The sequence below is a fragment of the Macaca thibetana genome, chromosome 12 (genome assembly GCF_024542745.1).
Source record: "Macaca thibetana thibetana isolate TM-01 chromosome 12, ASM2454274v1, whole genome shotgun sequence".
NCBI classification, from domain to species: Eukaryota; Metazoa; Chordata; class Mammalia; order Primates; family Cercopithecidae; genus Macaca; species Macaca thibetana.
The window spans coordinates 103,593,973-103,666,061 of NC_065589.1; positions in this window are offsets into that span (position 1 = coordinate 103,593,973).

Consider the following 72,089-nt stretch of genomic DNA (forward strand, 5'->3'; position numbering starts at 1 on the left):
TTTTCCTACCAACTGTCTCTCATTATCTTCCCTCTCCTCCTCATTCTATTTATCTTCTGCAACATTATTAATGTTCCCTTTCTCAAAATCCATCTAGTTATATCATGTGTCACCATTTACAATGACTTACTGTTAATTCATTCTTGTTTATATTCTAAAAGCCAACAACTTGGCATGCCATTCAGAACTGGCCCAGTCTGGGTTCATCTCACATCCTATGTTTTGGGTGGTACTGTAACCACATCGCAGTTAGTGTTCAACAAACACTCATACATCTATGACTTTTTCTACACTAATCTCTCTACCTAAAATATTATTCCTCAATGTCTCATTTTCATAGCCCATATCAATGTCATCTCTCTGAGGCCTTCCTCATTAGTGTTTCTATAAGTACCCATTTCTAGTACAAACTTGATTATGATATATCGTGAATTTATATGGCATTTACACAGAATTGTGAGCTACTTGAATTCCAACAGCAGTCATTCTGTTAATGGAAAACATTAGCATATAGTTTTTTGATTAAATAAAAACACCTGCAGATAAACTTAATAAAAGGAAAAGAAATCTTTGTGGTGATTTGACTGTACTTAAATATTAACAGGTTATAAAATTTTCAAAGCATTTATTTAAGCAAAATACAACCAGAGTATAAAATTCTACAAGGCCATGTGTTAGCATTATTTCAGAACATATATCTTATGAAGAGCTATATAGCCATCTGCTGTCCACATTTATTTACTCTATGAGCAAGGTACAATGTCTTGATATGTTCAAATCAGGATTCAGGCTCCATTTTGGAAGATCTACTAGGCGGAGGGTGTCTTCACCTTGAAGAACTTGAACATAAAAACAGAAATGTTTTAAATTTCAATATTTAATGAATACTTAAATTGACAAGCTGTACAAATACAAATTCTCTTGGTTTAATTCAAGGAAAAATTGATCAAGCTCAACACGTTTAGAAATCATGAACTACAAGTACCAAAAACTAAAAGTATAAGAAATGTTAAGAATAAGACCAAATATATCATTTATCACAATAATTGCGAATGGGTTAGTACCCCTTTTAAAAGCCAAAGGGGCCAAAAGAATTTCAATTACATTTAAGTAACAGGATGAACAAGAATGTGTCAATATTTCAAGCAAAGACACATAAATTAAAATAGAAATTTAGGCCAAATATATCAGATTGGCAAAATAAAAAGTAGTAAATATGAAAGCAACAAATAATCAAGGATGAAATACATTTATATAATACACAAGCAGTGCAATGCATAAGGCAAAATTCTTAGAAATACAAGGAAACTTAGAGAAAGCACAATTATAGTGAGGGATTTTAATTTACTTCTCTGGAATTTGAGCAATGAAGAATAAAAAATATGGATTAGTATGAAAACAATGTTAATGGTATAATTAACAGAGGCTACAATTTTTGTTTATAAGACATTTTGTAAAATAATTTTATGTTTGAACATAAGGAGAATGTAAATAAATTCTACATAGTAAAGGTGCTTTTTCTCTGACCAAAAGTGAGAAACAAACAAACAAAATCAACAATGAAAACATAAATTACAACAAACACAAAAAATAAAAGTTTAACCATTTTTGAAATGCCTAAATATTTGTTAAAATTAATATTAGCTTTAAAGTAACTAAACTGCAATGTGATCGAGAAAGTAATGGAAATCATTAAACTAAAAATATAGAAACTATTATAGTTAACAATTATATATTTTAATGCAACTGTGTGTTGTTTGCTTTCTAATATTTTGACATAGACATTTTTGACTGAATCTCAGGCATCTCACTTCTGAAAAATATCCATCCAGGTTGTTCAAGAATCATATATTGAAAAAATCAATCAATGAGAATCAATATAAATCACTGTACTCAATAGAAAAGTGGAGTCTTAAAGTTTTATTTTTTAAGTTAAAAAAAGATATATTTAGATTACTTCGTTTAATAAAAGACACACACATAAAATCAAAGAAAACATATAAAATTAAAAAATAAAAATAGGACGTGCACAGTGACTCACACCTGTAATCCCAGCACACTGGGAGGCCAAGACGGCAGATCACTTGAGCTCAGGAGTTCAAGACCAGACTGGGCAATATGTCAAAACCCCAACTCTACAAAAAATACATAAACATTATCTAGGCATGGTGGTGCATGCCTGTAGTTCCAGCTGCTCAGCAGGCCCAGGTGGGAGGATAATCTGAGCCCAGGGAGGCTGAGGCTACAGTGAGCTGTGATTGCACCACTGCACTCCAGCCTTGGTGACAGAGTTATATCCCATCTCAAAAAAAAAAAAATAATTAAAATAAAAGCAAAGTTAAGAAAACAGAAAATTATAAACATCAAATTTAATAAAAATTATAATGCTTATAAAGGATTTGTAAAACAGACGTAGCTAACAAATTTATCTAAAGAAACACTACAAATATACAATAACATTGAGTCAAAGAAAATAAATGAGGTTAAGTAATCAGAAGTATATTCAATAAAATTTCATGATAAATTTGAAAACTTAGTTAAATTTTTAAATACATTGTTCTTAATTCACTCAAGTAGCTAAACTGACAGCCATAAAACACACAGAAAATATCATCAAAGATTAAGCACTGTATTAGGAGTCAGTGTTTCACAGACAACTTCTTCTTTTTTTTTCTCTATGTTACCTAACTATTCAGGAACAAAAAAGACATAAAAAAAGGTCACAATTTATTTAATAAATACTTATGTTAAAATAATAATTTACTATAACTTTATTAACTATGCTAATTATAAAATAATACATTACTTAATATCTATAGAGTGCTTGATATACATTCTTCTATTTAAATTACTTTAATTATCATAAAGTCATTTTTAATATAAACAGCATTTTCATGCCCATGTTAGAGATAGGAAGTCTGAAATTTAAGAAGGATGCATGTCTTGCTCAGAATATTTATATGAGGAGAATTAGAAGTAAATATCTGCACCCTCACTGCAGAACTAGTATTTCTGATATCTATGCTATGTGCCCTTAAAATGAAAATGTCTGGCAACATACAAAAAAAGGACATTTTTTAAATATCAACAACAAGAGAAGAGACAAAGGGAGAAGAGAGAGAGGGAAGACAAAGAAGAAAACAGAGAAAAGAAAACACACTTAGTCTCACTTACGAATATGCTCAGTGTCTCAGAGGAATACAGAAATGTTACTTCAATTTGCCTTCCATACCTTTCTGATACCTAATAAGTTTCTTGCTATAGAGTAGTTTCTTTGTATCCATAATGGATTGGTTCTAAATGCCCCTTCAGAAACCAAAATTTAAGATGCTCAAGTTTCTTATATAAAATAATGTAGTATTTGCATATAATCAATGCACATCCTCCTGTGTATTTTAAATCATCTGTAGATTACTTATAATAACTAATACAATGTAAATAGTTTTTATACTGTATTTTTATTTGTAGTTTTAGTTGTTGTTTTTAAAAATTTTTGATTCATGGTTGGTTGAGTTCACAGATGTAAAACCCATGGATACAGAGGGCCAACTACACACTTTTCAAACAAGAAAAAAAGATACGTTTTAAGTAAAATTATATTATTATATTTATTTTGACTATATATAAGATTTTCAGAATCTGGAGCAGTTCCAAGCCACACAGTGAAACACGAGGGACAGGTATTTTTGTAATGATTTCTTCCTAGAAGACAGTGAGAAGATTTCAACACTTTCATTCCAGTGTGGCAATTATTTGAAGAACAGCAAAATAGTTCCCTTTGCAAAATGGCTGAACTCTGAGAATGTTTCTTTCTTTTTGGGTAAAATTGTATATGGTAAGACTGTGGATTCCAAGAGAGAGAATTGAAACTGAATATACAAGCCTGATCATGTCTGGTATACCTCAGTGTTCAGGTTTTCAAATCATATACAAAGAAGGAAATTGATCTGAGGGGACAAACAACTGAGTCAACTCATCCTGCATGCTTCATCAGCAACACTAGGTGACTCTCAAGAGATGCTTCAGTCATCATGCCTTTGGGCCAGCATTACCCGTGGATGGGTCCTATGTCATGGCTCAACTTTTGATTGTGTAGAGTCACGCTTCTGCCCTGAGAGTACCTGGCATCATGACCCCAAGACAGGACTTGAAACCCATATTACTGTCTTTGAAATTGCCTCTATTCACAGCTTACTGTTGAGATCCCATCCCATTATTGCCTTGGCCCACACTTAACAGAATCAGATTACAAAAGCCAAAAGGATTTTGTAAAGAAGCAAGAGAATGAGGAGAAGCAGTGGAAGAAAAGTCAAGAAGTTATATCTCCTTCAAAAGAGCACTGAAGTGAATAGAGCTTTTAACTATAACATAATAGAAAAGAAATGTGGCTTGGAATTTTTCATCTTTTTTTCAATAGTAGAAGCACTGTGAAAATTGTCAGCATCAAAATAGAGTCATTGGTGTTAAAGCCCCTCCCAAAAAAAAAAAAAAAAAAAAAAAAAAAAAAACCCTGACAAATAGAGCTGGATAAGGCCGTGAAGGGCGAGTTCTCATGCATAAATGCCTGATAACAAATACTGTCACAAAACACTGCAAACATTACAACACTGCACACAGGTCATCACAGCCTTACACAGAAAGCACTTCTGAAAGGACATCTGCCTAGCAACTGCCTGTCCAAACTTAGAATGATATAACCCTTGTCAGTGATACTTGTAGCCAAGGATAATTATCTCAAGATAGTAATGTAATCCTCCTCATTCTTCCTTTAAAAAATTTTGTCTTCCTTTACTTCTCTGAATACACATATATGTTATTATGACACACATATTTTCATTGCAATGTCCTATTCTTAAATAAATATCATTTTATTTTAGAGAATCTCTCTTTATTTGTTATTTAGGTTGACATAAATTGTGTCCAAAACAGGATCTTAAGAAAAATCACTAAAGAAATTGTTGATTCTTGAAACCTGTGTGAGTTTCCCACTTGAGACCTTTGAGCTCTTTGTTTCCACAACTCACCTTTTCCACTCAAGGTGAGTCTTCTCCCAGACTAAGCCTCCCTCTTTTGCTAGAAGGTTTTCAGTTTATTTGAGATTTGGTTTGGTTTTAAGCCTGCCTTAATAAAAATCTTTACATCCCTCTTGGGATAACCAAATACTTTTTGTACTTTCTGGCAAGTTCTTTCAGGTGTGAAAGCAAGCATCTTTCTGGTTGGAGCAGTCTGGTTTCTACAAAATTTGTTCTGCCTCTGAGGCATGACTTTTCTTGTAAAGGTACTTTTGGTTCTCTCTGCATGCCTAACTTAATATTTTGTTTGATATGTGCACCTGGGTTAAATTTTTTGTGAACACTCTTTGTGATTTTATTTTGATTTAGTTACATGCTTTCATAAATTATTTGGCTCTTTTCGTTTGCTTGTTTCTAAAAATCCTCTGAGAGCAGAAAGAAACACTCTAAATGATGTACACATGGTGGCTAATGCAAAGTAACTAGTCAGTCACCACCATCTAAAATACAGGTCGAAATTTTTGACACTCTGACAGGGTTTATAAAATTTTTCACTTCTTTCAGAAAATTAATAAGAAATGTAATGGGATTCTCAAACATTATGGAATGCCAAAGTTTTATGTGACTCCAGCCAACTACACAGTGTAGTTCATTCTTGTGTTCATTTTTAATTGAGGGACAAATTACATCATGGAAGGTTCAGAGTTAAAATGGTCCCTATTCAAATTCTCTTACAAAACCTGAAAAACAAGTATCAAATGCACATGTTAACTCCCAGAGTTAACACGTAGAGCCTTCTATGTTCTTAAAACTGTATTGTCTGGTTGGTTTGTTGGTTGGTTGGTTGGTTGTTTTTCTGCTATTTTGAATCTCCTGACAGGCCTACTGGTGTTGAAATAAAACTCACTGCTTATGGTATTCCAGCCAATATTAAAAATAAAATCCTAAAGGACTTTTAAATTAGTGGCTTTACAAATTACAAGAACTCCATGCTAATCAACAACCCAAACACATTTTGGAAATGTAAATTTAGGTTTACTTGATAATAATTGCTAGGTTGATAGAACAGTTAATTGAAGGCTTGATAGTCAATGACAAAAGAACTAGATAAAAGTTTATAAAAGTTAGGCTTTCGGATCAAATAGGTCAAAATCCTGAGCTCACAGTAATAATGTACATTGTTTCAGTCAGGCATACAAATTAATTATTCTGCCATGCAAGGGCAGAACAAATGAAATAAAAAAGAAAAGAAACTGCTAAAATGCTTTCCTGCCTGTTTTGACTAGTTAAACAAACCAAATAGCAAACAAAAGATAGATTTGTTCCTGAAAAAATAAGATTATTTGAGGATTTTATTTCTCTTCCACAATTCAACCGGTTTTAGCTAAAATGTAAACTTTAAAGATTTAACCTCAACTTATTTGAAACTGAATAAAAAACATTTTAAACTTAAAATACTATGAAAACTGCTTTATCCAAAATTGCAATCCATCATCTTCACTAGGTTACCTACTGGGGCAAAGAAATTTTGTTCATGTGAACTGATCCTATTTTGTCAGAAGTATTTGGATACAACTATCTTTTGTAAACAAGTTAATTTGTATTATGTTTATTGCCTTGTGACTAAAATTCTAAATGAAAGCTACAAGATCTCTGTGTGTGTATGTGTGTGTAAAGGTGTTTATACTCATGCACATGCACTATGTTATATTGTGTTTACATGGTAAAATCTGGCATTGTTAGCCAGAATTCCCTAAGGAATCCTATCCAGCTTGGCTTAAATAAATGAGCACTCATGTAAAATATGTAGCAATTGACTCAAATGCCTTTTACTTCACCCAATTTGAGTTATCTTTAATAAATAATTTGGTCTTAAACTTGCTGGAAAAATACAAATAGAAATATATTCAAAATAGCATATATTTTTCCTGGGTTTATGGGTCATATAGTTTTCAATTTGTCTTTGCTAAATATTTTAAGGGATTAGGGTTTGACACAAAGGTTTTAAGACAATAAACCAGCCTAAAACAGAATATTTGTTGATTGATAAGTAAGACTAACTTTACACTGTCATTCCTTTGTTTATCAAAGTAATTTTGCATGTGATCTAGTTGGCTATAATTAGAAGAAAATTATTTATATGCCATTCAAAAGTTTGAGCCTTGATATTAAAAATAAACTAAGACAAAACTGAAAATTTGGTCCCCTATATTACAACAGGGTTTTCTTAAAGTATTAATCTGCTGTTAGCCAAACTGGAACAAGTATTGATTTCTATTTCTAAAATCTGTTTAATAGCTATCTTTTCAACTGCAGGCAGCTTCTATTTCTGCCATGTATCTCCTACTTAATTTTAATTAATTTTTCAAGTTTCAGATAAGAAATGCTATCTTTTTTTATATTCAGCATAGTTATCTCATTTCTTGCAGCAGAGATTTCTTCTTGAAGCTTCTCAGATACATGCCTCAAAACTTTAATTTTTTTCTGTAATCAACAGTATATTCTTTATAGTTCATGCATCATTACTTTTAGTTCTTTTTCCCAAAGAGGCCTGGGATAATCTCTCTTTCCTTTTACTTTTTTTGTCAGGTCTTATAACCTTCTTCTGCTGTTCTAATTTTACTGTTATGACCTAATGCTGAAATGTGTATCATAAAGGCCTAGGAAGCAAAGTTTTCCTCCAGAGTAACTTGGTACACTTCATTTTTCTTGATGTGTCTGAATTGTTTCATTTAAGCAGAATACTTTCCATGCTGTTACTAAAAGTTACGTGTTCCCCTGATCAACATATTAGTGTTCTTGTTTACATTCCCCTAGAATCTGGTATACATGCATAACCTTGGACACACTCTTCCTGTGTCTGATAAATTCAACTACTCTTTTTTATCAGATTGATTTCCAGGTTATCTAAATGGAATAGACTCCCAGTAAGGAGAAGTAATCACAGTGCAAGGGATTTTCCTTTACTTTTGTGGTAACAAGCCTAAAAATAATAATTTTGTGTTTTGTTAAGATAATGCCCTGTGTTCTCTTTTCTATGTTATTGATTACTTAAGAAAACTGAACTTTGAAAAGGTTAAGATTTTCTATATCTATGTAACTTTCTATATTGCTTATGAAGCTTTCAATTATCACCCCACTTAAATTATTGTTATTTCACACTAACCTGTGATCTTGTTATGATCAAGTGTTTTAAACAGTTTTGAAATATTTGGCAGATCTTCCCAAGATCAAATTCTAAATTATTAAATTTTATAGACCTGCTCTATTAAATATTCTCTATAGATAATACAGTATTGTACACTTAAAAATTTGCTGAGAGAAGTTCTCATGTGAAGTGTTCTTACCACACACACACACACACACACACACACACACAAAAGAAGAAATAAAAACAAAAGAACACAAGGAAACTTTGGGAAGTGTTGGATATGATATGTCTGTCATTGTGAATTTGGTGATGGTATCAGGTGTTTGTTTCTATCCAAATTTATCAAATTGCACATGTTAAATAAGTGTTATTCTTTGTATATTGATTGTACGTCAATAAAAGTATTTTTTAAAACACAAAAACTTCAAATTTAAGTCTTATGTGACCTAGAATTAACTTACAGATTTTCAAGTTGGGAATCTTGCAGAGCCTCAAAGAATGTATTCCTCATCTTGTAGATATAGTAAATTATCAGGCCTTGTTTGGTAGACTGTATGGGAAACATTGTCAAATGATAAGTCTAGGTATTTTTTCAGTTATATTTATAAGTTAATGTTGATATAAGTGTTTCAAAAATGATATAAATTCATAAAATCTAATATGTTATTAGTTATAACTTTATTTTATGTCAAATCTTCTTTAAAGTTATATTGTATAGAAATATTATTTATGTGTATATTCTAAAGATGATATAAAATGTATAAACATTTGATAATCTGGTTCTCAAACTGTCATGATTCTGGTTATTACATAAAAGGTTGTATATAACAGAAATAACTAAATTTTATAGTCAGTGGTGAACTTTCATTTGAGTTTAACCACGGCTATTAAAAGTTTTTTTCATCTATGGTTATTTTTTAATTTTTCTCTAAAAGCATCTGTAATCAGTTATAGCCAAAAATTGCTTTTCCATTAAATAATTGAATAATTGATGATGGTAATGTTTTTATGACTTTTACTTGACACATTAGTTTTTCACTTAAATGTTGTGTTTTCCACATTTAAGAAAATTTTCTTTCTTAAGCTACGTATACTTTACAGCAATTTGTTGAAATATGTTTTTGTGAACAAAGATAAGAGCATTTGTCTTTTTTTACCTATTAATTTCTCCATAATACAGAAACTACTCATGAGCATTCTTATGGCAATATGTTATTTGCATATGTCCAGTAAAACTCATCCCTTTCATTATAATATGATGCAAGTGAAAACACTGGTTATATTACCAAGACTTTGACTAAAATATTGTGTTTGAGTGCATAGAATACCCGGCTTCAAGGATTTATAGCCTTATAGTGATAACATAAAAATTGTAACTTCCTGGAAAGCCCAGAATCTGGTAAAATCTAAAGTCTGCCTTGGTTTTGCTTTCTAGTCTCAACAGGTTTTTAAATCTGAGATTACTGTGTGATTAATGTAGATAGAAGAAATGTTTTTAAAGAAACGCTATTATATACCAGGCTTTAGACTGTAGCTCTATGCATTGTTTTCAAGCTCTTCTTAACCAGTAGAATAGACAAAATCCTAAATTCTTCCAGGTTCCTCCAGTTTAATTTTCTTCCACAGAATTAATAAAAATGAAAACTACTTTGTTTCTGAAGCCCTATAAGCTGAAACTAGATGCATTTTTCAAAACAATTATCAAGCTTGATGTCCAGGGTCACACAAATATTCACAAACCCATCCAATGCCATAACCAGAGACATTCAAACTACAAACCTGGAAAATTAAGTTGAAGTTTTCACCCATTACACTGCCTTTCCCAAGACGTTTCCCAGGACGTGTTGTAATGAGACTCTTAACCATCTTAGTGCCCACTTTTTCACTTGGCAAGCTAAAGGTCCTTTAATTTATTCATTTGGCTGCCTTTCAGCCTCAGTTCATATCTCAAAACTATTATAAAAGTAGGACTGTCATATTACTATTAATGTTTCCTTTCATTTTTCCTTTTAAAACTTTGTATCTGTAACTTTAAAATTTTTTGCAGACAACAACTCCTAAGAGAATAATGCTGGCCCAGTACTTTATGAAACTATGGAACAGATATAACTGAACTTTATAATGGACTCCTAGTAGAATTAGTCTGCGAACCACTCCTTTCAATCCTCCCGTGTTGCTCAAATGTGGCTAAAAGCATTTTAACACTGACTCCTACCCATCATTCAATCCTTCCAATGTAGGATAAGACCAGCAACTCAGGACAGGTCCATCCTGACACCAAGGAACATACAAACGTAACTATGGGATGATTGATTAGTGATGCTTTTGAAGAAAGATCTTGATCAAAAGGAGGAAATGTGAAAGTTATCAGAATCAAAGTGAAGTTACGTGTGTGTGTGTGTGTGTGTTGGGGGCTGGGGGTTGGGGAGTACCTGTCAAATAGAGCCAAAAAAGATCATGAAGAGAAGAATTCTCATACATAAATGATTGATTTAAAAAAAAAAAAAGATCACAAAAGAACTATCACAAAAGACTGCAAAACCAACAACTTTGCACACAGACCATACCAATCTTACACAAAAAAGCTTTTTCTTTTGCAAGGACATTTTCTCAGCCACTCCCTGTCCAACCTTTGACTAGTGTGACCCTCCTTATTGATCTTTGTACCCAAGAATAATTAAATAATCCTCCTCCTTTTCTTTGAAGACTTTTGTTTTTATTTTCCTCCCTGAATATTCAGTTTACTATGACATACATATTCCATTGCAGTGATCTATTCCCTAACACCTATTACTTTCTTTTAGAGAGCCTCCTTCTATTATTTACATTGACAGTACAAAGCTAAATTCCTAGAATTTTTAAAGCTAAATTTTTTCGCCAAAATTTCACACTACAGTATTTTTAAAGAGTCGTGCTCTGCTAAAATTTATTCCATAATCTATTTCTTTTCATAACTGCTCTTTAGACTTCCATGGTTAAAGAGAATCTGCGTGAGTCTCTGTGTGTGTGCACACATGCGTGTGTGCATGCGTGGGTATAAAATTTTGAGAATTGGCCGGGTGTGGTGGTTCACGCCTGTAATCCCAGCACTTTGGGAGGCTGAGGCAGGCAGATCACTTGAGGTCAGGAGTCGAGATCAGCCTGTCCAACATGATAAAACCCTGTTTCTACTAAAAATACAAAAATCAGCTGGGTGTGGTGGCGCGTGCTTCCTGTAATCTCAGCTACTCAGGAGGGTGAGGGGAAAGAACTGCTTGAACTTGGGAGGCAGAGGTTGCAGTGAGCCGAGATCGCACCACTGCACTCTAGCCTGGGCAACAAAGCAAGATTCTGTCTCAAAAAAAAAAAAAGTTCTGAGAATTTGAGAATTGGCCAGGTGCAGTGGCTCATGCCTGTAATCCCAGCACTTTTGGAGACGGAGGCAGGCAGATCATCTCAGGTCAGGAGTTCCAGACTAGCCTGGCCAACATGGTGAAACCCTATTTGTACTAAAAATACAAAAAATTAGCCAGGCATGGTGGTGTTCACCTGTAATCTCCACTACTTGGGAGGTTTGAACCAGAGAGGCAGAAGTTGCAGTGAGCTGAGATAGAGCCATTGCACTGCAGCCTGGGCAACAAGAGCAAAACTCTGTCTCAAAACAAGCAAATCAAAAAAAGTTCTGAGAATTTTGCAACTATTTTATTCATATTGTAAATGTATATTTATTTCACTAATCATTTGAGAAACATGTTTGTTCTATGGGTCCTTTATTAAAAAACATTTATTTTATAGTTAAATATAGCATCTAAATTTGTAACAGTAGTATCCATGCTCCATTAGAAATGCAAAAATGTGACCAAACATATTTAATTTTAGCAATTCAAGGATGGATAAGTATGAGAAAACAAACATTTATCATCCAGTTAGCAAATAATGGGAAGAAATTATGAATATATAGTAGACACAAAAATATTGATAATATACAGCACACATTTTTATAAAATTACCAAGATACAATTGGACTAAATGAAGAATTTCTGAATATTATGAAACATAATTATCTAAGATCAATATCAAACATCATATTGCTTCTAACGTACAAAGACTTTTTTAGTAAGGCCAGAACAAGACAATGGTATCTGTTTCAACATTACTAAATATTCCACCTGGTGTAGAGAAATAAACATAAGCAGAACCATACATGTATGATCATTTAATATGTGATAATGGTGACTCAACTAACCTAGAAGAGAAAAGTTTTTCAATAAAGGAATTTATACAATTGTTTATTTGTAAATATATGTCAATGCATGTTTTGTGTCTGTATATAGTTAAACCTCTTCCCAGTTGCAAACATTAATATGAATTCCAAATGGAATTTAATATCTGAATTAGATATGGCTGAATGCAGTGACTCACACCAGTAATCTCAGCACTTTGGGAGGCCCAGGTGGGCTGATCACGAGGTCAGGAGATTGAGACCATCCTGGCCAACATGGTGAAACTTCATCTCTACTAAAAATACAAAAATTAGCTGGGCGTGGTGGCGTGTTCCTGTAGTCCCAGCTACTAGGGAGGCTGAGGCAGGAGAATTGCTTGAAACCCGGGAGGCGGAGGCTACAGTGAACCGAGATCATACCACTGCACTCCAGCCTGGTGACAACAAGACTCGGACTCAAAAAAAAAAAAAAGATATTAATTGGAAGAAAATGAATGACTTCAAAATGTCTCACAGTGAGGAAGACATGCCTGAGCAAGTCAAGGAGACATTTACTATGACTAGATGTATTTCTAATAACCTACACGACAAAATTTTCTGTATACAAAATTCACAAACTGTAGACAGGGACACAATACTTGAAATACATACACTAGAAAACTTCTCTATCTGTAGTTTTAGAGTACCCCTATATATCAGTGAAGAAATGGCAAGCATCACTTAGAAAATATAGTAAAGGCTATGAAGGGATATTTTATAAAAAAAGAATTTCAAATGGCTGATAAAAACATGAAACTCGTGAACAGTTGAATAAATGTAAATTAAACATTTTGAGAAACAATTTTATACCACTTAGGTTTTAAAAAATTTTTAAAAAATGATATCTAGTGTAATGACAGATAGGAAATAGTCATTCTCCTACATGATTACAAGAACTACAAATTGATGTAAGGTATTTGGAAGTTAACCTAGCAGTGTCCTCTAAAATGTGCACACACTTTCAGCCCACAATAAAGGAGGAATCAATGTTGAGTTCAAATAGCATTGCAGAAATAAGTAGACTTACCTGACAGAGAAATCACAGCTTATATCAATAATGGCACTATAAGTACAAGAATTCTGAAAACACCCATAGGCCAATTTAACATCAGCTGAAAACAATACCTGCTTATCCTTTATACATTTTGGCTCAAGAACATATGGAATGGTTTGCACAGCCTTTGTTAAAACAAAAAAAAGGATAGATTAGCATTATAGGGATAGGAGTGCACAGGCACCAAGCAAGGGAATCTACGACACCAAGTCACAGCAGTTATAATATAAAAAGGATATAAAATCTTAGTTTGGAAATGGAAGTGGGTAACAATGTGAAACCCCCCAAAATGTAGATACTGGTTAGAAATCAGAATAAAATTAGAAGAAGCAACAATGATAGCAAGGCTGATAACAATAACAACAACAACAAAAGGAGGTTTTAGTTTGATATAAATCCTAATATTTGTACTCAAGAACATCTGGATTATTACATACCCATCTCCTCCATCGCCTTCCTCTCCAAATTTCATCACCATTCTATGTAAATTAATATCTGATAACAGATTCCTGTTGCTTTGTTTATTCTAACCACAGGTATCATTGTTTTGCCTTCAGTCCTGGAAGAGGTAGAGTATTCTCTCTTGGCAATGCTTGGGAGATGAATTGAGATAACTTGGTGGCCTGATAGAGGTGGATGGGGGAGGGGGCACGTACAGCTAAAAACAGCAATATGTCTCAAAAGTTGACAGTAGTCTTCAGACTGTGAGGTGTCTGGAAACGGGGAGTTGTAAAGAAATATATTTATACTTTATTGTATGAAGTTTATTTAAAAAGGATGTTTTTGTTAATTTTTGCTTGCTTTAGACTTTCAGATTTTGAAAGGTTAGCCAGGGTATCAGTAGATTGTGGGAAAAATACTGATGTATTTTTACAATAAAACATAAGACATCTAATGCATTTCATGTTTTTGATCTGCTGCTTCAAACTATACCACTAGACTAATTTGAAATAAACTGTACTCCAATGTCTTTCTGTTCCTAGCGGTATTTTTGTGAAGAGGTATTAAAACAACAGCTTAGATGAGTGCTAATAACATGAGAAACATTGACACACATTACATATATTGATTATTTCCTTCTCAATTACAGAATTCCAAAATGTGCAACAGAGTCTATTTTACCCTTACAAACGTATTCATCTTTCTTTAAATATTACATTTGACAACACTTACCATCTCCTTTGATTCTTTCTTGATCAAACAAACATTAGTCAGACTCCTGAACCTTGTTTTGGGCTCAACCAAGTGCCTCCTTGAAAAACTCACAATGACTTTTATATTTTACTTGTATTAATTCTGAAGTCTCAGACTCCCTCTGCTCTACAAAAGTTGCCTTTCCACTGCTCTCTTCCACTGCCTATGTGTTTTATTCAGACCCATTTCCTCATGCACATTAATCAATTCTTGCTGCAGTAGCTTTCTTACTATGCTGATTTGCTGCTGAACTCTCTTCTCTCTTCTCCCATTGACTCAGAAAGTTTGACCTATTTAAAGGCCAAATTAAAGTCATCCACCTTCTTAAGGCAATTTCATTGAACTACTCATCTTATAAAATTATACAGTACTTCAAAACAATAATATCCCCTATGTTAGCCCATTCCTGCATTGCTATAAAGATATACCTGAAACTAGGTAATCCATAAAGAAAATAAGTTTTTGGCTCACAGTTCTATAGGCTGTACAAGCATGGCGCCAGCATCTGTTCAGCTTCTGGGAAGACTGCAGGGAGCTTTTACTCGTGGTAGAAGGTGAAGCAGGAGCAGATATGTCACATGGCAAAAGCAGGAGCAAGAGAGAGAGAGAAAGGAGGTACCATGAAGTTTTAAACAACCAGATTTCATGAGAACTGATTCACTCACTATGGCAAGGATAGTACCAAGAGGATGGCTCTAAACCATACATGAGAAATCCACCCCCATAATCCAATCACCTTCCATCAGATCCCATCTGTTGCAGGAAGTCAGGGACCTCGAACAGAGGGACCTGCTGAAACAGTGGCAGAAGTGCATAAATTGTGAAGATTTCATGGACATTTATTAGTTCCCCAAATTAATGCTTTTGTAATTTCTTACACCTGTATTTACTGCAATCTCAACAAAAATTGTGAAGATTTCATGGACACTTATCACTTCCCTAATCAATACTCTTGTGATTTGCTATGCCTGTCTTTACTTTAATCTCTTAATCCCATCATCTTCATAAGCTGAGGATGTGTGTTGCCTCGGGATCCTGTGATGATTGTGCTAACTGCACAGATTGTTTGTAGAGCATGTGTGTTTGAACAATATGAAATCTGGGCACCTTGAAAAAAGATGACAGCAATGTTCAGGGAACAAGGCAGATAACCTTAAACTCTGACTGCCAGTGAGCCAGATGGAACAGAGCCATATTTCTCTTCTTTCAAAAGCAAATAGGAGAAATATCGCTGAATTCTTTTTCTCAGCAAGGAACATCCCTGAGAAAGAGAATGCGCCCCTGAGAGTAGACCTCTAAATGGCCCCTTTGGGGGCAGCTGTCTTTTACAGTCAAAGCTGAAGGGATGAAATAAGCCCTGGTCTGGTCTCCTGTAGCACTCCCGGGCTTATTAGGATAAGGAAATTCCTGCCTAATAAATTTTGATCAGACAGGTTGTTTGCTCTCAAATGCTGTCTCCTGATAAGATGTTATCAATGACAATGCGTGCCCGAAACTTCATGAGCAATTGTAATTTCACCCCGTCCTGTGGTCCTATGATCTCACCCTGCCTCCATTTGCTTTGTGATATTTTATTACCTTGTGAAGCATGTGATCTCTGTGACCCACACCCTATTCATACACTCTCTCCCCTTTTGAAAATCGCTAATAAAAACTTGCTGGTTTTATAGCTCAGGAGGCATCACAGAACCTGCTGACATGTGATGTCTCCCCTGGATACCCAGCTTTAAAATTTCTCTCTTGTACTCTTTCCCTTTATTTCTCAGACCAGCTGACACTTAGGGAAATAGAAAAGAACCCAGGTTGAATATCAGGGGTAGGGTTTCCTCTGGTACCATCTCCAACACTGGGGATTATAATTCAATGTGAAATTTAAAGGGGACCACATCCAAACTATATCATCCCCCAATTAGCATACATTTATCTGTAAAATTATTTTAATTTATAATTATTGCTTTCATTACATTTCCTAAGATAGACACAGTGGTTAAAATTTCTTTATAAGAGTTATCAGTCACTTCATGTTACTCAAGGACCCTTCAACATTCCTCAAATCACTCTTACCAAAACCTTTATTACTGAGTAGTTAAGATTTTAGCCAAATGTGCACTTTAAAGGCAACAATATTTACAATGGGAATGTCACTTTGTTGGAGATATTTTTATAATATTTCTCTGAAGTGATCATCAGCTTTCATAATTCATATTGGTTGCTTAAAAAAATGCATTGCTTGAAAAGAAAACAAAAAAATCACAAACGTCAAACAACAGATGTTAACCATGTACAGGTGGCTGAATAGCTCATGGGATGGCTGATTGGATTTGAGACTTTTCACCTTGTGGTAATCAGTCAGAATTTGGCCCGTGGTTGACAGGTCATCCTACAGCTATTAAAGGGATACCAGGTGTGATAGGCTATCATTACCAGCATGGTGGGCAGGTGTTTACATCACAGTGCAAACCCCTGTGGCTACTTCCAGGAGCAGCATAGGCCCTGGTTCCCAGAAGGCATAGCTACCTGTCAAGAGTAATGTGGGCTGCTATGCATAATGGCTGCAGTGTTCCTGAATTATATGAGAAATATCATAAAGCAAGCAGTGACACCTCACTGTGACTTACTAAGATGTTATAAATGGCACATTTAGAAATAATTTGGTAAATTTTAAAATATCAAAATCAGCTCCAATTTAAGCTTGTCATTATCTCCAAATGAAAAGGCTTTTCTTAGAAGACTAATTCAGTATTTACATGAATCATTTTTAATACTTAAAATGCGCCATTTAATTAATTTTGTCCCCTCCAAAACTCATGTTAAAGTTGAATTTCTAACGCATAAGTATTGAGAGGTAGAGCCCTGAAGAGGTGATTGGGGCATGACAGCTTTGCTTTCCTGAATGGATTAATTCATTCATAGATTAATAGATTAATGAATCAATGGGTTATCCTGGGATTGGAACTGGTGACTTTATAAGAGGAAGAGAAACTTGAGAAAGCATGCACAGCCCCCTCATCATGTAGTGCCCTGTGCCACCTTAAGATGCTAAGAGTCCTCACCAGCAAGAAGGCACTCACCAGATGTTCCCTCTTCACCTGGATTTCCCAAGCCTCCAGAATTACATGAAATATGTTCTTCTTCTTTATACATTGCTTAGTTTGAGGCCTTCTGTCATAAGTAACAGAAAATTGACAAAGACAGAGTGTCACTTGGAAACATTTTTTAAACGTGAAACCATGAAGCAGGCAGAACCCAGGTGGTAAACTCCTTCATTAACCACTAAGGTTTCTTAAGAAAGCCTATTAAAATTCAGACTTTTGCCAATAGAAGCCACCTAACAAATGTCCATTAAATTAATGCATGACTATATTTGATTCTTTTTTCAAATAAAGGGATTGGGCATGATAATTTCTAATATACTTTTGTGATCTCAAATGCTATCTATAAACGATAAAAGAAATAATCTTTCTCTAGTATATAACCAAGATTGTACACAATAATCTGTGCTTATTTTGAAATGAGTTTCTCAAAGAAGGAAGATGGTAATGATTTTTGTTTTTTGCCTTCAGAACTCTTTTCTGCCACAGACTACTTTATAGTCATCTGAGTTACCAATATTTCAGCCTAAGGTTTCTAAATGTGGCTGCTTCCATTGCAATTCTCTCCTTAACCAATACAATTTAAATAGCAGGGGCTACCCATAGAGTAAGTGATGAGCTGAGTTGGGTATCTTGGTAGCAAAGAGGAGGACAATATGCTTGTAATTGGGTATTTCTAGTTGCCTGACAATTAACATATATCATATATAAGGTCAAAGAGGCATTGAGTAACCAGACTCTCTACAGAAAGCTTGATAGTACCTGCTGATAATTTTCTCAATGCTTGTTAATAAGCTGTCTATATACTGGTGGGTAGGGAGAAGAATCAAGAAGAACTTGTTGACTTTGTACATCCTCAACCTCAGATGATGTCATCAGATAATCAGTAAGATGAACAAGACCAGGTCTATTACTTTATGGCTGAATATTGACTCATCTGCAGAAAGCTCCAGATCCTCCAATGTTCTAATGCCAAAATGGTGCATAGTAAGAGAATTGTTGTGTGAACCTGAAGTGGGTCTCCTAGGGTAAGTTTCACTCATACATAGACTCTTACGTCTACTTCCTTCATAGAGTGTACTGAAGAAACCTATTGGAAAAGGTTACATCAATTGAACAATAAGGGACCAAGGTATTATGTGTCTGGGAGAAAAAAATAATTAGCAGTTCTCCACAGCACCCAAGACTTGCCTTGAAGAAAAAAGAACTTCAGCATTTCAATGATTCTTTTATCAGAAAATATACTTAACAGAGACATATGAAACTAGGGATTTCTCCACATTACCAAAATGTAGCCTAGTATAGGAGACCTTTTTTCCATCTTTCTCTCCCATCCCAGAGGAGCTAGAACTAGAGGTTGGGAAGTATAACCAAATTTCTGCTCCTACTGATGTGACTTAGGCTACAGACAAGTAAAGTTGCAGAATCTATCTTGAATATTATTATGGATCCAGGAAAAAGAGATTCAGAAGAGCTGGTTTGAAGGTAGCAGTCATTGGAAAAATAATTTTTAAAAAAATGTTATATTTGTAGTTTGGTAGATACCAGTCATTCAGTAAACCAGTGCACATGTATGGGAAGGAGAGAGCGGTGTTAGGTAAACACTGAGACTGTCAACCTAAAGAAATCAAAAGTGTTAGAATCTAATTTAAAGGGAGTTTATTCAAGTGAAAACTGTGAGGATGAACTACCCAGAAGGGCAACTCAAACGAATGGAGTCAGTGATCTAGAATAGGGAAGTTAAGGCTTCATTTATAAAGTCAGAGACAAGAGTGTTCAGCAGGATGACAACCTTTTTTTTTTTTTTTTCTTTTTTTAATACTTTAAGTTCTGGGATACATGTGCAGAACGGGCATGTTTGTTACATAGGTATACATGTGCCATGGTGGTCTGCTGTACCCATCAACCCATCATCTACATTGGGTATTTCTCCTAATGCTATCCCTCCCCTAGCCCCCGACCCCCCAGAGGCACTGGTGTGTGATGTTCCCCTCCCTGTGTTCATGTGTTCTCATTGTTCAACTCCCACTTATGAGTAAGAACTTGTGGTGTTTGGTTTTCTGTTCCTGTGTTAGTTTGCTGAGAATGATGGTTTTCAGCTTCATTTATGTCCCTGCAAAGGACATAAACTCATCATTTTTTATGGCCGCATAGTATTCCACAGTGTATATGTGCCACATTTTCTTTATCCAGACAACATTTTTTATACAAGACTGACAAGTAGTTACATAAATTTGATTGGTTATAGGTAATGTTTCCTTTTGGAAAGGGTACATTTGATGCCTTTTACAGGGGGTCTAATAGCCTTGGGTTCTCTGTCATCTGGTCTAAGCAAAGCAGGTCACAAAGGGGAAGTTAATCTATAGCAAGAATCATTAATTAAAAAGGCAGGATGTTTTTGTCCCTGATGTCATTTAATTCTCTCTAGTCATTGTACAGAACAAGAAATAAAAGAAAGCTTGTCAATCTATAATCTGAGAAACAGAAATTGTAACCATATGTGACTCAGATCATAGCTACATCTCCCTCAAGACATAAAGTATTTGGGGAGTTCCAACAGCTTTTAACTTACATTTATTTTCATATGGGAAAAAGGCAAAAAGAAGAGAAAAAAATCTCAGAATTATGGACTGGCAGCATAGGCATCACCTGGAAACTTCTTAGAAATGCAAAATCTTGGGCACTTCTACACAACTACAACAGAGTTTCTCAAAATTTATCATACATAGAACTATGAAGAGAATTTGATAAAACAGATTCCTGGACCCATCTCAGAACCTCTGAATCAGTTGTTCTAGAGTGGATCCAGTGATTCTGTATTTCCAATATGCTCCCAAGTAATATTTCTGCTACTCATCTACAGATGACATTTTAGGTTGGTAAGACAACAACAAGCTAAAAACTAGTAATTATCTACTTAATGGATTTTCTAAAGAATTAAATATTATCTAAATAAGAGGGAAGTAGACAGGTATTTTCCTTTACCTGCTTCCAACCATCATATTCACTTTACTATACAACAAAAGGCTAATTTTTCTTGCTTATTTTCTGGAAATAAATAATTGTTATTTATTAATACATCATGTAATAATTAAGAGCTGAAGAAAGAATATCTAGCCAAATGTGAAAAAAAATCCAAACAAACCCAAGAAGATAACAACAATACATATATCTATATTTAATTTATTTCATTCTTCTATTCTCCTATTCATCTTTATGTGTTTGTTTTATGCATTTACCCCAGCATTTCTCATTGCAAGCTTTCATTATTTTATTGCCTTAATAAGTCTCTGAGTGTATTCTCTTAACACCTCACCTTTCTCTTTCACGGGAGCTAAAGAAAAAAAAAATGTAACTGAGTAACATCTAATAGAACTGAAAAACTACATAAAATAAGCTGCATATTTTGCAAAAATCCCAGTCCTATTTATTTTATGAAAATGTAAAACTTGCAAACTTTTTTCATCAGGCTAGAAAATAAAAACACATGGGAAATAATCATACCCTGCCTATATTATGAAAATCTAGCACCCACAAAGAAAACAACTGCTGTTTTCTTTGTGTGTGAAGAAATGTTCAAAGAGACCCTTTGATGAGAAATTGGGTGAGGTATCTGAGATGAAAGATAAGAGAGAAAATTTTGCTCAGTCTACCCTCACCCCAACAGTCTTATCTGAGATTCTCTCTAGAGATCAGCTAATGTTTTCTCTTTTCTCAGCATGGAAGTGACAGGAGAAGCTGAAGGCTGGCGAGGAATCATAAAAGTGAGTTTCAACAGCTTCTTTTCCCCATAGCAAACATTACCATTAACAATAGCCGATGGTTTCGCCACTCTGCGATTTGAACTCTTTGAAATAAAGTTTACAGATAAGCATACTGATGGACTACATAAACCAATAATTAGATTACATTCCAAACAGCACATGCCTTCTGTCTATGGGATGGAAATTAGGAGAACAAAACTAAGGAGAAAATACTAGTCCCTAACATTTATTTTTCACGTGGAGCTAAATGACCACCTATATTTTTGACAAAGGAACACCTCTGTTTTCTTTAAAGGATAAAAATTAAGACCTATTTCTATTAGAGCTAATATTTGTATTTTCCTATGACACTGTTCTTGTGCTTAAACCTGTAGGGTATTCCATAAATGTTTGCTGATTCTACTTGATATCAGTGCTCCTTTGCCTCCTTCACTTACAAAATCATTTATCCCCAGATAAGAAGATGTCAGGTGGGTCTCCAATTAGAGCATTCTCTGCCTATTTAGATACCAAACTAAATACTAAGCTAAAACCCAAGATTCAAGCCTCTCAGAATAAAGCGTCAACAAAAAGTATTAGGTTGGTGCAAAAGTAATGGCAGTTTTTGCCATTAAAAATTAAAAATTAATGGCAAAAACTGCCATTACTTTTGCACCAAACTACAGTATTTTTAATACTATTGTTAAAGGTTTCAAATATTTTCTAGTATTTTCTATTGCAGTTTTTGCCATTAAAAGTAATGGCAAAAGAAACTGGAATTTAAGAAAAGAAATTAAAAGTAATGACAACTGGAATTTAAGGAAAGAAATTAAGAGGAATGGCAAAAACACAATTACTTTTATACCATCCTGTAGTCGAAAATTTGTTCACATGGAAATCTTATAACTATTTTTACAGCACAAGGGGACGACGTTTTTTGTCTCACTAAACTAAGGCTGCTGGGAACAACCTTCATATGTGCTTCATTATATGTGATTAGCTTTAAAATGAATGCTGTATATCTTTACTAATAGGTTTGCATTTCCTTATCCCAATTTTATTTAAACTAGAGTACTATTCAAAAGGCCTATTAATGGTAAAGCAATTTTATTTTCTATGAGTTGCATATTGCTATTTTTCACTACTGGTACTTTTAAGAGAGGGCATACATTGACTTGACTCTATTCTATCATTAAAAAAGAAAGCAAGCATCCCTTTGAAGCAGGCTAACAGTTTGGGAAAAAAAACAACTTACTTTCAGAACTTTCATTTTGAGTAAAGCTATCATCATCTCTTGGCTAGTCTACTGTAATAGCATCCTACAGAAATAATCTCCTTATTCCATGTTTCTCATATTCAGTCCATTCAACAGCAGTCAGAATAATCTGCTAAAAATATAAATAAGATCCTATCACTCATGCTTTTAAAACTCTTTTGCTTCTTTTACTCTTTTATAATCTAAATTTCTTATCATGGCCAACATCATCTAGCCATTCCTATTTCTATGATCTCTACCACTCTCCCCTCCATTTATTCTGCTTCAATCCCACTGGCCTTTATGGTTTTTTTTTTTTTTTTTTTTTTTTTTGTTTTTGAGCATGTTGATTACACTGTATCCTCAAGGCCATTGTTCTCATTATTTCTAGTACCTAGAATGCTATTCTACAGTTATTTATATGGCTCTTCCCCACACACACACTATAGCCAGACCTCTGTTTAAATACTCTCTTGCCAGAGAGACCCTATTTACTACTCTAACTAAAATAGCACCTGTAACTCTAGACCTTCACACTGATAGACTATTTCATGGTGAATATCTGAATTTTATATAAATATATATATATATATACACCTTTAAAAAATATATTTGGTAAAATATATTTTATATATTATATAAATTATAATTTTATATATTTATATATTTTATATTATATATATACTTATAAAAGAAATTAAACCTCTGTGTGTGTGTGTGTGTGTGTGTGTGTGTGTGTGTGTGTGTATAAACATTTTTGTCTTTCTCTGCCATCGTACTATATACTCCGGGGTATATTCTGGGTTTGCTCAGTTAATCCACAGCATCTGAAACAATACATGGGTCCATAGTAGGCACACAATCAGTGTTGAGTGAATAAAGGGGAAGAAGCAAGAAAGCATATATATGTTCAATAAAGCCTGAGGAGTATTCTCAGAGCTCAAGAAATGAATAACGATAGTGCATTCATTAATGGTATGGTCCACTCGTAGGCATCCTTATTTTTACTTGTGATTAACTCATCACACTCTAATAAACTGACTTCCCAAACTCATCTTGAGAAATGGTACTGAGTCACTACTATTTGTTATTTCCTAAAGAACATTTACAGCCAAAATGCCTAGATGGTCATTTGAGAGAGGTTCCACATTGTAATCGATGTCAGAAATGTTAATGCTTAAAAAAGCAAATAGGGAATAACATATGTGCACACATCTGATAAAGTTTAACTAATAAATAAATAAATAACTCTTTTTCTTCTAGCCCTCCAGTAATGGTAGAGTAGATTGTATAAATTATATCATACTACTATTTCCTACTATACATTTCCTACTATTAATAAAAACAATCATAAACTCAGGACAATATATGTAAAACAACAGTTGAAAGGAACTGAGGAACACAAAGAAAAAGGTAAAATTAGAGGCACTATGACTATTGAATAAGAAAATCATACTCAGATTGTCTAAAGAAAATTAGAGTCACGGCCACGTAGAAGATAGAGATCAAGATGAAAGCTGCAGTCCTGCTGAACTAGGCAGTCAGATGTTGAAGTTTAGTACTGAGTGAGAAACTAGAATTTAAGGAAAGAAATTCTGGACAAAGAAGAGGCCATAAAGTGTGAGTGCAAACTGTCACACAAGCTTGTACATAAATTTGTGGCTGACACCTGAATTGTTCATACACAGGATGAGACTCCATACAGTCCATGAGAAACAACAGCTCTTAAGGAAGAAAGATCTTAGCACAGATTTTAATTGCTGCTGGCTGCTGGAAAGAAAGAGTTTGATGTCCATTTTAGGCCAAATTATAGGGCCCTAGTAGCCATCTCAGGCTTTCCACTGAATTTCCAGAAGGGTTATGCCTTGTAATTAAAACCCATATCTCAGAACTAAGAGTATCTCTCTAGGATTAACAGACAAAAGAGAAATAGATTGTTCTATATAAAGTAAAATTAAAGCTAACCCTCAGTAAAATCAAGATAATGTACTAATAACAGACTGTTCCAAAAAAAAAAAACTTTACAACTTAGAGGTAGATAACAAAATTCAGTGCCTTCAACTTTAAAAAGTGAACATAAACAAATAAGTGCTAGAAATAAAGATACAAGGGAAATGGAATAACTAATTGTATAGAGAAAAGTATTCAATAGAAGCAGGTAAATGACACAGATTTTGGAATTAGCAGAAAATAATTTTAACACAACTCCATTACTTCTGCTTCTGACTATGGTGAAGTAACTGGGAGCGTTCTTGCCCTATTGCTGTAACCATCAAAAAACTAGGCAAAATATTTAGACAACTTTTTTTTTCATATTGAACAACAATCATTGTAGAACTGTGATCCCTGAGGAGAGGAGAAGGAGAAGAGATCTATCTGCAATTATCCTCGTTTCCTGCCTAAATATAATATTTTAGAGCTCAACACACAGTAAGACAAGTAAAGCATGGAAATACCATTAAATTTAAGAGTGAGATATCACAGTTGAGGGAGAATAAGAAAGTTGGAAATTCAAAGCAATAAAAATGAGGTTGCTAAATGGAGACAAGTCCAGAAAGCTGGTCAAGATTTCATTTCTTATGCTAAATTCTATGCCATGTATATGTAGGAAGAAACTCGATGTGGCCAAGCAAAAAAAAAAAAAAAAAGACTAGGAAACAATAAGCTAAATGATTTTCAAAGCTTGTATTAGGCTACGAGAAACTGAGTTCTGGCCCATCAAAATAGACATTCTTTGTTTAGCACGAAGGACACTAAATAAAATCCTCAGAAAAAGTGTGACTTGGTAGTAATGTTAATCTAGCTGTGCATCAAAAGCTTTTATAGCCCCACCATAACTAAATGAAAAAGAAAACTTGGAAAGATCAAACCGATTGCCAAATAATTTAATTACCTGTCAGAAGGTCTAATATTTTTCTAAAAGATAACAAAATCGATCATTCCACCATGTAATATTCACAATATTCAATGTTAAGTCAAACATTCCTAGTAATATAAAAAGGAAAATGTGACTCTAACCAAAAGCAAGTCAGTTCATAGAAATATATGCAGATATGACAGACATAGAATTAACAGATAAAACACTTTTCAAAAAACTACTAAAAATATGTTTAAGAACTAAAGAATGAGGAGAGAAATGTAACTTTTTCAAAAAGCATAAAATACAAAAAATACATTATATAGAATGTAATAGTAACTTGACGGGATAATAGAAACTTTCAGAGAAAATATCAATAAACTTAAAGACATTAATAGAAATTTTAAAAACTGAAACATATAGAGAAAAAAGACTAACAGTTACCAGAGCCTTCGTACTTACGTAGTAATATCAAAAAGTCTAATACATTTATAATCAGAATCCCAAAAAGAGAGGAAAAAGGATGAAAACGTATTAGAAGAAATAATACAAACAAAATTATAGATTTGATGAAAAGTATAAAATTACTGATATGGTCCGGATATTTGTCCCCTCTAAATTGCATGTTCAAATGTGATCCCCAGTGTTGGAGGTGGTGAAACTGGAAAAGGGAACTTTTACCTCATCCCCATCACAGGGCATGCAATGGGGGAGTGGCTTGCTTCTTCGGCGCCCCACTGGTCAAACCTCTAGGGGGAGCATGCGGACAGGCAGGTTGTGGGGCTCTGACCCCATGGTAGTGTCTAGGAGTGAATGTTTGCAGCTGAAGCCCCAGTGGGCCTGCGTTTCATGTGCTCTTTCAGTTTAGCCATCGTTAGGTAGCTTGTGTTAGCTCAATGAGACCTCCTGTCTTATCTCAAGGACAGAGGGCTTTCTATATCCCAGGGTTTCTTGCCTTGGTATACCAGAAGAATCAGATCACACATGGGGTTGAAGAATGAGTGCAAGCTTTTATTCAGTGGAAGTAGTTTTCAGAAGATGGGGGAGCCAAAAGGGAGATGGAGTAGGAAGGTGGTTTTCCCCTGGAGTCGAGCCGCTAAGCAGCCCAGGCTCCTCTGCAACTGCCCCAGCCAAACTCTGTTTCATTCTGCTAGTCAATGGCCTTCTGGCCTGCCAGCCTCTGTGGGTGTGCTCTTCTGTCGGTGTGCTCCCATCCACGTCCACTCAACATCCAACCACCTGTGTGTTCTTCTACTGATATGTTCCTCTCAATGTCCAGCTGCTTGTGTGTGTGCCTGCTAGGGTCTTGGGGTTTTTATAGGCACAGGATAGGGGTGTGATGGGCCAGAGTGGTCTTTGAAAATGCAACATTTGGGCAGGAAAACAGAAATGCCTGTCCTCACACTCTAGCCAGGGACCATGCCCTTCCCTTCTGGCACTTCCCTTCCCCTCTCCCATATCAGCGGTGCCTGTCAGGGGAAATTTGGATCATGGGGGCAGATCTCTCATGAAGGGCTTGGTTCACTCCCTGCAGCAATGAGATCACACAAGATCTGGTTGTTTAAATAAGTCTAGGATCTCTCTCTTCTCTCTCTTACTCAGTCTCTCTCATTAGCTCCCTCTCTCACCGTGTGACACATTTGCTTCTGCTTCTCCTTCTTTGTAAGTTTCCTGAGGCCCTCACCAGAAGCAGATGCCAGCAGCATGTTTCTTGTACAGTCTGCAGAACTATCAGCCGAATAAAGCTCTGTTCTTTATAAATTACCATAGCCTCAGGTATTCCTTTATAGTCATGCAAAATGGACTAATACACTAAGTCAAAACTCTCAATGGACCACAAGAAGAACAAATGCAAAGAAACCACATAAAAGCAGGTTGTAAACAAATTTCTAAAAAAAATAAATAATAATAAAGGAAAAATTGTAAAACACCTTGACAAAAAAAGACATATTATATAGAAAACTTTCTAGCGAGAAATTAAAAAACAATATTCAAAAATGAAGAGAAAATAAGACTCAAACAGCAGCTAAGATAATTTATGCGAAGCCAATCTATACTACATCAAATGACTAACAACAACAACAACAAACATTTCTAAGACTTAAGGAAAACAATGCCAGGTGAAAATTTGGATTTATACAAAGGAAAGAAGAGCACCAGACAAGAAAAATATAAACTATTTTTCATTTAAAAATGTGGTTTAAAAGATAATTAAGATCTCCTGGTTGTCCTCATGACAAGTAAATGCTGTGCAAGTTGTCACTCCTGACCTTACAACACAAAGAAGCTGAACAAATTGAAAACCAAAACATTTTCATGGACTCATCAGAGGCCTGAAGTCACATGGAAAATATCACCATTAAATCTAAAGATATTCAGAGAAATATGACAATCAAGATCTACTTATCTGAAGCAGAAGCTACTGATACCTCAAGTGGGAAGAAACTTAAATAGTAATTTTGACAAATTGCTGGAAGCTGAGTGCAGATTAGTTTGAGTGAGATACTCCTGTTTGTTGCAGTCTTACGAAGGACTCACATTTTTGCAGGCTTTCTCTCCAAAAACCCTACCAGGTTCTCAGAGTGAAGATCTGGAAGGACCCCTACATGACTCTGGTAAAGGGAAGAAAACGGTAATCATGATGGAGGCTGGCAGCAATAACACAAGAAACTGGAAAGTGAAATTGTGAATATCTCAAGCCTTCAGCACCTCTCTGTCAATAACTGATAAATACAACCAGCTGAACATCATCAAGGATGTAGATAACCTAAAGAGCACTGTCAATTAACTTGATCTAATTTATGGAATGTTCCAGCTAGCAATATCGGTAAAGAAAAATACACTCACACATAAATTGCCAGAAATGAAAGAAGTATATTTCAGAACATTAAAGATCATACAAACATTAAAGAGAAAAAAAAGAAATCATTTTAAAACTATATGCCAATAAATCCAACAATTTATTAGAATAGAAAATATCTTTGAACAATACAGTTTACCAAAAAATAAAAGAAAAACAGAAAATCTGATTAATTATATATCTACTTTGAAATATTGAATTCACACTTAAAACTTTTAAACAACAAAATCCTAATGTCAACCCAGATGTTTTATTAGTACATTACATTCTATGTTTAAGGAAAAAAAAAAAAAAAAAAAAAACTTATGTAAACTATAAAAACACAGGAGGAGAAGACTAGTCCCAAAAAGTTTTATAAAGCCACATAACATTAATACCAAAACCTTGCAAGAATTTTATCTGATTTTTGAAATCACAGAAAGAAAACATTAGATCAATATTCCTCATAAATACAACAAAAATATCCTCAACAAAATAGTAGAAAATTAAATGTAGCAATATGTAAGAAGAATCTTATATCAAGGACGAGTTACCACAAGAATATAAAGTTGATCCAACATTAAAAAATCACATTATGTAATATTATGTAATTAATAGAATAATGAAGAAAATAATTAGTAAAATAAAGAAGATTAAACTTGTGGTAATCTCCGTAAATACAGAAAAGGGATTTGACATGAATCAACACATTCTCTTTTGAAATGTTAGCTAGGAGTAGACAAGAACTTACTCAACCTGTTAAAGGGCAACTTAAAAAGAAATTCCAATTAATATATTAAACTTCATGGCAAAAAGCTGAAGGCTTTCCAATATTGGAAACAAGGCAAGGATATTTCCTCTCACCATTTATTTTCAATAATGTGCTAGAAGCATTATCCAATGAAATACAGTAAGAAAAACAAACAAGACAAAGTTTAGAAAAGCATAGATAAAACTAGTCTGATTTACAAATGATGAGATGTTATACAGAAAAGCCTAAGGACTGTAAAAAATAAGAGAGTATTTTCACTGCTTTAGAGTGGAAACACTTTTCTTACACACCGTTAAAAACATGAGAGCAGTATCAGGAAAAAATACTATGTAAATTGAACTTCTACATAATTAAAATTTAATACTCATCAAAAAGTGCTGCTAAAAATAAGTTTGTAATATACAAAATCAATATTTTATAAGTTAAGAATGGACAAAAACAGATCAATTGAACCAAATTGAGAGTCCAGAAATAGAACCATATACAGCGAGTCAATTTATTTTTAATGAAAGCAGCAAGGTAATTTAATGAGGAAAAACAAGTCTTTTCAACAGAGTCCTGGAACAACTAGAAAGCTCTGTGAAAAATAATAAACCTCTTTGGCTATGTGGGTTCTTTATTGGTTCGATATGAATTGTAGGATTATTTTTCCCAGTTCTGTGAAAATGATGGTGGTATTTTGGTAAGAATTACATTGAATTTGTAGACTGCCTTTGGCAGTATGGTCATTTTTACAATATCAATTCTACCCCTCCATGACCATGAGATGTGTTTCCATTTGTGTTTGTCATCTGTGATTTCTTTCAGCAGTGTTTTGTAGTTTTTCTTGTAGAGGTCTTTCACTTCCTTGGTTAGTTACATTCCTAAGTATTTTATTTTTTGCAGCTATTGTAAAAGGAGTTCTTTATTTGATTCTCAACTTACAAAAAGAACAAATTTGGAGGCATCACATTACCTGATTTCAAACTATACTATAAGCATACAAAACAGCATGCTACTGGCATAAATATAGGCCCATAGACCAATGGAACAGAATAGAGAACCAAGAAATAAAGCCAAATACTTATAGTCAACTAATCTTTGACAAAGCAAACAAAAACATAAAATGAGGAAAGGACACCCTATTCAACAAATGGGGCTGGGATAATTGACTAGCCACATGTAGGAGAATGAAACTTGATTATCATCTCTTGCCTTATACAAAAATCAACTCAAGATGGATCAAGGACTTAAATCTAAGACATGAAACTACAAAAGGATACAAAGGGATAAGAATTATACAATAAACTTTGGGGACTCTGGGGGAAAGGATGGGAAGGGGGGTGAGGGATAAAATACTACAGATTGGGTGCAGTGTATACTGCTCAGGTGATGAGTGCACGATTATCTCACAAATCACCATTAAAGAACATAATCTTGTAATCAAAAAATAATAATAATAAACATCAACCTTTACATCAAATCATGAACATTTCATTAATTATATCATATCCCTAAACATTTAAGCTAAAACTATAAAAAAATTCAACATAAAAAGTAGATCACTTTATACTGAAGTGATAAATATTTCTTAGAACTCAAACAGCATTAGGCTGGATGTGGTGGTTCATGCCTGTAATCCCAGCACTTTGGGAAGCTGAGGCGGGCATACCATGAGGTCAGGAGTTTGAGACCAGCCTGGCCAATATGGTGAAACCCCATATCTACTAAAAATACAAAAATTAGCCCAGCATGGTGGTGCACACCTGTTGTCCCAGCTACTTGGGAGGCTGAGGCAGAAGAATCGCTTGCACCCAAGAGGTGGAAGTTGCAGTGAGCCAAGATTGCACCACTGCACTTCACCCTGGGCAACAGAGTGAGACTCAATTTATCTGACTTCCCTAGGTTCTAAAAGCTGCCTGCATTCTTTGACGCATGGCTCCTTTTTCCATCTTTAAAGTGTATTTTTCCAGCCTTTTCTCCCATTATCATATCTCCTCTCTCTGATTTTGACTTTCTTTCCTCCTTCTTATAAGGAATTACTTGTAATTAAATTAGGCCCACAAGGATAACCCAGGATAATCCCCCATCTCAAGATTCTTAATTTAATCACATCTGCAAAATCCCTTTTGTCATGTAAGGTAACATTTTCAAATTCTGGGGATTAGGATATCTTTAGAGGACCATGATTCCCTCTGCCATAGATTGTAAAATGTTATCTTAGACTGTCTTATTAACTTAAGCAAGTACCTCCCTTATAATTCAGGAATTCCACACCTATTTGGTCAAGAAAAATAAAAGCATATGTGTATAAAAGCTTTGTCCAAAAATGTTCATAAAATCTTTATTTATAATAGGCCCAAACTGCAAACAACATAAATGTCTATCAACAGATGAGCGTAAAAATGGATTGTGATAAATTCATAATAAAACACACTACAGAGCTGAGCATGCCTCACCTGAAAATCTATTCTAAAATCCAAAACTGTTTGAGCACTGACATGATGTCACAAGTGGAAAACTCCACATCTGACTTCATGTCATGGGTCACAGTCAAAACTTTCTTTAATGCAAAACATTATTTTAAAATATTGCATAAAATTACATTCAAACTGTGCATATAAGATATATATGAAACATAAACAAATTTTGTGTTTAGACTTGGGTCCCATCATCCCCAAGATTTCTCATTATGTATATGCAAATATTCAAAAAAAAAAAATCCCAAATTTAAAACATTTTGTGTCCCAAGCATTTAGGATAAGGAATACTCAACCTGCATTCAGAAATAAAATAAAATAAAATAAAATAAAATAAAATAAAATAAAATAAAATAAAATAAAATAAAATAAAATAAAATAATAAAATAAAATGGACTAGTGATACACACACAACATGAATTAATCTTCTAAAACAGAAACAAAAATATTATGCAGAGTAAAAGAAGCCTTACCTGAAAACATCACATTCTGGTTGATTTCATTTACATGAATTTCTAGAAGTAGTAATTTAAAACATTATGATAGAAATTCGAGTTGTGGTTGCCTCAGATGGCAGGGGTGGGAGGAAGGCATGGAGAGGAAGTGACTCAAAGGAGGCACAAGAGAACTTCCTGAGGTTGTGAAGATTTCCTGTATTTTGTCTAGCATAGTGGTTGATATTTACATTTGTCAAAACTCATCAAGCTGTGCACTTATAACTGTTACCTTTTATTGCATGTAAATTCAAATGTTACCTTTTATTACATGTAAATTCAAACTGTCCATTTTCTACCCTGATGCTTAGAGTTTTTAAGAGAAATATATTTCAAATGTATGTGAAGAAAGAGGATAAAGAATCTATTTTTAAAATTTCCAAAGCATTCTACACTTACTTTTTCATTGCCAAAGCAGATCATAAAGGAATGTGATTATGACACAAAAGGACCAAATAAAGGGACCAAGGATATTGCAGAGGTACTCAAAAATTTTATTTTATATCTACTTTTATGTACCTGACTATTAATTTTAACATTTCTTGAGGTTTTTGGGCATCGTGAAGGAAGGATACTATACCTCTCAGCCAGCTGCTTGAGGAGAATGCCTGGAACTGGATGTGCCCAGTCCATTTGAGAGAGAGCAGAGCTTTTCTGGCTCTGAGGTTGCACACAGCCCGCTCAGCATGGGGCCTCTGCACTTCCAGCCTGTTCTCAGTACTGTTGAAATGTCCTAGAAAGTCTAGATAAGTGCTTACAAATGGTCAAGAAACAATTTCCTCTCTGACCATGTATTCTTTGTATACCTTCCACATGATTTTTTTTCCCACCAAACCAAATTTTGCCTCACTATGGCTTCTTATCTTTATAATGTCGCTCTATTTTCTTGTGTTACCAGTTTCTCTACTTCGTGTGAACTCCATATTATGATAATTGAATGATGCAATCAATGACATCTTAGTTTGTCAATATTCTACCCGAAGACAATAATACTGTGTACATGCAGAGTAGCCCTGATATTATATATTTTTCTGTTCCTAAATTTAACTGATCTTTTTCTGATTTAGATCTCTACATATTACTCTTTCTACCTTTTAGTTACACCCTCCTTGCTAAAAAGGTGAAATATTTTTAATCTTTTTTCAACTCTCCATTTGTAGATATTCCTTAAAGCATTCACTTACTGTCTTGACCTCGATACTAATACCTTCACTTATTGCTTTAATCTCTTAATATCAATAGATAAGCCAATAACCCAATAACTTTATTAATCTTACTTTCCAATTCATTTATATCAAGGTAATTTGACATGAGTTTCTTTTCCTCCTTTCTTTTTCTATTCTGAAAAGAACAAACAAAGGAAATCCATGAGGAAACTCATGTTAAATTATGCTCTTTTTTTATTCTCGTTTAAAAAGAAGAACAATGACTCCCCATTGCCAAAATAATATATTAATATAGTATGTCTCAGTTAAACCTTTCTTAACTGGTTCAAATACAACTTTCTAATTATTTTTCCTGCTGTTTTCCATTATGTGGATAATCCACGATGGGCTATTTGCAGGTCCCCCAAATCATAGATTTTTCCTACTTTGAGGGTACCTCTCAGTTGTTACCTGGTAAGTGTGACTACTGTTATAAATATCTCAAAAAGTAATTTGACCAGTTTCAAGAGGTTGCAAAATTTTCCTTCTTTTTAGACCAGAATTGTTTTTTGGAATCTAGCAGGGAAAAATAATTCTATATATATTAGAAAGAAAGAAGGATGTTTAGGCCAAACACACAATTAAAATATTTTTATATTAATTATTTTTTATTGGAACTTTTTACAATACAATAATTCCCAAAACTGGGCAGATTGATATAAAACTTAAATGTCTATTGCCATCCGATTTAAAAATACTGTAAATTGGGGCCAGGTATGGTGGTTCATGCCTGTAATCCTAGCACTTTGGGAGGTTGAGGCGAGGAGACTGCTTGACCTCAGGAGTTCAAGATCAGCCTGGGTTACATGGCGAGACCCCCCATCTCTAGCAAAAATACAAAACATTGGCCGGGCGTGATGGTGCACATCTGTTGTCCCAGCTACTCAGGGGGCTGAGGTGGCATGATCCCTTGAGCCTGGGAGGTGGAGGTTGCAGTGAGCTGAGATCCCGCCACTGCACTCCAGCCTGGGTAACAGAGTGAGACCCTGCATCAAAAAAAAAAAAAAAAAGCTTTAAATTTGGTAATGCTTTATTTCTAACATCCATTTTTCTTCTCTCTCATATAAAGGTATTAAGGTATTAGGTAAGCTATTTTTAAAAATCAGAAAGTTTACAGGATTTTTTTTTTTTTTTTTTTTTCTGGTTTTGAGACAGTCTCACTCTGTCGCCCAGGCCGGAGTGTAGTGGCCTGATCTTGGCTCACTGCAACCTCCGCCTCTCAGGTTCAAGTGATTCTCCTGCCTCAGCTTCCTGAGTAGCTGGGATTACAGGCTCCTGCCACCATGCACGGCTAAATTTTTTTGTATTTTTCATAGAGACCGTGTTTCAGCATGTTGGCCAGGCTGATTTCAAACTCCTGACCTCAAGTGATCTGCCCATCTCAGCCTCCCAAAGTGCTAGGATTACAGGTGTGAGCCACCAAGTGACCAGAATTTTTACAGGCAACAATTGTCCTTCCTTTTACTCCTACTTCATCCCACTCTCCAGATGCAATCACATTCTTCTAGTACTTTTTTCAGATGTTTACATTAATATCTCTAAATAATAAGAGCATATTGCTATGAGACTTCGAAACAGAATCATGATATATTTGTTTGAGAAATGTTAACACTGAAGACAATGAGTTTTCTAGTGGGAATTTATAAATATGGTCTCACAAATTAGGAGATTAGAGCAGGGTGTTTCCAGATGGAGGTATGACTTTGCAGTCTCTAGGACATAGCCCATGACACCACCCTTCGTAAGAGAAGACTTCACCAAGAGGCACAAGGACACTTTTATCTTTTTCTGGAAGTGAACTGTCCATTAATATGCAATAAAGAGTCACTAAAAAAGAAAAACATAAGCTGGAATTGAAATCTCTGTGATTAGGTAGTTCTTATAAACAGGGAGGTTTCAATGCAGAGCAAATAGATGGCCAGTCACTTTTTGTTTCTTAATCAGAGAAGGTCCTTCCTTCCTTTTTCTTTATATTTATTAACATGGCAGTTGATTTTCTGGAGTTGCATAGAGAAAAAGTGCTAAGGGGCCTCAGTATCAGAGGCAGAGTTTTATTTAGAGATTCAGTTCCCAATAGGAGCTGTCAATTTGTCCTCCTCTAATGCCTGATAACCCATGCCAGAAGTCCCTCTGAATCTGTTTTTCAGAGAAAAATAGGCCGGGCGTGGTGACTCACGCCTTTAATCCCAGTACTTTGGAAGGTACAGGAGGGCGGATCACGTGAGGTCAGGAGTTTGAGACCAGCCTGACCAACATGGAGAAACTCCGTCTCTACTAAAAATACAAAAATTAGCCAGGTGTGGTGGCGCATGCCTGTAATCACAGCTACTTAGAAGGCTGAGTCTGGAGAATCACTTGAATTCGGGAGGCGGAGGTTACAGTGAGCTGAGATCTGAGATCATGCCACTGCACTCCAGCCTGGGCAACAGAGTGAGACTCCGTCTCAAAAAAAAAAAAAAAAAAAAAAAAAAGAAAAGAAAAGAAAATCATGTCTAAAGGGATAGGAAACAAAGACGGAGCCTGAACACTCCTTTCTACAACAATCACATTGTTGCTTAGTTTTCACTCCCTGTGGCATTCCTACTTTCTGCAGTACCAGCAATTCCTGACTCTTTATCACCTAACTTCAAAATGGATTCCAGTGGAGAAATCAGGATCTTACTAGTACCTCCCCTGCAAGCACTTGGGTTGGATTCTCTGCTAAGTCATTTACCTATCTATCGTTTGCTCTCTACATCTGGTGCAAGTTACAAATGACTTCTTGTTTTCATCAGTGGTGAAGCTTCTATTTCTTATTTGTGTGTAATATATAGAGGCGTGGTTTTGGGGAAAAGAGGGGTGGCATATCCTTTACACTGCCATCTTGAATCCAAAAGTTGGCATAATCATATTTAGACATGTAGATGCTGACTCCAAGATGCTCAGGGACCCAGTAAACATAGTGCATCAATAATATGATTTGGATGTTTGTCTTCTCCAAATCTTATGCTGAAATGTGATTTTAGTCAGGCACAATGGCTCATGCCTGTAATTCCAGCACTTTGGGAGGCCGAGGTGGGTGGCTTACCTTAGGTCAGGAGTTCAAGACCAGCCTGGCCAACATGGTGAAACCCTATGTCTACAAAATTACAAAAATTAGCTGGGCGTGGTGGCAGACACCTGCAATCCCAGCCACTCAGGAGGCTGAAGCAGGAGAATCTCTTGAACCTGCGAGGCAGAGGTTGTGGTGAGCTGAGATCATGCCACTGAACTCCAGCCTGGGTGACACAAAGCGAGACTCCATCTCCAAAAAAAAAAAAAAAAAAAAGAAACGTGATTTCAATTTTGAAGATGAGACCTGGTGGGAGGTGATTAGATCATGAGGTTGGATCCTTCATATATGGTTTGGCACCGTTATCTTGGTGACGAGTGAGTTCTCAGTTAGTTTACGTATCTGGTTGTTTAAATGCCAGGAACCTCCTCCCTTCTCTCTCTCTTTTGCTCCCTCTCTCTACCATATGAGAAATCTGCTACTACTGCCATGACTTGAAGCTTCCTGAGGTCCTCACCAGAAGCAGATGCTGGCACCATGCTTTTTGTACAGCCTGAAGAATCATCAGGCAATTAAATCTCTTTGCTTTTTAAGTTACCCAGCCTCAGATATTTCTTTATAACAAGGCAAAATGGTCTATCACAGTATACTGGGTACCTAGTTATCAGAAGCCCTGAAATGTATCCGATATTTTCATGACCCACAAACTACTACAAAAAAGCCAGATGAGAAACCCAAAGAAAATGTAAAGCTTCTTTTCTTCTGCCTCTCCTTCAATGACCCTTGCTAAATAATGTGGGAGGTGGATTTTTATAATGGGGTGAAGTCACATTGATAAAGAAAGAAATAAAATTTGATTGAAACTCAAATGATGTATTATTAGAAAAATGTTTTACTCTATTTGATATATTATTAGGAAAAACGTTTTACCCCATTTAGTTTGGTTTTGGAAATCACGTTGCCTGACTGTCTGTTTATATCATGCCTCTAGGCATTATGAATTCAATAAAGTTTCCTTAGGTTCTACAAGACTGACTGGTCTCTACCTTCTCTTGATCACCCTGGATCCCCCAGGAGACCTCAACCATTAAAGGAGAGACTCCAAGGAGTAATCACAATGTGTTTGTAAGAAGTCACATCCGTTAAGGCTAGGAGAAAACGTGGGAAAATACTTACAGAATAAGGACAAGGAGAAAAATCAGAAAAAATGCATTAAATAAAATATTACTTTATTTTTCTCTCTTTTATATGTAAAAAGACTTGAAAAAAAAATATACCACCTTGCTAAACAGTGATTATATTTTGGTGATTCCAAATAATTTTTTATTATTATTTTTCTGTGTATTTGAAATAATATTCAATGAATATCTGTGACTTTTAATGTATGCGTTATTTTATTGACTCAAACACCACTTCCTCTCTGCTTTTTCTCCTAATGTACTCAGTTGAAGTGATGTTTTGCTCCTTTGAAATCTCTAAAATTTGTTTTATTACAGTTTTTATGATGTTTATTACATACATCCCTGTAATTTAATGAACTATCTGGATTTTTATATTTTTTATTTGTTTTTCCACTTAAGATGCAACATTTAGTAGCATGTGCCTCACCTTTCTTTACAGAGCCAAGCACAGTATATGACATATAGGGTTTGCTCCCATGCGTGTGTAGATGAGTAAATGAGCTGACTGTATTGTAAGCCCACAGCCATTCTGGTACGTTGCTGGACTGTCCATGAGCAGGTTGCCTAAAATGGATTTTCCTTCCAAAACATCATGCTGTGAAAGCTTCTCATTACAAAACTCACCATATTTATTACACCCCAGAGGTAGGGATTTTTTCCTGTTTGCTTTTATCAATGTTTATCCTTTTTTATCCATGTCGGTTGCCATAGAAGCAGCTCTAAGACAGAGCTGAACACATCATAAGAATTCATACACACACAGACTGGTAACCACAGTGGTGGAAGCTTGCTTATGGCACTGAATGAATGTTTTCACATGTCCTGAACTGCCTCCTTTCTTCAAGTCCAGGTGCCTCACTGTGTTAATGAAGGTGCTTATCTGTCAACATAGCATTGTTAGAAAGTAGTAAAGTTAGAAAGATGTGTGTAGCATAGACTAAATTCCTGACTGCGTTTGTTGTGATATTTCTAAGCACCACAATTACTATAGTCTTTTGATTTTTAATTAACTGTACCGGTTCTTTCCTTTTTGTTGAGACTCTGCTGCTTCTAAATTTCATAAAAGACAATGGCCTTGTGATAGCATAACACTCAGAGTCCTCTGATCTGACCTCTCTTGCTTCCAAAAAAATGATTATACTCCTTATAATCAGATATATAGCCATCATTTCCCTTCAATATTTCTGAGCAAGCAGTGCTGCACTCTTCCTAATATGTTATCTCTGTGATATTTTTGTAACATCCTTCCCTTTGTATTTTACTTCTCTTGCTCAGCCTATTGAAAATGGGAAATTTTAGGAGTTCAGAGTCAAGGGTCCTAGAATATTCTGTGGTGGGAAGGACTAGAGAGACTATTGCAACATTTTCATTATATTTGTGTGTAAATTGTGGCCTAGAGAGGGAAAGTTAACTTTCAAAGGCCCTACAGTGAGTTAAAGTTATATTTTTTTATAACTAGCATGTTCTGATTTTTAAGGTAAATATAAAAGTGAATACAAGGTTTATTCACTACTTATTGTTTGACATCAGCATGAGTTTTAATCAAAGAAATTGGATCTTCTTTAAATTAAAAACCAACCAACCACCCAACAATCCTTTCTGTATTGAAAAGATGTGGGAGTTTGTCAAGAGAAATATAGAAGGGCTTGAAGCTTGGGGTGAATTATATCAAATTCCTCACAGTTCTCTAAAGTGCCATATACCGTATTTTTTTCATGTCTTTTCGCCATTTCTTGTGACATCTTTCTTCTTTTTTTACACCTAGTAGCCATCCCTTGCTGTTTAAGTATCAACTCGAAAGTCCAATATCTCTTCTTCAGGTGCTTTTGAAGCAGGTAGATTTCTTTTCCTGTAAAGTTCTCTGTACACTTTCCTGTAAACTTCTATAGCACTTGCACCGGCACACAATATTATGCATTAATGCTTTCATATATTCATTTTGTCAAATATTAATTGAGAACCTACTGTGTGCTTTCCAGAGTTATACGTACTATGATACCATGATGAGTAAAGAAGAAAAAGAAGATAATTGAACTCAAAGAAACTTCTGTTTACTTGGAAAGTTCATAGTATGTTTTTATCAGTTGAGACATTGGGCTGTTAGATTGCTAAGGACAGGGATTGAGCTTTATTCATTGTTATGTTCCCAGACTATAGTGTAGCTCATAAAATTTATTGAAAGAACCAATGGATGAATAAATCAGGTATAAAGTATAAGTACCATAAAATGCAAAGAAAAAGAAATGTTGATGCAGGCTAAAGTATTTTTAGTTTACTTCATTGGTCATTTGAGACTATCATTTGGAATTAAAAGCACAGAGTCTTAGAAAGAAAACAAAGGAGAAGAGGAAGAATTCAGGGCAGAAAAATAAAAGCATGACCAAAGTCATAAAATGGAGGTTTAGAACTCAAGTAATATTCATGGATATAGATGGCAACAATTATAGCCATTAGAGAGATAATAACACAAAGATAAATTAAGAACAATTTGTGAAGAAATTTATTTTATTTTAGTGTTAACTTTACATAACATCTTATTTTCAGTAGCAAAATGTCTGGCTTATTCTGGGACTACTGAGAAAAATAAACTTATATTATATATGTAATATATATATTTCATATTATATATTTAAAAACAGTATTTTAAGATATGCCTATGAAGAGATAATATATTCGGCCTTTTAATATAAAAAGACCACATTCTAACTAGGGGAATAGTGAGTTCCTACTAGTCTATAAAGATTGACCTGCTGACAGATTAACCATTCAATGGGAAGGTATTATATATAAATTACTTTTCTAGGATTTTGGATATTTTGGGGCCGATCATCCATATGTCGGACAAATTCATTTATATCAGTAGTTCCAATTTGAAAAGGAGTAAGCAGACATAATATATTATCGATAAACAAACAAACAAACATAAAATCAACTGGCCACCTATGTATTGAAACTAAACTAGATGTTTGATGGATGAATATATATGAAAAATATTTAAAATAATAATAAAAAACTACAGTGTTACATTAGGCAGAGGTATACCTATTTTTATTTTTCTCAGCTCTTATCTTTTTTTCTTCCTAATTTAAAGAATGTATAGAGAAGAGAAATCTTACTACGACACAGAATTCCCCAGATCGTCATACAGCCATAAATACAGTCAAGGACCATAAATACAGTCAAGGTTTTGTTGTAACATTTTCTTCATTATATGTTCATTTTTCTTTTTCCTTGGTCAGTGCCTAGAGCTGTGTGTAAGTGATTGGATATATGAAACAAAACATGATTATGTTATTCCATAGCATGGTCAAAGAATTTTTTTTTTTCTTTCCCTGAGAGGGAGTCTTGCTCTGTCGCCCAGGTTGGAGTGCAATGGCGTGATCTCAGCTCACTGCAACCTCTGCCTCCCAAGTTCAAGTGATTCTCCTGCCCCAGGCTCCTGAGTAGCTGGGATTACAGGCGCACACCACCACGCCTGGTTAATTTTTGTATTTTTAGTAGAGACGGGATTTCACCATGTTGGTCAGGCTGGTCTCGAATTCCTGACCTCGTGATCCTCCAGCCTCAGTCTCTTAAAGTGCTGGGATTATAGGCATGAGCCACTGATCCCGGCCAAAGAATTCTTATAAGTAAATCATTACCAGCACTTGTTTGAAAAGTATATACACACATATTTACATCAAAAGCAGCCATCATTAGCAATCCAAATGCAAAAAGCAAGATTATAATTTCATACTTCATCATCTAACATTTAAAAGCAATTAAATTATAATCATTTCATATACATTTCCAGGGAGAAGTATCTTTGAGACAGCACACTGGAGCAATACATAATGTATAAATAATTGAACAGAACCCAAAGCACTCATTTTTGAGAGAAAAAATACTTCAAATGCCACAGTTAAAAGAAAAATTTATCTCTATTGTGTATCTTTATTTAAAACCTTTAAACTTCAATGTAAATATCTGAGAGCAAAAAAGTGGGATAATTTTTCCTCTGAAAAAGACAAGTTGAAACAAAAATTATTCACAGAAGAATAATAAATTTAAGGAGAAATACCAAGCTTAATGTGGCCTCAATTATGGGACAAACTGAAAAAATAAATTTTCTCTAGGATTTTCTTCTTTAAATGTTCTTAAGCTTTATCAATATCTTTCAAGAACAATATGGATCAAAGGAGATCCTTAGCCTTAATCAGGATTTTATTCTAATAAAATGGACTTAATTAATTTAAAATGTTTTCTCTCTTCAGTAATCATTTTGAATGAATGCTACAGATTCATGGAAACAAATAACTGAAACACAATTGGAATCAAGTCTTGTTTTTTCACAGTTTCAGCTCCATGTTTTATTTGTGGAAAATTCTTAATACCAAAATGATTTTCCCTAGTGCCCAAACTTTTGGAGCTGTCTTCTCTTTATCCTTTTGTTGGTGATGGCATGAAAAATGAAAACTAATTTTAGGCTATCAGCAATGACTCACACCTGTAATTCCAGAACTTTGGGAGGCTGAGGCAGGAGGAGCACTTAAAGCCAGGAGTTTGAGACCAGCCTAGGCAATATAGTGAGCCCCTGTCTCTAAATAAATAATTTAAAAAGAGATTAGCTGGGTGTGGTAGCAAACATTCATATACGTAGCCACTGCAGAGGCTGAGGTGGGAGATTGACTTGAGACCAGGAGTTTGAGGCTGCGCTGAGCCATGATTAGACCACTGTACTCCAGCCGTTTTGAGAAGCGTCTGTTCATGTCCTTTGCCCGCTTTTTAATGGGGTTTTTTTTTCTTGTAAATTTATTTAAGTTCCTTATAGATTCTGGATCTGCAGCATGTCTGTTCACTCTGATGATAGTTTTTGTGTGTGTGTGCAGAAGCTCTTTAGTTCAATTAAATCCCATTTGTCAATTTTTGCTTTTATTGCAATTGCTTTTGATATTTTTATCAAGAAATATTTCCCTGTGCTTATGTCCTGAATAGTATTGCCTAGATTTTCTTCTAGGGTTTTATAGTTTTGGATTTTAAGTCTTTAGTCCACCTTGAGTTAATTTTTGTATAAGGTGTAAAGAAAGGATCCAGTTTCAATTTTCTGCATATGGCTAGCCAGTTTTCCTAGCACCATTTATCAAATAGGAAATCCTTTCCCTATTGCTTGTTTGGTCAAGTTTGTCAAAGATCTGATGGTTGTAGATGTGTGGTCTTATTCTGAGATCTCTATTCTGTTCCATTGGTCTGTGTGTGTTTTTGTACCCGTACTACACTGTTTTGGTTACTGTTACCTTGTAGTATAGTTTGAAGTTAGGCAGCATGATGCCTCCAACTTTGTTCTTTTTGATTAGGATTGTCTTGGCTATATGGGCTCTTTTTTGCTTCCATATGAATTTTAAAGTAGTTTTTTCTAATTCTGTAAAGAATGTCACCAGTAGTTTCACGGGAATAGCATTGAATCTCTAAATTACTTTGGGCAGTATGGCCATTTTCATGATTTGATTCTTTCTAACCATGAGTGTGGAATGTTTTTTCATTTGTTTATGTCCTCGCTGATTTCCTTGAACAGCGGTTTATAGTTTTCCTTGATGAGATCCTTCACTTCGCTTGTTAGCTGTATTCCTAGGTATTTTATTCTCTTTGTAGCAATTATGAATGGGAGTTCATTCATGATTTGGCTCTCTGCTTGTTTGTTGTTGGCATATAAGAATGCTTGGAAGTTTTGCACATTGAGTTTGTATCCTAAGACTTTGCTGAAGTTGCTTATCAGCTTAAGAAACTTTGGGGCTGAGATGATGGGGTTTTCTAGATATAGGATCATGTCATCTGCAAACAGAGACAGTTTGACTTCCTCTCTTCCTATTTGAATACGCTTTATTTCTTTCTCTTGCCTGATTGCCCTGGCCAGAACCTCCAACACTATGTCAAATAGGAGTGGTAAGAGAGGACATCCTTGTCTTCTTCTGGTTTTCAAGCAGAATGCTTCCAGCTTTTGCATTTTCCTATTCAGTATTCAATATGATATTGGCTGTAGGTTTGTCACAAATGGCTCTAATTACTTTGAGATATGTTCCATCAATATCTAGTTTATTGAGGTTTTTTTTTTTTTAACATGAAGGGATGTTAAATTTTATCAAAGGCCTTTTCTGCATCTATTGAGATAATCATGTAGCTTTTGTTTTTAGTTATTTTTATGTGATGGGTTACATTTATTTATTTGCGTGTGTCAAACCAGCCTTGAATCCCAGGGTTAAAGCCAAGTTGATCATAATGGATAAGCTTTTTGATGTGCTGCTGGATTTGATTTGCCAGCATTTTATTGAGGATTTTTGCATTGACATTCATCAGGGATATTGGCCTGAAGTTTTCTTTTGTTGTATCTCTGCCAGGTTTTGGTATCAGGATGATTCTGGCCTCATGATGAGTTGGGGAGAAGTCCCTTATTTTCAACTATTTGGAATAGTTTCAGAAGAAATGGTACCAGCTCCTCTGTGTACCTCTGGTACAATTCAGCTATAAATTTGTCTGATCCTGGGTTTTTTTGTTGTTGTTGTTGTTGTTTATTACTGACTCAATTTCAGAACTTGTTATTGGTCTATTCAGGGATTCAACTTCTTCCTGGTTCAGTCTTAGGTGGGTGCATGTGTCCAGGAATGTATTCATTTCTTCCAGATTTTCTGGTTTATTTGCATAGAGGTGTTTATAATATTCTCTAATGGTAGTTTGTATTTCTGTGGGAACAGTGGTGATATCCTCCTTATCATTTTTTATTGTGTCTATTTGATTATTCTCTCTTTTCTTCTTAATTAGTATAGTTAGTAGTCTATCTATTTTATTATTATTATTATTTAAACTGCTCTTGAATTCATTGATTTATTTGAAGGGTTTTTCGTGTCTCTATCTCCTTTAGTAGCACTCTGATCTTGGTTATTTTTTGTCTTCTGTTAGCTTTGGGGTTTGTTTTCTTTTAGTTCTCTAGTTCTTTTAGTTGTGATGTTAGGATGTCGATTTGAGATCTTTCTAGCTTTTTGATGTAGGTATTTAATGTTATAAATTTCCCTCTTAACACTGCTTTAGCTATGTCCCAGAGATTCTGGTACATTTCCTCTTTATTCTCCTTGGTTTCAAAGGCCTTCTTGATTTCTGTCTTAATTTCATTTTTTTACCTAGGAGTCGTTTAGAGGCAGGTTGTTCAATTTCTATGTAGTTGTGTGGTTTTGAGTGAGTTTCTTAATCTTGAGTTCCAATTTGATTTTGCTGTGGTCTTGGAGACTGTTTAATATTTTACGGGTTTTTTGTTGTTGTTGTTGTTGTTGTTGTTGTTGTTTTGTATTTGCTGAGGCGTGCTTTACTTTCAATTATGTGATCAGTTTTAGAGTAAGTGCCATGTATTGTCAAGAAGAATGTATATTGTGTCATTTTGCATAGTATTCTGTAGATATCTGACAGGTCCACTTGATCCAGAGCTGAGTTCAAGTCCTGAATGTCCTTAATTTTCTGTCTCAATGATCTAACATTAACAGTGGGGTATTAAAGTCTTCCACTATTATTGTGTGGGAGTAAATCCCTTTGTAGGTCTCTGATAACTTGTTTTATGAATCTGGATGCTATGTATTGGGTGCATATATATTTAGGATAGTTAGCTCTTCTTGTTAAATTGATCCCTTTACCATTATGTAATGCCCTTCTTTGTCTTTTTTTATCTTTGTTGGTTTAAAGTGTGTTTTGTCAGAAACTAGGATTGCAGTCCCTGCTTTTTTCTGCTTTCCATTTTCTTGCTAAATTTTTCTTCATACCATTATTTTGAGCCTATGTGTGTCTTTGCACATGAGATGAGTCTCTTGAATACAACTCACCAATGAGTCTTTATCCAGCTTGCCATTCTTTGTCCTCTTATTGGGGCATTTAGCACATTTACATTTAAGGTTATTATTGTTATATATGAATTTGATCCTGTCATGATGATGCTAGCTGGTTATTTTCCAGACTTGTTCATGTAGTTGCTTCATAGTGTCATTGGTCTTTGTAATTCAGTGTATTTTTGCACTGGCTGGTAACAGTTTTTTTCTTCCCATATTTAGTGCTTCCTTCAGGAGATCTTGCAAGTCTTGCCTGGTGGTGGTGAATTCCCTCAGCACGTGCTTGTCTGAAAATAATTTAATTTTCCTTCACTTATGAAGCTTAGTCTGGCTAGATATGAAATTCTGGGTTGGAAATTCTTTCCTTTAAGAATGTCGAATATTGTGCCCCATTCTCTTCTGGCTTGTAGAGTTTCTGCTGAGAGGGTCACTGTTAGTCTGATGAGTTTCCCTTTGTAGGAGACCTGGCCTTTCTGGCTGCCCTTAACATTTTTTCCTTCATTTCAACCTTGGAGAATCTGGTGGTTGTATGTGTTTGGGTTAATCTTCTTGTAGAGTATCTTAACGGGATTCTTTGAATTTCCTGAATTTGAATGTTGGCGTATCTTGTTAGGTTGGGGAAGCTCTCCTGGATGGTATCTTGAAGTATGTTTTCCAACTTGCTTCCATTCCTATTGTCTCTTTCAGGTACCCCAGTCAGTCATAGGTTCAGTCTTTTTACATAATTCCACAGTTCTTGGAGATTTTGTTTGTTCCTTTTAATTCTTTTTTTATTTTTTTGTAGTCTTGTCTGCCTGTCTTATTTCAGCGAGATAGTCTTCAAGCTCCGAAATTCTTTCCTCTGCTTGGTCAATTCAAGTATTGATACGTGGTTACATTGTGAAGATTTTGTGTTGTGTTTTTCAGCTCTATCAGGTCATTTATATTCCTCTCTAAACTAGTCATTCTGGTTAACAGCTTCTGTAATGTTTAATGATGGTCATTTGCTTCTTTGCATTGGATTAGAACACGCTTCTTTAGCTCAGAAAATTTTCTGATACCTACCTTCTGAAGTCTATTTCTGTCAATTCATTCATCTCAGCCTCTGCCAAATTCTGTGCTCTTGCTGGAGAGGTGTTGGAATCATTTGGAGAAGAGACACTCTGGCTTTTCAAGTTTTCAGTGTTTTTTTGTTGATTCTTTCTCATCTTCATTAGTTTATTTAGCTTCAGTCTTTGAGGTTGCTGGTCTTTGGATGGGGTTTTGCTGCCCTGGGGGGAATCCCACTCATCTGGACTGCCTGGATTCCTCCGAGGCAGTAGGGAGAAAGACTAAGTCTGCTGATCCATGGAGACCATGGCTGTCCCTGCCCCAAGGCTCTCAGTCCCAGGGAGATCAGAGTTCTATCCCTAAACCTCTGGCTACATTGCTGAAATTCCTGCAGGGAGGCCCCACCCTGTGAGAAGGGATGGGTCAGGGTCTACCCTAAAGAGACAGTCTGGCCACCTTCTGCGACAACAGCTGTGCTGTACTGTGCTGTGTCCTGCTGTGCTGTGGAGTATTCCTCCTGCGTCCAAACTGTCCAGGGGAATTGATAGTCTTAATAATCACCACACCAGGGGAAAAAATGGCAGACTGGAGCTGCAATGATGGCTACTTTTCCTCCCACTGGGAGCTCAGACATCTTAGGCCCCAGGCAGCCACAGTGGTGACTGCTATCTCTCCTCCGGGGAACTCATTGGTCTTAGGCAGTCCTCAGCTGAGTGGCTGCTGAGAATCTGAACAGCTCTGTGCTTGGGACCCAACCTGTTGGCACGAGCTCATGAAGGGGATCTCCAGATCCGCAGATTGCACAGATCCACGGAAAAAGCGTAGTTGCCAGGTGAGGTAGCATGATCACTCTCTGCCTCCCTTGGCTAGAGGTCGGAGCTCCCCTTTCCCTGTGTGGCTCCCAGGTGGGCCATTGCACTGCCCTGCTTTTCCTTGCCCTCCGTGGGTCACACCAAAAACCTAATGGGTCCCAGTGAGAGAACCTGAATCCCTCAGTTGCTGGTGCAGGATTCACACACCGTTTTCATTCTTCTCAGTGGAAGCCCCAGGCTGTAACTGTTTGTAATCGGCCATCTTCAATATTAATATTTTTACTAGAGAAATATTGTGTTTGATTTTAGGCTGCTGTCTACATCCTACGGGCAGTATTATGAAAAACACCGTTTACAATTTATGCAAATATTACCATTCTGAAATCCAGGGGATTCTGATAAGAAATACAGACTTTTATAAGATAGCTATAACAATTGTAGAACTAGCAAGCAGTCATCATCTGTCCTCATTTCTGAGTTCCTATTTCACAGGTCCTACGGATGCAGCAATCTGATTGGAGTAATAAGAACAGGCCAGGACAGGGAGTTTAATTCAACAGTTTTTTTTCACTACCAGTTTGAGTTAGGCCAGGAAGCACAGAGCCTACAACAAGACCAGAGGAAAGAGAGGCCCTTGGCATGGGAGGAAAATAGAACAGTATATATTTTATTCAACACTTTGGTAGCTTAATTCATTATTTAAAATATTTAGACATGAGGAATGTGGACTCTGTACTCTTGTACTAGATTCTGAAAATATTAGGGGTGAGTCTGAGCAATGACTTGCTGCCATGTATCAGTCCCATAGTATGTGACTGCCATTAAAAGGAATGGGAGTGTGAATGGATGCTGGAAGTTTCTCTAGTGTTGGTTTCCCTTCCCTGCCTATCCGTGATGCTTATCAACCTTGGATCAGAAGTTTTTTTAACCTATTTAGAGAACATACAACAAATACTTTTTTTTTTTTGTATATAAATGACTTTCATGCAGAAAATAACAACAACAACAACAAAAAAAACATGCAGAAAATAACAAAAAAAAAAAAAAAAAAAAAAAAAAAAAAAACCCTTCTCCTTTTGGAAGAGATGCCTGGAGCTGACATAGCCATTTTGACTGCCAATACAGAAGCATGAGAATGGAATCCAACATTCCAAGAATGACAGAATATGAAAAAAAAAAAAAACCTAGATCTTTAATGAAGTCCATCCATCTATCTACCATCCACTGTCTACCACTCAGTCTCATTTAAGCCAGTGTTACAGTGTTACTCACAACTGAAATTTTCCTAATTGATTCAAAGAGGAAGACCATTTTTGACAACATAAAGAATACTCCAAAGTAGCAAATTTTCCCTGTGATAATGTTCGAGGAAGGGCTAGTGGGACATAGTTCTGGGACATCTCAGAAAGTGCTCTTAGATTTATAAGGATATTTACAAGAACAACTCTAAAATTCATGGCCTCATATACTCAAAATAAATAGGTTTTGTTGTTATCGATTTTATTAGTTTGTTTTATTTTTGTTAAGACTATCTATATAGCCTTGGCAATATGATGAGACCTGATCTCTACAAAAAATACAAAAATCAGCTGGGCATGGTGGTGCATGCTAGTAGTCCCAGCTACTTAGGAGGCTGAGGTGGGAGGATCACTTGAGCCTGGGAATTAAAGGTTACGGTGAGCCGAGACTGTGCTACTACACTCTAACCTGGATGACAGATCAAGACCCTATCTCAAAAAAGAAAAAATAGTATAGATATAATCTACGTTTGGGCAAGTAACCTATACTTAATTCTTCAATGTCATGTTTTGAAAATTATCACTAATAGTGTAAAAAAATTTTTGCTTTTCAATAAAATTAAAATGACCACTTCTGTAAAGTCATTAGCCAATATGAAGTCTAACCAAACAAAAGAAGTGAAATTGCTCTAATTTATTAATTTTAAAACATCAGCACCTATCTCAGGTTCAGGTACACAGTAGACAGTCAATAAGTGTTTATTGAAGTGATTTTCGTTTTGATTACATCCCTCCCTCAGCTGCTTTGACAAAGGATCAATTATTTTTGCTTACTTTCAAGTTATTATATTATATACAATATTAACATAATGCACTCTAAATATAATCATAGTTTGATTATTGCTTCTAGCTTTTCTCAAAGGTCATACGAAGAACTGCCATATACATTGATCATTACATTTGTAGTAAAGATTTTGTTAAAGATATTGCTGATTCTGTTTCTTTCATGTCCTTTTTGTAATAACTTCCATGATGGATTACTTTAAGAATTCAATGTTAGAAAAAGTCTTTCTTCAACAGAATTATTATGCTTTCTACTTTTCAATAATGCACATAGTAGGTATTATATAAAAATATGTTAAGCAAATGAATACAAAAACTGTATAACTGATTACAGCATTTTGAAGAGATCTCACTTGGAGCTCAGACAAAAATGAGAACAATCAAAAACTATATTCTTCTTTAGTGCTATAAGATTTTTGCTTTTGTTTTCCTCAATCTTGAAATTTTGCTTATGTATGTATTTCAGTAAATATTAATATGTTTTGTTTTCAGTAAATATTAATATGTGTTTTGTTTAAATTTACTTGATATATTTAATATAAAACAAGGGCAGAAACTTGAAATAAATAAGCGTGAAGCAACTTTTCATTCCATAAGTTGTGATAATGGAAGTGTAGGTAATCTTAAACACAAAATTATGCACAAATAATTTACGTTAAATTTAATTCAGTGTGTGGCTTTTCTTTTATAAATATTTATTATTGCATTGTACCTTGTGGCTAATGAAATTAGCTTATAATTCTCAAAGTTCAGAAACAAATGTGAGAAAAATGTCCCCAAGATAAGCAAAGGAAACATTTTCTGTGTTTAATTCTTTTTTTGTTGTGTTTTATTTTGTTTTGTTTTGTTTTGTTTTGAGACGGAATTTCACTCTTATTGCCCAGGCTGGAATGCAATAGCGTGATCTTGCCTCACAGCAACCTCTGCCTCCCGGGTTCAAGCGATTCTCTTTTCTCAGCCTCCCGAGTAGCTGGGATTACAGGTGCAGGCCACCACACCCGGCCAATTTTTGTATTTTTAGTAGAGACAGGGTTTCATAATATTGGTCAGGCTGGTCTCGAACTCCTGACCTCAGGTGATCCACCCACCTTGGCCTCCCAAAGTGCTGAGATTATAACAATCATCCACAAAAGAAAAATTAAGAAATTATTATACTTTATAATTCATCATGACTCTCAATCTTTTTCTATGTCTACCCAAGTGCTAACTAAAAACGACAAACAAGAAAATAATGTCCATTTGATGTTCAGTTAAGGTTTTTACATTTTAGCTATGCCAGGAATCAAAGAACAAACATGAGCACCTGTGTCACTTTGTTTCACAAATAAAAATGTTTCTTTTTGATATCATGATCGAGCAGATTTAATTTTCTTTCTGTCAGTCTGCATTGTTGGTCTCATAAATGCATTTGCTTTGCTTGTTTGCTTTTCCCTACATTTAATATGTTTTTCTGCAATACTCTTTCCAGTTTTACAGGATAAACTATCAGACGGCAGGGACCCTTAGTTTCGAGCACGCTCAGATCATGGCCCAAGTGGGTGCTTGGTTAGTAACTTTGAGCATGACTCTGGTAACTGGCGAAGTTTGAAAATGAAAGCTATTTTCAAACAGATGGAAACTGAGTGGTAAGACAGATTTAACAGTTAATATGAAAGAACCAATTTCCTTGACAAAGAAACTGTGGGTGAATCGGAGCCACAGGGACAGCTTCAAAGCACCACCTACCTAAGAGAAACCCTCAAAGGAAACATGTTTATTTTAAAAGGAATTCAAAACAGGCTGTGCTTGTTTCTCTTCCTGTCAGATACTCACCTCATTTGAAAACTATTAATAAGTGACAGGAGTGCTAACAGTAATGTTCAAAATACTTAGCAAAAGTAGCCAAGCATCTGTTTTTGCCATTGAAGCATTAGATAAGGATTTTTGTTTCCTATCAAGTATTTGTACAGAAATTTAACTCGCAAAATTTTGTTTCTTCCGCTGCTGATAATGTATTGGAATCTGATGCCAGCAAGACAGGTATGAGGCCAAGAGTATGTCCTTCCACATCAATTTGAATAAGCTCAGTGGCTCTCTTGCTATAATCAATCATCAATAGTCCTAAAGACCTCCACAGGCTAGGGGATTGCATTCCCACCTCATTGGGTGTTACATTTAGTGACGACATCCTTGATTAAGATGATTGAGACAGAGAAATACATCGTAAATCATATATGGGTTTCATGATTTTCCTGCATAAAATAAGCTGTTAATTATTCTAGGATTCTAAAGACAAAATATGAGGGCTTAGCCTCGTGAGACCATGCACGCATGATTTCTACTGTTTGCAATGACAGTTTCTTCCACAACATTAAAGATTCTATCACAAGTGTTATCCTCAGAAGCTGCCAACTTCCTCTTAAAAAAAAAAAACAAAAACAAAAATCCTCTAGAATTCTCATTCATTTTGGAAAAATTCACAATTGAAAGTCTGTCGAAGAAATGTTCAATTTCTTCTTTCTGATGTTCTTTCCTACTAATTTCACTCTCTGAATAGTAAATAGAGAGTTCCTCCTCATGAGAGCAATTATGAAACTTGTTAAAAACACGCAAGCGGCTTGTAAAAGCAATGTACACATTAAAGATAACTTAACTTCCTAAAAGGACATTTGAAAAGGTCTTCTGAAAACATCAAGAGATGAGGAGGTAATGAAAATGCAGGGGATCTTTGATGATAATAATGTTTGCTAGAGAATGGTATGAAATAGAAGTCAGGACAATGTCGGAGAGAACATTTTTTACTGAAATCGGAAAACAACTTCATTGCAACACTGAGAAAGTTTCATTTTTACATTCCATAACCCAGTGTGATCAGAGGACATTTGGATATTGAAGGAACAGGAAATAAAGCAGAGTCATTACTGAGTCTGCTTACCTGATGAAAAATTTTACACCACTGCCAGAAAAATGAAGTTCATATCTACATATCCAAAGTATGTTTTAGCAAGGGGCAGAATTGAATATTTCATTCAATCATTTATTCACAGAGATTGCCTACCCTGTGATCATTTTATTGATTGGGAATAATATTAATCACTTATAATACATGTACTTTGAATTCAGACAAACCTGGACTTCTGCTCTAGCTCTACCTCATACTACTAATAGCTGGATCTTGGGTACATGTGGAGGGTTGAATTATTTGCACCAATAATTTATCTATCTGTATCTACACCCTGTGCCAAGCTGCCTTTTCTCCCAGTAGAGATGAAATATATCACTGTGTTCCACTGATGTTGGCCTATAGCATGTGTGTGTCGTTGGCTGATGGATATTAACATTGGTGATATAAGCAGAAGTTCGACATGTGCTTACATGTTTGAGATGGTTGGGCTTGCCTTTTCATACTTCTGTTACCATCATGAGAAGAATATTCCTCTCCTAGTCCACTGTCCAAAGAAAGATACTATGGAATAGAGCTGGATTCAGCCTGCAGCTTAACCAAGCCCAGCCTAGAGCAGCTGCCTCTCAGGTAATCCCCAGCTAACTGACAAATGCATGAGAAAAAATAAATGTTTTAAGCCATTGAAATTTTGAAGTTGTTTGCTATGCAGCAGTCATAACAGATACAGCATGTAGCTCAATCATTCTTAGGCTTAGTTTCTAGATCTGAATAAAATAGTTTCCAAAATAAGAGCAATAGAAATACATAATACATAGGATTACTATCATAATTATTGATGCTTTAAACACATATGTGTAAACACTGAAAAAAATAGTTGCATTTCTATATACTAATATTGAATACATAGACATTAAAATTAAAAATACAGTAATATTTACATCACTCAAAAAAAAATTAACTGTAAATTTTCCAAAGAGGTAGAGGACTGGTATGCTGAAAACTACACAATGCTTATGACAGAAATCACCTAAAATCTAAATAAATGGAGAGACATGGTATTCATGAATTGGAAGACCAAAAATTAATAAAGACAAGCATTCTACCCAAATCGATATTCAGTTTTAACATAACTCCTATCAGATTCCTTTGTATATGGACAAGATTGTTTTAAAATTTATATGGAAATATACAAAATAGAAAAGCCAACAAATTTGAAAAAGAGGAACAAAATAGGAAGACTCTGTCTACCTAATTTCAAGAGATATAATATAGCTACAACAGTCAAGACTGCAGGATATTTGTGCAGAGACAAACACAAGATAAATTGAACAGCACACAGGAACCAGAAATAGACCAATACAAACATGCCCAAAACAAATTTGACAAAAGTACAATTCAATTGAGGAAAGATAGATTTCAACAAATAGTGCTAGAGCAAGTGGATATCCATAGACAAAGAAGAAAAAAAAAAAAAAAGAAATTTGGTCTAGCCTCACGTTTCAAGCAAAAATTAACTGAAAATGGAGAACAGACTTATATTCAAGATGTAAAACTATAAGCCAAAACCAAATAGGAGAAAAATTTCAGAATCTAAGGCTAGAAAAAAGGCACACCAAAAGCACAATCTATATAAGTGAAACTCAATCAATTGTCCTTTATCAAAATTAAAATATTTTGCTCTGTCTGTAAAAAAAATACACAAATCCCCTGTTAAGAGAATGAAAAGATAAGCTCTGGAGTGGGAAAAAATATTTGTTAACCACATGTATGACAAAGGACTCGTATCTAGAATATATACACACTCTCTAAACTAAATAGTTAAAAAAATTCAGTAAAAAATGGGAAAAGACAAGAAGAGATACTTTACTGAAAGCACATATAAATGGCAAAAATGTACATGAAAATATATTCAACATCATTATCATTGGGAAAATGCAAATTAAAAACCACAAAGATGTATTTGTACACTCATATGAAATAACTAATACATATATACCACTAGCATATATAGTCACTAGTGTAATATATATATGCACACACTAATATATATATATACCACTGCTATATATATTGCCACTAGTGTGTGTGTATATATGTGTATATATAATATATATTATATATATTAGTGGCAATTTCAAATGCTGGCAAAGATGCAGAGAAACTGGACCACTCACATACTGCTATTGGGAATAGAAAATGGTACAGTCACTTTGGGAAACAGTTTGGAGGCTTCTTTAAAAAACTAAACACACCAACACACTACTCAGCAACTGTATTCTTGCACAGTTATCCCAGAGGAGTAAATGCTCGCAGAAAAATCTGCACAAAATTATTTATAGCAGCTTTATTTATAATAGACAAAAACTGGAAATAACTCCAGATGAACTTCAACAGGTGAACAAGTAACAAACTGTGGTACATTCACACTGCCAACTACTTCTCCGCAATAAAAAGAAAAGAACTGTAACAAGCTGGACAAATCTCTAGAGAATTATACTGAGTGGAAAAAAAGCCAATTGCCAAAAGTCACATACTGTATGATTTCATTTACTTAACATTTTTGAAATGACAAAATCATAGGAATGGAGCACAGAAAAGGGATTGCCAGGGCCTGGGAGTGGCAGACAGTGAAGCGTGGGTGACTATAGAGAGCAGCGTGAGGGAATTTTGTGGCAATGGCAATGTTCTGTATCTTGACTGTCTCAAGGCCAATGTCCTGTTTGTTGCAATGCAGTGTAATTTCCCAAGTTGTTGTCTTTGGAGAAAACAGAAAATGTATCTATAATCACTCTGTATCATTTTATCACTACATGGGAGGCAGCAATGATCTAAAAATGAAACATTTAATTAAATATATTTATTTTAAATGTTTAAGACAAAATGGTATCGTTTTAGGTTTTCCAAAAACCATAGTAAATGTAAATGGTAAATATAACATAACTATTTTTCAACTAAAATGCTTTTTTCGATCTTTCAATTTTAGATTGTTTGTCCAGGTGCTGAAAAAGTCTCATTTTTTTTTTCGTTTTTGGCTAAAGAGAGATGCCTCAGCTCATTAGGCAGTTATTAGACTAGTGAACTCACTGTGCAGACATCAATACAGGCAGTCAATTGCAATCCCATGTCCCAAGGCTCTAAAATGAGACCAGCATTTCCTGGGCTAGTTCACTGTACACACAGTGCTTCTTTAGGCTCCCTTCCAGGCCCGAGGGTCACAGGTCTACAGCGGTTCCAGTTTTGTATCAAGGACTCTAATCCACTTAGAATTTGCTGAAGGAAAAACTCATTCAAGGCAAATTAGTGATTTTTTCCACCTTTGAAGTAACTGAAATTTAAGTGTAACAACTCCTTTTGGCGAGGTATTTTAAAGGGTGAAAATCTCTACTTAGCATATATTAAACACTCAATAGTTGCTAGGTTTCTTTCCCATTAGTGAATAAAAGTATCTTCAGAAAGTCCTCATAAAAGAACACATACTCTCACCTGCTTGTGATGATAAATTATATCAGATTCATTGCCTAAATGAACTGATAATGTTCCACTTAGAAATCTCAGATTAAGGTAAAACCAACTACCTCATTTTAGACTCACACCTTCTCATTGCCCTTCAAAGAATCTTGAGCCAGGAATCAACATAATTGATCACAATGTTACAAATAAGTCCATAGCGTTTTTCCCCTATCCATTTTTAAAGTATAATTTTACTATCATTCTTCTATAGGATATGGAGTCTAGCAGTTTTCTTTTACCATCATCAGATCTGGCTAATATTTGACAGACTATTGAAAAACACAAATACAAATATAGGCACAAGTCTATTAAAAAACAAAACAAGACATATTTGTACAAACAAATGCAGGCTATTAAAAAATACAAGTACTCTAAAGCCCTAACATCAGAGGGAATAGCCCAAAATTTAGTTTCTGTTGAGCCAGTACAATGGATCAGATTTCTCTATTTTTTCTGTATGTGAGGACTTGAGCAACTAATTTTTCTTCTATAGGCCTCAGTTTCCCAAAATGTAAAAATAGATTTTGGTGAATATGCCGGACATATTTCTTTCATTTCAGTTTGTTTTCCCACCTGTCCCTTTTTCCAGTTACCTCTGTGTGGGCTCCACCTAATTTCAGGCAGGAATGCTGGACAGTGCCTCATACTCATGCTGCATACTTCTCACTTGTGTCATGGTGCTTCCAGTAGATTCTGGCCCTGATCAGAGATTGCACATGTGCAGATGGAAGAGGCAGGCAGTTATTAACTCCCAGAAAAATTTTGACCAATGGGAAATGGAATATGATGGATACATTCTTTCTTCTTTCCTTCCATGTGCTGAAAAACTCTCACAATGGATTGAGAAATCAACTGTACTTGGCAGTGTCTGTCAACTTGACTGGATTGAGGGATCCCAGTAAAACATTATTTCTGGGTGTATGTGCCAGGGTATTTCATGAAGAGATTAGCAGTTGAGTCAGTAGAATGAGTAAGGATGATCTACTCTCGCCAACGTGGGCGGATATTATGAGTCCATTGAGGGGCTGTAAAGAACAAAAAGGCAGAGGAAAGGTGAATTATTTCTCTCTTCGGGAGGTGGAACATTCATCTTTTCTTGCCTTGACACTTCAGAACATCATATTTCCAGGCCTTTGGATTCCAGGACACAGCAGCACCTCAGATTCTCAGGCCTTCAGCCTAGGACTGAGAAGGATGCCATTGACTCCCCAGTTCTCAGGCCTCTGGACTCTGACGTCTACCACTGGCTTTCCTGGTTTTCCAGTTTACAGATGGCGTATGTGGACTCCTTGGGCTCCATAATTGCAGGAGCCAATTCCCAAAATAAATCTCATATATCTACATGTGTATATATCCTTTTGTTTTTGTTTCTCTGGAGAACCCTGACTAATACCTTTCCTTTTCTCTCACTTCCTGGGATTGTAATTTCTGAGCCCTTAATACAGTCTCTTCCTTCTGGGGCACCCAGGCAAAAACAGTTGGTAAGAGGAACAGTAATAAAAAACCTCAGAATGGGATTTTGCAGAAAGACTAGTCACCAATAGTACAGCGAAGCTCCCCATTGCTGGTAATATTATAATAACTAAAGCTTGTCCCTGAGACTAATTGCTATAAGGAACATATCAACATCTAGTATGGGGATGTGGCATGTGAACTACATGACAGCAATAGGAAAGTTAAGAATTGCAAAGTATATTTTTTGACTTTTGTGTTTAACTACCTTGAAAGCACCAATTTTACAGAAATAGGCTCTGAAAAGTCAGTTTCCAACTAAAGGCAAACTCTGGAAGACAGAAAGCCTGTGACAGCAACTCACAAAATGCACTTGTTCTTCTCACAATCTTCACATGCCACTCCTATTGCCTTCAGGCTGGCATTCGACATCACATCCCAGACAAGCCCAGTGGGTAAGTACAACTCTAGTTAATGAAAGAAGTCACTCACATGCTGAAGGAATTAGACTCTGCCTGTGTGCACTGCTGGTGACTGGAAGCAAATGTAAGAGTAAATCTTGTGGGTTAGAAAATAGGGCTAGACTACACGTGGATTATAGAGTCAGTTATTTACATGGGCCATTCATCCACCACTGGAGCTTCAATGTCCTAACAAGGGCATTTTTTTTTTACAATAACTTCTTGAAACATGCTCTGAAGATGGCCAATAGAAAAAATACTTCCTGAAATATACTGAGAAAGTAGTCAGTGGGGTCAAGAGAAGTGGGAGCATTATAATGAAATCACTATGTTAGACTCGAGAATCCACCACCTAGCTATGTTCCTTAGTAGGTCCAGTGATACTCTTACTACTAAGAAAATAGGTGATCATTGAAAAGCTGGAAAGTGTCTGTCTTTTGTAGCACAATAATGAGAGATACTTCCTTGGTACTGTCTCCCTAGTAATAAAGGGAGTAGCAGATTCTGGAATGGTGGTGATCTGGTGGCTGTGTATAACCATCAGAGGTAAGGTAAATGCAATTTCCATAATGAGCAGCAAAGCAGAGTAGCAAAGAGGGATATTTGATCCATAGAGGTCTGTGGCAATGAATAGCATACCATTATATTACCAATAGTGAGACAAACGGGTAGTCAATCTGGGTGTTGCTAGAGTTGTATAATAATATTAATTTTGAAAAATCAAATGCTGAGAACTGGAGCATTTCATCCATGTTCTAGATCTATTCAGATTCTAGATCTAAGTTTTTCAGATGCAAATTGAACCTGAAGTCAAAAGTCTTTGAGAAAGCACTTTGTAACAACACTACCAGGAAATATGGTAAATATTCCTTCAAACCTTTCCTAAAGAAATCTGAAACCATTTGTTAAAATAATTGTGCATTGGGAAAGGGGGAATATTTAGATTTTTTGAGGTTTGATAGATGCAAGGTTTGCGCTCATACTGGTTCCAGAAAGCTGAAAATGTCATCATGTTTCACTAGGTAGAGAGAAACTTGTGGAAATCAGGTGATGAATGAATTTTTGGTCTATGTACATCTCAACAGAGCCCGAGTGGTTCCCATTGTCCATATGTATGACAAGATAGATATACTTATCAGCTATCATAACTATTTTGTTGTTTTTTTGACCTCTGAGGTAAGACTTATGCCAGAAAAGCCTAAATGGAAGTTCCTGAGGCTTTCCCCAGTTAAGAGAGAAATTTAAAAAATGTCATATCCTAGGAAGGACTGCAAAGGGTAGCACTTCCATCAGAATCACAAAGAGATTTCATCATGCCTCAAAAACAAAAACAAAACAAAACAAAAACAAGGAAATGATTAATTATGTCAGGAAATAAACCTGTTCTACTGGATACAGTAATTTCACAGAAGCAGATCAACACAGCTTCTGGCTCTTGGTTTATAGCTAGAGAGTTGGCAAATATGTTCTTGATTGCACGAGTAAGGAAGGTGGGAGCCACACACATTCACACGGCAGTGATGCAGTACATGTGCACTCATTTGCTCCAGGGCATTGTTAACACTCTTGCTTTCTGTCACTGTAGTTATCTGCAGAGAACTTGGTCATCTTAGAGTTTCACAATATGGTGCTGGTCCACTAAGTGATGAATCATACTATTAGGTCTCAGTGAGCAGTAAGTGGTGGTACTCTAGATGTCCCAGCAAGACACACATGTCAGAAAAGGGATCTAAACTCTATGAAGATTCAGAAGCTGGCATTATTGTGAGTATTTTTTAGGATGCAGCTATCAAAGGTAATCCTTTTGGTTATCTTCCATAGAAGAAAGGATAAATTGTTGCCCCTCACACCACCCACCGCTAAGAAAGTGGCTCTTTAGATTTTGATGGTAGCATAGACTGCTGTTGGTAATACAACTCTGATCCATTTTGGGGTGATATGGGCGGCTTCCATAGTTGAGGGACTCAGACAGTTAAAATTCTGCAGTAAATCTAGTCTGCGTTACAAGTGGTTCTAACACTCAGGACATTTCAGCTAAGTCAATATTGCTAGAGGTAATTTCTGTCAAGCCATAGTATGACAGTTAGAGTGAAGGCTCCTAAGCTTCTTCAGCAAGGCTATACATTCTGGGACAGGGAACATCCCTGTATTTGAAAACTGGTCCTGGTATGCTACTGGGTCCTCAGTTGTGGGAGGAGAGCTGATCGCCTGACCTTGGAACATCCAGTGATAGTGGAAATGGGTCTGCCCAACTTTGGCTGAGTATTATAGATTCCATTGCGTCGTAGGTAGGGCAGACACAGTCATGGTCTATAAACATAGAGAAAATGGTATATTTGGGAATGGGTCTATGCAGTTCCAAAACCAGGATTAAATTATACAAAAAAAAAAAACAAAAAAAAAAAACAGTTCAGAAGCCCATACGGCATCACTGTCTCTCTTCAATTTATTGTTATAATTTTATTGGTTATTAACATTAACCAGATATTGGAGGAGGAAAAGCTCAGCCTAGTTCATTGATGTTGAAGCTTGACCCAGATGGACTACTAGGACATCTTAACCACACTCATGGAAAAACTATAAAGGAGTGTAGTGAAGGGAGATCTTCCTAGTGGACAGAGCTGTGAAGAATCCCTTAGTCATCTAAGTGGTATGAATTGCATATATACATGAGCTCTTGGGAAGTAGCATAGTTTGGTGGGTTACCCAGGGAACTGGATGGAATGAGATTCAGAGAATAGAGACGAAGAAAAAGAAAAGAAATATATGAATTGACCTATTTAGTGAACACAAAGTATGTCTGTTTTTGTATCTTAAGTTAATATCCTTTAAAAAATGTCTACTGTGGGTTGGGCACAGTGGCTCACGCCTGTAATCCCAGCACTTTGGGATGCCGAGGTGGGCAGATCATGAGGTCAGGAGATCAAGACCATCCTGGCTAACACTGTAAAACCCTGTCTCTAAAAATTACTAAAAACACAAAAAGTTAGCTGGGCGTGGTGGCGGGCTCCTATAGACCCAGCTACTACTAGAGGCTGAGGCAGGAGAATGGCATGAACCCGGGGAGCAAAGCTTACAGTGAGTCAAGATCATGCCACTTCACTCCAGCCTGGGTGACACAGCAAGACTCCACCTCAAAAAAAAAAAAAAAAAAAAAAAGTCTACGGTGTAGAAGTCTCTTTACAAGGAGACGATAAGATAATTCATTTTGTGAAAGCCGGAAAGACTTTCTTCCTGTTCATCTGAGTGGTAATGCAATGAACCCATGAGAAGAGTGAGCATGGTGATGTGGTTTAAGGTTATACACATTCCCAATAGTATGGTCTTCCTCTCACCAAGACTAATGGAGCTACTACCATTGCTGAGTGTCCAACTTTCCAGCAGCAGAGACCGATAATAAACTTTGTAAGCATCACCATTCTTCAAGGAGACCAGCCACGTGCTAGTAAGTTCAATATATTGGGCCGCTCTAATGTAGCACCACCCAACCCCCTAAAAATATGACAGTGACTTTTCATACCAAAACTGATATCTACTATAATTATGGTGTGTCTTATTCCATCCTATGATTGCCAGAACAGGAACAATCTTCAGAGGACTTATAGGATTTCCTGACTTATTGGCATGGTATCATGTACAATATATAGCCTTAGGGCAACAGAACCATTTTATAGCCACAGAGGTGTGAAGGAAGGTCTCATAGGATCCACTGGCCTTGCTATGTGGATCTTACTTCATCTTGCCCCCAACACAACATCATTCATAAAAGCTGCCTAATTCAAAATGTGGAATGGCATGTTAAAGGATCAACTATGGCACTATTTCAAAGTCAAAAGCCCTCAGTGTTGGGATGCTGCTCAAACATTAAACGAAACATATTTCGGCACGACTGAAAAATTTTATCTTGAAAATGTTGGTAGTCCTAGAAAACATTCAAATATTATATAAAAGATTCAGAATCACTGACCCATTCAGCTTTTCATGGGTGCTTTTCTTTCCAATTACTGACTAAAGACTAAATTGTTCTCTTAAAGAGAGTTGAAAATAACTGCTTAGGTTTTTATGTGAAAAAAACAAAGCATTTTAGTGGTCATTATTTCCTATCAATTTTTTTTTTTTTTTTTTTTTTTTTTTGCTCTTCTTTCACAAGACTGTCGCTCAAGGGAATTTTATTCCTTAACAAAGGTCAAGAAATAAAATATGCCAAGTATTTAAAGAAATTTTTATTTCCATCCTGTATGAGTTTTCTATCACTGCTGTAAAAAATAACACAAACTTAGTGGCTTAAAACAACTGCCATTTATTATTGCCCAGTTTCTGTAGGTTAGAATTCCAGTAGGCACCGTAGTCCGTGCTTGAGTATTACAAGGCTGAAATAAAGGAGTCAACAGGACTATGTTCCTTTCTGGAGCTAGAGGAGAATCCATCTCTTTGTTCATTCAGGTGGTTGACAGAATTTATTTGTATGCAATTGAAGGACTGAAGTCCATTTCTTTATTGGCTGTGAGCTGGGAGTCATTCTCAGCTTCTAGAAGCCACCTATGTTCACTGGCTTGTGGCCCCTGCATCTTAGAGCCAGTAATGATAGATGGAGTCCCTCTCACTCTTAAAATCTCTCCTACCTGTTCTTCAGCCATTGCATTTCTCTGACAGACTCTTCTGCCTTCCTCTTCTATTTTTAAGGGCTCTTATGATTACACTGAGTTCATCCAGATAATCCAGGAGAATCTTTCTATCTTCACACCCTTAATCATAATTCCTTTTTCAAAGTTCCTTTTGTTGTGTAATAGAACATACCTGAGAGTAACAGTAAGAGCAAAGATCAGGAGGGCTAAGGCTCTTTCGACTACATACACCCAGGTCATTCTGCCAGCCAAATTCTAGGACCCTGTTTTGTTCTTAAAATAAGTTTATACTCTAGAACTCATGGGAAACTTCTATGAGTTTAAGAGACTCAGGTTGACCATGAAAGGAGAAATTCCCTCTGTTTAGTGCCCCGGAAATTTAATGCATGAAAGCAGCGTACCATAGTAACATTAAGAATCTTTCTTCTGTGAAAAAAAAAAAAATTATGAAACAATCAATTTACCAGAAGAATTAATTTTGAGTTGGATATATCTATTTTTTAGGATTGTGACATTAAATGCCTTAAAACAGTGCCCTGGAAATCTTTGCCTATCATCCAGTATTTGAGCATTCCCAACTCACATACCCCTACCCCATTTGAAAACAACTGGATGATGACATCTTTAGGAATCATTCCACCTTAAGTACCCCAGAATTTTTCAATTCTGTCCCTGAATGAATGAAGCACTATTAGTTTTCAAAGAAATCATTGAAACTAGAGGAGAGCTAATCTGCCAAGCCAAATATTTTGAAGTGGGTAGATCTTAAGCTCTCATACAAGAATATTATAAACAATAACTGGAACGGCTATCAGACAAAAATATTGGTTGAATTCCGTGAGTGGATGATGAAATAACCAATGTACTGAAAATTTTAATTTCAGACACTTGAAAGATAGTTTAAAACTAAACCACCTTTAGAGTTGAATTGGATTAATTTAATTCACTAGTGAGTTCTACATTTGATGTTCGCATTAGTCTGTTTTCACACTGCTATAAAGAACTACCCGAGAGTGGGTAATTTATGAATAAAAGAGGTTTAATTGAGTCACAGTTCCACAGGCTTAACAGGAAGCATGGCTGGAAGGCATGAGGAAACTTACAATCATGGCAAAAGGCAAAGGGAAAGCAAGGCCCATTCTTCACATGGTTGCAGAAGAGAGAAGGAGCAAACAGGGAAGTGCCACACATTTTTAAACCATCAGATCTCATGAGAACTCTCTCACTATCACAAGATCAGTAAGAGGGAAATCCGCTCCCATGATCCAGTCACCTCCCACCAGGCCCTTCCTCCAATACATGGGGATTACAATTCGATATGAGATTGGGTGGGGACATAGAGCCAAACCTCACAATGTATTAGACATGAGCAAGACCCATTTGAACTTTTCATCATAGAGAATGTTTTTCCAGAGGATCAAGTTAATTAGAAGAATTATCTCTGGAGGCACTGCTTGGCTCTACTTTTCCTAACTTAACTACATTGTCAACCACATGGAAAATTTATAACATCAAGATGTCTGTTTATAGAGTTATATTGCAAAATAGAGGTGTGACATTAACTATTGTCTTCCCAATTCATAGTGCTTATTATGCACTATGCATGACAATTTATGCATTCACTATTAGAAAAGACACAGCCAGCACTGGATATTTTTCCTGGACCATAGCTGGACTTTCTTCTTCATTGCTTGGTCAATGGAGGATGTTATGGAACCAAAATTACACTGTTCAATAGGAGAGCCCCTGGCCACATGTGCTATTGAGTCCTTGAGTTATAGTTAGTCTGAACTGAGATGTACTGTGAGTTTAAAATGCGTACTGGATTTCAAAAACTTAGTTCAAATTTTTAAAAATAAAAGTATTTCATTAAAAACATTTTACATTGATTACATGATAGATAATAATTTTATCTATATTTGGGTAAATATATTGCTGAAATTAATTTTATCAGATTATTCACATATTTTAATGTGGCTGTTAGAACATTAAACATTACAAATTGGCCCACGTTGTATTTTCGTTTGTTGTTAGTGCTTTACAGACCATAGCGAGACTCCAAAAGTCATTTTCTCAACCATGCTATGTATGTGCCTAGCAGTCTTGTTTTACGACAAGTGCTCAATCTTCTTAAAGGTCTTTCTCCTCCTCCTCTACTCCTCATCAAAGGCAGAGTCACACTGGTCCGCAAGGCTAGTAGTTGAAAAGAGATTGCTGGCCTCTCATTACCTTACTATTTTCCAACATCCATTCAGCAAATCCAAGGCTTAATTATTACTTGTGTAAAGTTTTCTTAGAGAGGTTAATAAAATTTAGTGATACTTGAAACCAAAATATTCTCGTGAGCCAGTTGTTCTGAACAGTGTTGGGTTTTCAATATTGATTTTTAATCATAGTATTTGCTCTTCATAAATAAGATGAGACTTACTCTCATTTCTTCATTTCCCAAAGCAAGACAGCCACACAAAAAAACATATATATATATTTTTTGTTCTGTATGAGGATGAGTTTGATGCAACTGAAAAAAAGTAATCAGCCCAGAACTGCCTAAACATTTAGCACCAGGTAGAGATAAATTCCATCTTTAATAATCATCTACAACTTCTGAATAATTGCTTCTTAGGTGTGAGGTCAGTCTGATGCCTTGCTCTATCCATGAACATAGACAGCAGTTGGTCAGACAACTCTGCATGCAGTTTTGACTACAGAGCTACAAAGATTTATCAAGGAGAGAAAACGAATTGCAGCCCATACCCATAGCCAGGCTTGTTTCACTATCCTTCTTGAGAACCATCAAGATGGGTCCATAACAAAGCAAGTGAAAGGCAAAGCAATGCCAAATATGAAAGACTTGAATCCAGATCAATAGAGCTTCTGCATGTAGTAAAGTGCATTAAAGGGCTATGATGTGTATACAGAGACAGAAATGTTAACAGGCCAAAAAATTCAGTAATTTAGGGGAAAAGGCAGAAAAATACATGGTGGAACAAGATCCCTTTAATACCACTGGAGTCTGTTGAATGGTATAGCTTTGGGCTGCACACAGGTATCCAAGATCACACAAGGTTAGAAGTCATATCCAGGCAAGCTGGAGGACAGGGATGCCCAAATAAGGGGAGGTAGAGTGATTATCTGTCAAAAGATAAGTGGACAGGTAAGTAGACAAGAAAATAAAGTAGAGGGCAAAGCAAGAAGGTGATTCAACATTCAGAGTAGAAAGTGACAATCAGCCAACCAAAAAACACAAAGAAGATAAGTAGGAACTGATGTTACTATTAAGGCAAGAATGTTTCATTTAACATTCCAAGGAAGTAACTAGAAGTGAAGGTGATGACAAAGCCAATTAACTAATGTCTATGGGGCACTATTGTAACATAACAATTTTAGTGACAACGCAAATCTTCCTAGAGGCAGAAGTGAAGTGTGGTCATTCTGAAGAAAGGCTTGAGGGAACATGAGGCTGAAGAGGTGTGTGGGGACTAAGATGGGAAGATCCTGACAGGTAGAACTGCTCAGAGTTGGGAACACACAGTTGGCTGTCACCTGCAATGGTTTCTCAGTGCCTCACAACTTGGTAGAGGTGTTATATTTCATTGGATTATGAAAACATTTGGGATCTGCTTATAGGGTGGGGCAGGGAGTCATATCCTGAATTGCACTTTTTTTTTTCCTTTTATTCAAAATAATCTGGTGCTTATGCATTTACTGACACCATTCCTGGTGGTGGCTCAGCTCAGGAGGTGGACATTTCCAGGACTCTGTAGTCCATGGTCTTGTTCTGCTCCTTGGTGTCTGGTGATGGTCATGTGGGAAATCAAGTAGCAGAGGAATCCGGTGTTCCCCACATACAGACAGAATTGACAACATAATTTTGGTTTGTAGATTAATTATCATTCCATCATAGTTTCTTAGCCTGTGCTATACAAAAGGGAACAAAACAGTTTCCTTTTCAAAACTGGCACCTTCTTAAGGAAACAATTATATCAAACAAAATCATAAAAACTGAGCCATCAAAATAGAGTTTTATGCACTAACCAAATGTATCATTACATGACAGAACTGAGTGAGATTTTAATGGTCATCTCTTATATAGTAAAGGAATGGCTCAGATGATTTTTAAAAATAGGCTAATGGTATACAGTTTATTCAGTGCTTCTCAAAAATTACTGTGCATCAGATTTACCTGGGTTCTTCTCAAAACACAGATTATTGGGCCCACCCTCAAAATATTCGATTCAGTAGTTTTGGGGTGTCGTCCAAGGATGTGCATTTCTAAGAAGCCCACTGATGCCTGTGGTGCTGGTCTAGGGACTCTACTTAAAGAATTACTAATCTGGTCAGTGGGCCAGTCAAGACAATGACCTTGGTTCTAAATGTCTATATTTCTATATTCTAACAAGACTTAAGAGAAACAGTACAAAAGAGAGAGACAGACTGACAGAAAACTTTTTATTTTGTCAGGCTTGAGAAACAAATTACTTAATCGTTCAGAAAACTTTTTGTCACCAGGGACATTTGGGTGAGTTTGTTTGATGAGACTAAAAACTTCAGTCTGGACACAGTGGCTCATGCCTGTAATCCCAGCACTTTGGGAGGTCGAGGCCTGTGGATAGCTTGAGTGCAGGAGTTGAAGACCAGCCTGCGTGACATGGCGAAATGCTGTTCCTACAAAAAAATACAAAAATTAGCTGGACATGGTGGGCATGTGTCTGTAGTTTCAGCTACTTGGGAGGCTGCAGAGGAAGGATCTGTTGAGCTCAGGAGATCGAGGCTGCAGTGAGCTCTGATCATGCCACTGTACTCCAGCTTGGGCTACAGAACAAGGCCCTATCTCAAAACAAAAAAAAAACAAAAAGACTCAGGACAGCTACCTTTTGGGAAGGAACACTAAGAAGAAGAATGCCTGAATACCTGTCAGTGTCACTCAGAGTACTTGCTGTCTCTCATCTCCATAATGTAACACTTACCACACTCCTCTTCTGCAGTTTCAGGACTGCCATTAGGATAATATGGATTACACTTCGGCAGCCCCTATCTAGATGTTAAATTCAAATGTCACTGACAGTAAACGGAATCTGCTATACAAAATAATGGGGAATGCTGGCCAGAGTCTGTTGAAAATAGATACCTGCCTTAGCCAGACACAAAGAAAGATAACCCTGAATGTAGATTAAGTCTGCAATACACACAAATTCTTGATTCTGTCAGGTTCATCAGAGACAGTAAACCCAGAGAGATTTGAAGTCGAATGGATTATGATCATTTACCTTGTATTGAATTCCATGGCGCCTGTGAATATTTACCCTTTGCACAGTAAAACTTCAGGCATAGAAATCTGGAAACTACTCTCCTGAATTCTGCTTAAGATATGTAGTCAAAATTTCTGCCTGCTGGGTCTAGGTGGCTTTATTATTGTCATTATTAAAAATGTATGTCCTATTTTCATGTAGCAAGGTGACAGGTGATATACAAAACAAGATGCATCCATAATCCATGCCCTTGAGGATCCTTCATACAAATACAAAGACGAGCACTGATTTGCAGACAATAGCCTAATAAAGCAGCTTAAAGTAAGATTTTGTTTTGTTTTTTATGGGTTTTTTTACACAGAATTTAAATGAAAAAATATCTGTTTTTGTGAAGAAAAACACAATTGGAGGGATCAATTTCTCCAGTGGGCAGATGTGATGCTTAATATTAGGTGTCAACTTGATTGGATTGAAGGATGCATAGGTGGGTGGTAAAGTATTGTCTCTGGGTATGTCTGTGATGGTGTTGCCAGAGGAGATTAACATTTGAGTCAGTGGACTGGGAGAGGAAAACCCACCCCCAATATGGGCGGGCACCATTCAATCGGCTGCCAGCACAGCTAGAACGAAGTAGGAGGAAGAAGGTGGTATAAGCTGGCTTGCTGAGTCTTCTGGCTTTCGTCTTTCTCCTGTGTTTGATGCTTCCATCTGTTCCTTCTGCCCTTGGACATCAGGTTCCAGATTCTTCAGCCTTTGGACTCTTGGACTTACACCAGTGGTTTGCCAGAGCTCTCAGGCCTTCAACCACAGACCAAAGTCTGCACTGTTTGTTTCCCTACATTTGAGGGTTCTGGACTTAGACTGAGCCACTACTGGCTTTTTTCTTCCTCAGCTTGCAGATGGCCTATCATGGGAGTTTACCTTGTAATCATGTGAGCCAGTTCTGCTTAATAAACTCACTACCATATACACATGTATCCTATTAGTTCTGTACCTCTGGAGAACCCTAACTAATAGAGCGGAGTTTGTAGATATTTGCTCAGTGTCTAATCCCTGGGCACTGCCTACCCTCCCACTGGATCTTTCAATCAGCATGTCCACATCTCTTGTTTTGGGGGTGAAGTGGTGAAAAAAACAAGGGAAATGATCAGCAACATTTTTAGTATATGCACATTTTTCTTTCCAGTTCTACCATTGATGATATTATTCTATATGTGATCTGACATGGTTTAGCTGTGTCCCCACCCAGATCTCATCTTGAATGGTAGCTCCCATAATCCCCACATGTCATGGGAGGCACCCAGTGGGAGGTAAATTAATCATGGGGGAGGGGTTTTCCTGTGCTGTTCTCACGATAGTGAATAAGTCTCATGAGATCTGATGATTTTATAAAGGGCATCCACTGCACATGTACTCTAGCCTGTGTAAGATGTACCTTTGCTCTCCCTTCACCTTCTGCCATGATTGTGAGGCCTCCCCAGGCATGTGGAACTGTAAATCCATTAAAGTTCTTTTTCTTTATAAATTACCCAGTCTTGGGTATATCTTTATTAGCAGCGTGAGTACAGACTAATACATGATCAAAAACTAATTGGGCCAGAAAACTGTTTTTGGCATCTCCTTAGATTTTACCTGAAGAAAAGCCTGACCAGAAGGGAACCAATTACATTGGAGTTCCATGGTGTTTGAATCTGAGAAGACTGAATATCAGTATCTGCTTGACTTCAAATCCAGTCCTGTTGTCTCAGTGCCCATATAGCCACCTGCTGGCATCCTCACCTGACACCTGCTCCAGGGGGACTACACTACCAGATAGCCTCACCTCACTAAAATTGATTTAGAATTGGATTTTAACTGCATTAGGCTAGAGCCAAGGTATTGAGAGGACCTGCTGAGCATCTGCCATTTAGACACGGGCATCACTGCAAATGGTCAACTCTCCAGTGTAGACTAACATGAGGAATAATTTATCCATTTGCCTTATACTGTGATGCAAAAATTCAATGGAGTCAGTCCTATTAAGTGATTAGTTTCTCTCACTTATCTTATAGGGTTGGACCTTGCACTAAAAGTACACTTCATGTAATGACTTATGGGTAACCATGTGTCTTTTTCTTGCCAAGTGTTCTTACAGGCATAGCCCAGTGCCACCTTCATATGATTGCAACACTTAGAATAAGACAGGCAATAATGCTCCTCTTATTCCTTCTAGGGATACAAGAGCTCTACTATAGCTTGTAACTTTCATACTTTCTAGACATCAGGAGGGACCATTCACACCACCACCACCACCACCACTGCTGCTACTACTTTATTGCTATTTCTACTAGTTCTTCTTCCTTCTCCTCTTTTTTTTTCCTTCTTCTTTCCTTAGGCTTCTGTACTTACCCTTTATTCTCATGCGTATTTTCTACCTGTTGATTAGACAACTGGAATTCGTCTATGTAGGTTGGTGGTAGAGTAAGCCCACATCAATATGTGAGTAGATTAAGCTGTAGAAGATTAATACTTGTGACTCACTGTTGTCTCACATCATGATGTTTGTTTCCTAAGTTAAGGCCTCCTTCGATTTTGGCATGCAGAATGGTGGCGTCTACCCAATAATTTATGCTGCCTTCATTTGGAAGTCATTTCTTGAGCAGAACACCTACCACAGTTTTTCTATTACATATAGAGTGTAAAACTGTTATGCAATATTTCTAAATAAATTTAGAGAAAAAGATAAACTTTAGAACCAAAGGAAATGTTTGCATCCTCCATTCCTAAGGTCACATTTTGTAAGGCCAAAGAGGAGAAGTCCCATGGCCAGGGTCTGAGAAACTTGTTACTGTAAAAGTAGTAATAGGTGTCCAGACTTCATTGCTGAGTTATTTTTCCACTTTAGAGGCCAGATCAGTCATGACTCATCTATACAAAGGCATATATTGGGCAACTTATATTTCCAAGACAAAGACAATCAGGATATCTTAGACAGAAAGAGGGTTCAATTGAGTCTATAATTATAATTAATTTGTAATGGTTTGTCCTCTAAGTTGGCACATATAACTGACATTAGAGATAATCAGCTAAAACTACGACAATCAAAATTTCTCAGGTTCTATTATTAAGAGTATCCAACATATTTATTAATGATGCAAGTGTTTTGCAAACCAAGGAAGGTATTTCTTACAGCAGTAGAAAATTCCGTTTGTTCTCTCACTTCCTTTTTTCTTAAAGCATTAGAGTTATTAAGTGCAACATCTGCACTGAACAGGCTGTTTGCTTTTCAAATAACTTTAGCAGAAAGAAATATTTGATGAATTAGTAATGTGTTTGACCTTGAGAAACTGATCAAAATATCTGACTCTTTGGTCCTTTACTTTGATGCCTCAGTAACTTTTTAAAGCTGAATTTTACAAGCCCCTTAGCAAATTGGTTTTGCAATGGTGTTTTTCTTGTATCTGATATATTACTTGGATGCTGACAAACCTGCTGGAAAGGAAAACAAAAATGAAGGTCTAAGTAATCAGTAGCCTCTGCAATCATTATAGATGCCCTGTGGGTATTTCAGAGTCCTCTAATTGAAAACAAATTATGTCAATCCACTTATGTGTGTTGAAAATTTACAATAACTCTAAAGAATGAGGAACCAGACACATCAGCATAGTTGAAAGTTAACTTCTGAGACATTAAAAGATGTTCCTAGGTCTGTAACTTCTTGTTCTTTGTCCAGGAAATTTATTTTCTAGACAATTACCTCTATGGGGAACACCCAGGGCTGGAGGGAACAAATTTACAGAATCTTACTGTTATTGAGTCAGCAGTGCTAGCTATTAAATAACAGGTGGCAGGCTGTGATTTATATCCGCAAGTTGCACTGTGCAGTCGTCCTATGCAGGCCCTGGCCCTCAGGAAAGAAAGCCAAAGATGGTACATCAATTACTATAAAACTAAAGCATCTTCTTTTGTTAGTCCAAATGTGCTTACCTATTAAGCTATAAAAAATATAATCCATGAGCCAAGACCAAAATCACCAGTGTACACTCACTCCACACATATATGACATTCTTTAGTCTTATCATCTTCCTTTACATGTTCATTACACATATTTAAAAAAAAGATAATCCATCTACCTCTTCCTATATGATATGCTTGAAACTAAGCAATGTGGCAGTGAGCCATGAGAAACCTGGATCAGATATTTCAATTGAATAGACAAGTCCTAAACTTATTCAAAGAATGAGTAAGATTGTCTTGGGATGGTTTTGTTTTTATTTGGCATTAGTTTTGATTTGGTGTTGGTAGATTTTTTGTTTTTTTTTTTTTCCCAGGAACACCGGATATATTCCATGTTTTGTGGAACATTTTTTAGTTCACCAGTGCTTTAGGTATTATAAACATCAGTCATATATCAAATCTTGCTGGACCCAACTCACTCGGCACAGAGACTGACATCTGTTTGCTCAGTATTTCTAAGGAATCTCAAATCTAAAACAACAGCTAAGTGGCTTCATGTTCAGAGATTGTCTTCTCGGTCTTTCAAACATCATTCATGGAGATTTGTTTCTACTTTAAATAGCAGAGCTA